A 70,777-nucleotide genomic window follows, 5' to 3' on the forward strand; every position below is an offset into this window, starting at 1 on the left:
CTTCATCTGCTCTTGCCTATATTTATACCTATATGGTCCTCCTACCTTATGTTGTGAAGGTTATTAAATTATTTTCTTATAACTATTGTTGTGAAGGTTATAAAATCGAATAACATTTAATTCTCTTTCTGGATTACTTTTTGCAATTATATGACAACTAAACTTCTAGGTTCAGAAGTCACAATGATTTAGGTTTATTTCGCAATCATTCCGACAACTCAACAAAAATGCATTGTAACACTATTTAAGCACTCAAGTATTGACTCCTTTATTATTATAATAATAATAATAAATACTAAAAAGGAACAAGTCAAAGGAGTTGGTTTATGTTGGACAAAAAAATGAAAAATAAAAAGGTTTGGTTGAATTCCTTTCCAATGTCCGAGTTAAATATATTTGATATACAGAACTGTGTAGCCTCCTTTCTTAACTGGTAAGGCTTATCTGGGCCAAAACCACTAGGTTTGAACATTGCATTTGACCATTAACTTTAAAGATATGTGATTTTTTTTTTTAAATTTATCTTGTGAAATAAACAACTTATGTATATCCTTGAAAGAATCTATTTATATATTTAAACATTCTTTCAAGCTTCAGTCATTTTAATTAGTAATGAAGCTAATTTTTAGTTTAGGTCATTTACTTATATTTGGATATGAATTTTACATTTCTTATGTTATTTAAATTGATTGAACTTTAATTTCTTTGTCTCGATAGAATATTTTAATTATTAGTAAATTCAAAATTTATTTTAATATCAAATAATTATTAATAATTTAAAAATGTTAACATTAATAATATTTTAATTCATTTCGATTTACACTAGTTTTCAGTCAAAATTTGTCAATACTTTTTAATTGACAGTTCTCAATTGACATCAATCAACATTGGTGTTCCGATAACAATTCTTTAGATTAATATTGTTAGAAATAGTGTGGTTTGTTTTTTCACACCAAGAGGAGGTTAATTGGTGTTTAATAAAAATGTGTACTTTTAAAATCTTTTTGAAGAATTAGAAAGTTCTTTGAATTTTTCTTGCACGGTATGTAAAGGAAGTATGCAATCAAAATGTAAAGAGATAATGATAGAAAAAGAAATACACTTTTTATACATGTTCGACTTTAATGCCTGCATCCAATCACTCTCCCAATCAACCTTAGATTGGAGAGTAATTCACTATAATGATCAGAGTATTACAGCCAAGGCTTTACAGAGCACACTTTAATGTAAACATCTCCCAAACTCTCAATCAAATATGAAAACAAAATACACCTGCCAACACAACACCTTACGGTCTTGTTGTAGAAACCCTTTGAGAATCCCTTCTCAAAGTCAAGAGCACTTCACTCTTCTTCCTGACGCGCACGTCTAGGGAAACAACAAATCAAAGATTGCAAATCTTCATTTGATAAAAGACAGATGCACCTTCATTCGTGCTAATGTGATCAGCCAATGTAATCCACAAAGAGGCCTATCAAAAATTCCTCAAGATTCTTAAAATTCCTTGCGTTCTTGATTCTTGAAGCATTAAGAGTAATCTATAATCTTTCTAAGATCAAAACTATAAGATAGGAAAATGTTAGACTAATAAAAAAGTTACAGAAATTCAAATAGTGTGTCAAATTATAGTTACTGTCTTATCTTATCATATACAAAGTAATCGATTTTGTTAGTAGTGTAATCGGTTACATAAAACAGATGTAACAACATTACAACTAACTCAACTCTTAATTGAATGTTCAATTAATATAATCGATTAGCATTAAATGTTAGTCAAACATATTTAAAAATATGAGCGCTAAAGCAGTTATGACTAACATAAAACCATTTTTCAAAACAACAACAAACTTAATTGAATACACCAATGGGTAATCGATTAAGCTTAACACTTAAGCAAATATTGAAAACTTTTCTTCTAAAAAACTCATCACAACACATTTGGAAAGATATATGCAAACACATGAGTTTTAATCGATTCAAAAACTAATGTAATTGATTCAAACTAATTGTTTTTCCAGTTCAAAATATAAGTTGTCTGATGACCTTAATTGGTTATCACACTGCAATCGATTAAGTCATGCAGATATACTTTGTGCATCTGGTTTTCTTTTCATAGAAACATACAGTGAGCATATAAAGATATAATCTCATCATAATTACAGAAGAATGCTTCAATCAACAATATGTTCAACATATGCATTTAATACAATATGTGCATATAACACAGTAAGCATTTACACATTCCACATATGTATAACATAACACTGTAACACTTTTCTGTTGTGACATGATTACATTCATGTGTTGTTGCTTTTAATGTGTTGTCATCATCAAAAACAACATAACAAGGATTGAGTTTAGCTATCACATTGCTCCCCCTAGATGCTTCATTATGGCCTAAAATGTGGAACAGACTAACCTTGTGTGTATGGTAGGGTGAAACCCATTGACAATGACTTTGCAAAGCAGTAGATGCCATCACAAGTGCATGACCCATCATAACTCAACATTCATACTATATCTAGATGGTCAGGTTTAGGTTCACAATATGCTTAGGATGTTTGTTTAACTTGGTATGAAATATGATAAATGATGAATCTTAATAGTATGTGTTTTTTCTTTTTACATTAACTTACCTTTTTGTGTGTTTCTTTTTTTAGTTGTTTATGCATGTTTGATTCTTAGAGAGTAATACAACATATGTATAGTTTCTTTTAGAATAAATCTCTTGTATAGTTATCTTTTTAGAAACCTTATATAGTCCATTTTTGTTTTGGAATTGTAAATATAAAATATATGTATAGTTATGTTGGATGACTTTATGATTTTTTATATTTAAATAAAATGTTAGATTAATAAGATTAAAAAATAAAAAAAATTATGAATTAATACATGATAAAGTATTAATAGAAATAACTTAATCAAATCAATTTTTCAAAATTTGTGACGTAATTAAAATAAAAAAAAATTATTGCCAAATTTTCAAACAAAATAAAATCGAAAGAAGTAATTATTAAATCTAAATTAAAACATAATCTAAATCACTTAAAAAATAAAGAAATCAATATTAACTTAAATCATAGCACTAATATTAACATTTATTCAAAAGGAGAGGAAATAACTTTCAAGAATCCGTAAGTCCCTTTCAAGAATATGTTATATTAAAGTATTAATATATGAAAGATTCATCAAAACATTTACAAGATCCACTTTTGCTACTATAAGTCTTTGTTATTCTTTGTAAAAAAAAAAAAAAAGTTATTAAAAACCAAAGATGAAGTTACAACTGAGATATTAATCTTAATCACCCTAACAACTTTCATAAAAAAAAAAAAATTAAAGAATAATACTTTTTGAAAAAGTGAAGTTTTAAGAAATTATTTTTGTGATACAAAGAAAAACTATTGGAAAAACAGGAACCAACAAGAGGTAAAGAAATTTGAAGACATGATTATAACTTTAACGAGCGCAGACAGAAGGACACAAATACGATGTGCCTATACGAACCAGATATGACCTGGTTTCAAGGGGCTGCTAGAACTTTTCTATCTGCATATTGTTTTTCTTATTTTAATAAAAAATATTTGAAAAACATACTAACTATAAATTTTTATTGATTAAATACATAAACTATTTATATTATTATTGTATCACACTTACAATTATATGCAAATGTCGTCTTATTTAATAAATATAAATATATAATAATGAAATATAATTAAATTATTTAACTATATATATATATATATATATATATATATATATATATATATATATATATATATATCTTGTACAATTTTTTATCTTAAATTCAAAATTCAAAAAAAATATGATGTATTTTTAAATTAAATTATAACTATAATCTTGATGAATCTCTAAGCTTTTACATCAATATTCTTTTATTATTATTGAGTTAAATTTTGAGTTCATTATTTAAACAAAAAATTTGACTGTCTAAATGTAACATTCCATTTTTAATAATAAAATTCTACTAAAATAAATATTATATATATGATAAATTAATTATTATAAGAAACAAACCTAAGAAAGACGATATCTACACCTGTAAATTCATTCGACTTCTCTATTGAATCTCTTTGGTCACTTATCGCGGAAGTAATTGAAACAAATGTCTCCCTAAGCTCACACCAATCAGGTGATCATTACAAAAGAGAAAACATACAAGGGCAGACAACAGAAAAACAAGGGTAAGTTAGGTAAACAAAAATTGTTCTTATGACACAATTAGATTACATTATAAACAACACAATGTACACAAATTTCTCATGCATCAGATACTCACAAGACTCATCCGGATTTTGTATAAATGTCGAACTATTGGTAGTCTTTGCACTTGTATAGTTCAACTGACACTCCTCAACACTATACAAGGTTAGTTCTTATACCAATCTATGGCTAAACTCTAAGCCTATAGACAAGAACCTCCCGCTACTCTTACCACATGCATCATCCTTCTCTATTTGAGCATGAATGATCCTTAGAGTGCCAGAATAAACTTACCATTTCAAAACTCCATACATTTATACAACACAACTACCTCATCACCCTCAAACACACTAGTGGAAAAATCACTTTTTATGATAGGTAAAAAGGACCTATTATGATAGGTAAGCTGACATCATAGTTCTGACCATCATAATAGGTCTTCAAATTTTATGATAATAGAAAAGTCCATCATAATAGGTCTAGTATATTATGACATACTTTTTGTCACCTATCATAAAAGGTCCAGTGTATTATGACATGCAGCTGAATTTACCTATCATAATATGTAGCGTTTTATGATGTACATTTTTTCACCTATCATCATATGTAGAATATATTATGACAAGTAATTCTTTACCTATCATAATATATACTTTTCAGAAATAAGCTTTTATTACATGCATTCTTCACCTATCATAAAAACTTGTTTTGTAAAAAAAAATCATTATTACATTTGACATATTCATTAAATTTACAATTAATTTCCTGTATTATAATCTCATCAATCAATTTATAATCAATATAACATGAAATGAACATATTCAATTAAACTAACATAATGAAATTCATTTCAAACATTAAATTGTGTAATAATATTCAAAACATAATGTGTACATCAAACCATATATTAAATCCAAATATAACACATTAACCTACACTACATTGTAGTCAAGTTTCTACAATTTACTAACACTTAAAATAAAAGAAGCCCACTTAGTTCTAATATCTTCAATGTCTGGAGCTTCCATTGGAGATGAATCATTAAAGATCTACAAATAAAATAATTAAGTTAGAACATTTTGTAATGAACAGTTAGATAAGTATTTAGTTAGTTTTTTAATACCTTATTCCATGAATGAGTAATGTTTGTACAAATAATGGTGTGCATGTATTTCATTACGTAATACCCACACTCATAGCTGCCCAATTTACGTCGACACTGCAAATTAAATACAAATAATCAAAACTCATTCAAACTAAGGACAAATAAGATCATATTATACTCTAGTTATAGCCTTTTTACCATGTAGCTTTGATCAATTTTGGTAAACCAACAAGTCAATTCCTCATAAAAATAGCAAAATCATAAAATACAAAACAAAGGTCAACTTGTCTTACATTAGGTGTCACTATTTGCATCTTCTTCCTAGATACAGATGGAATACCCCGCAACCTTGAATGAGCTTCCAAAGACCTACAAAAGATAGACATTCATTATATCATTATAATCATATAGGAAGGAAACAAAATACAAAGGAAAACTTATGCCTCTAAAATGTTTTTGATGGACAATGTGTTAGCTTTCTTATGCAAGGAACATAAGAGAACTACAAGAGAACGATCTAGAACAATTACTAGCAATTGTCAATGACCCCTACAAGTGACAATAATGTTAATTAAAAATAACTTTTAAATTAGTTACCAATAATTCAAAATTTGTGTACTTACTTATGTCAGTGAGATGCTAAATAGACCTCTTTACTAACGTTTCCAAATATCTCTCTTAAGTATTTTTGCACCTCCTTTGATTTATTTCCTACACTTTGAATGATAACAGGGTTAAGAAATCCATAGATAATAGCATTCTTTCTCTCGATGCAAAGGTGATGCAAATACCTTCAATATGAACAAATAATGTTAGAATCAATATATGAATGCAATATGAGAGTATTTTCATGGTTTGCCAAGGTTGAACTTACAAATTCCAAACTTGTAGAACAGTTATGTACACTTCCAAGATTCTTACCCTGAGTCATGGAATTCAGTTCATTAATCATACTTTCACTTTAAAACTTAACTCAAGACATAAACAACTATATACCATAATACATGATCATACAATATCATAGATAATTCTACACCATCCTAATAATCAAAACATAGCTCAAGGTTATCATAGAACAGGGATAAAAGGAATAAAAACAGGTTTTGGACAAGTCGCTCAGCGCACCAAACTCGTCATGCAAATAACAGAAAAAGTGGGTTTTACTCACTCACATTTTCTCAGCGCATCAAGTTTGTGCACTCAGCTAAAGCCCATTAGCTCAGCGCACCAAGTCCGTGTGCTCAGCTAAAATGAAAATTCTGCTACACATTATCAGACCCTAAACCCCGCATGACACCCTAAATCGCTATGCGAGAGCCCCAAAGAGTGGCTTGAACTCCCCAAACACTTGCAAAGCATCCCCATTCGCTACTCGAATTAATTTAGCATTTTCCCAGACCTGCACTAGTCGCAAAGCGACTCAGACTCGCTATGCAGATCATCAAACAGGGAGCAACACTATCCAGTCACTCGCACAACACACCAATTCGCTGTGCGAATGACCAAACAGAGAGCACCCCTCTGTGAGGACTCATTGTGCGAAAACTTTCGCTCAACGAGTCTGCATAATCTGCAGAACGCAAATTCTACATACCCTTTACCATTTCTAAACCTTTTCTCCAACGCTTCTATGTACTTGATATATTGTTATATTTGATAAACACGTGTTTCATCCAATATTGTCCTTTAGTACATGTCATTATTAAACATTATAGTGGTGAGAATACTTAGTTGTAATCTTCTGAAGATTATAGTGGAACCCTCTACGGAGGACTTAAGGACTCAAATTCAATTATACCACTTTGTACTTGTTTTTTACTAGTTTGATAACTCTAACAAGTCACAATAAACCTACCTAGACTACCCTAACAACCCAATTGCACTTAAGACCTCAAACGCTCAAAATCATTACCTCACTTCCTCTATATTGCCCTAAATCGCTATAATTTCACTTAACCCCCTACCTAATGACCATTATAACATATTTTACATCTTCAACAACTCAATCACAGTAGTACATCTCATTCAATCAATTCACAAACACCAATTCACAGTTTCACAGTTACTCATTCAAATACCTAAAATACAGTTCCACTAAAAAATCCAACTTGTTCATCAAACAACAAAATAATACATATTTCAGCACATACACAGGTCATACAATTAATTTAAAACATTATCTAGCTTCCCTTACCTTGTAACTTCACAACTCAGCTCAAAGAACGACTCAACAGTGCTTGACCCAGCAAGAACTTAAAGAAACCCTACAATCCACCAAAATGGTGGTAGAAATAGCTCTTACAACTATATTTGAGACAGAAAGTGAAGAAAGGAAATTATTAATCACATGCAAAGCAGAATCTTTGCATGATCAAAACCCTAAGGGGAAAAAAACAGCTTACCAGCTGAAGAACAAGAAACTAATCGGTTAGTTGCAAAGTTCCCTACACCGTGGTCACTTAGACACCACCTAATCAGAAATGCAATGGCTCAATGTGGAGGAGTGGTAGAAAAGAGATAGAGGAAATGAAGAACAAGTGGTGTAGAGAGAGAGAAGAGCTAAACTAATGAACCTAGCTACTGAAAAAATTTGTATTTAAGGTTAGTGTGTTTTAAAAGTCTAGTTTCATTAATCCAGAGCACCTATCAGCTCTTGACACCTATTTACACGTCCTCACACCTAATTATAGGGCAAACCACTAATAAAATAATATCATAATTTTTATTTATTTATTGGTTAAATATGTTTTTCGTCCCTCAACTATTGGTCGTTTTTGTATTTAGTCCCTCTTTCAAAGTATAGTACAATTTAGTCCTTCAACTTTAGAAAACAATGGTTTTAGTTTTTTTTACCAAATTTTTTAAACTTTATTTGCTGTTTCAAGCACGTTACATTATAGCATTTGGATTGTTTACACATTTGAACACATTTTTGCTTCAATGTTAACTGAGAAACGCGTTTGAAACAGCAAATAAAGTTAAAAAAATTTGGTAAAAAGGACTAATACCAGAGTTTTCTAAAGTTAAAGAACTAAATTGTACTATACTTTGAAAGAGGGACTAAACACAAAAACAGTCAATAATTGGGGGACGAAAAACATATTTAACCCTTTATTTATTCCTGAAAATCCTTATAATTAAACGTTTTTTTACACATTAGATGTTATATTAAATATATTATTTATTGAAAAAATTTATGTAAAATAAATCAACTTTCTCAGTAAATAAATATCTTTCTATTAATTCAAATGATGATTTAATATATTGCAAGTAAAGTTATAGGCAAAATAATTAACAATTATTCTAAATATTATACTGTTTTCATTTACCAGTAAAACACATATTTTGTCTAAGGTATAAATTTTTTTAACTATTTAATTCAGTAACGATATTTTTAAACTATGTCGCACCATTATTACCTGTAATCTTTGTTTTATAAGAAGAACATTTTAAAAAACAATATTAAGTGAAGTTTAATATCAATTTGCTGTGAGGTTTTTGTGCACATTAATATTTCTACTCATAATGGATGCAATATTTATTAAAAAAATGAAAACTATTTAATAAGTTGTATATTTATTATTTTTCTTAAAGAGTGTGTAAAGCATATTAAATAACATTTATTAAAGTGTGAAAGCATGTTTAATTCCATTTTTTGTCGTTGTCTTTCGCTGGCACCTAACACGCGCTTTTCTTTATGTATGAAGAATCTATTTATAAACACATCATCTCCCAATTTTCTCGCAATCACGCATTCTCTCTTTCTTGCTGAAAAACAAAATCAAGATCAACTTCATCTAAGTTCAAACCATGAGTAACCAACAACAAACTCCTGGTAAGTGTTTCATATTTTTTTGTTTTCGTTAACTTTAATATTGTTTCTCTTATGTTTGTTTTGGTCAAAAATTATCAATTGATTATGGATGGGTTGATCATCATATTTGTGTGTGTCTGATTAAAAATCCATGTTTTATATCAAATTAAAAATCATTTATTTATACATAAAAGATCTGTTTTTTTTTCTTAAATTTTCTTCAATGGTATCAGTGACTGCATACCCTGTGGATCAGAGCAACCTAGCAGCTCCACCACCACCGGTGGGTTATCCTACCAAAGATGATGATTCTGCTCAACAAACTGTTCCAGTCAGAACCACTACCAGAGGTGATGGTTTCTGGAAAGGATGGTGAGTTAATAATTTATACCTAAAATTCTACTTTATCTAATTTATCAGGGTATTCTTTATGATAGGAATCTACGTCGAATAAAAATAAGGTCAATTTATAATATATAAATGGGATACAAACTTTATTTTACAAACTGGTTTTGTGTGATTGAGTTAGGTTTAAAAGTCACTTTTATCAGTTCATAGTAAGTATATTAAGAATATAATAAAGGAAAACTTTTATAAATTAAAAGTTTGTGTTAATTGAGCTTATTATATATTAGAAATTTTGTACTTAAAAAAATGTTATCCATGCATAACTTATAGTTGATTTCAGTAATTTAATTGTTGAGTCTTTGATAAGCAACTGTATTAAATTATAATGGTTTGTTATGATGGTTATAAAAAATTAAAAAAAAAAAAACTAGTTAGAAAAGATCATAATTTCTTGACTAATATATGAGAGCACATTTTATGTGAATGTGTTTTTGATTTTTCAAAGTATGTGCTTTCTTTTTCTTGCAGTTGTGCTGGATTGTGCTGTTGCTGTGCTTTGGATTGTTGCCTCTGATTGAATGTCACTTCTCTTCATGGATTTAAGATTGTGCTCTCTTTGTCTTTTGTTATTTTCTTTAGAAATTAATTATATATTTTTGTGTAATAAGGATATTTGTGTTATGGGTTAACATAATTTTATTTAAGTGAAGGTAATTTGTATGTTGATATTGTTGTTATACTTTGGAAAGTAAGTTAATCAATAAGATGAATGACGAATCTCATTGGAAGGTTGTTGTACTTACCAAATTGCAAATTCAATGATGATAAATTATTAATGGTTGAACCTAGTTAATTCATAAAAAATTATAAGAGGAAATATACTTCCATCTTTATCCATAGACAAATTAACTTCACATATTTTGTTAACATATTTTAATATTAATATTAAAATTAAAATACTCTTTTATAAGATAAGAATATATTCATGGTTTGAATGTCAAAATTTAGTTGTAAGATATTAATATAAAAGATTGTTTTTTTTTTCTATAAATGAGATAATATGGATTGGGTAAGTACTTGTTGACCTTTTAGCATGTTTTGGATAATACCGCAAACATGACAAAGGTGGCAGTGGACCCATTCAAAATTTATTTACTTCCACTTTGACTTTTTTTATTTTATTTATGATATTGCATTTCAAGTTATTTATAAAGATATCCAAAAAATAACAGTGATTTAAAAATAATAAGATTTAATAACTATTTAGAAAATAATATTTTAAAAGTAAAAATAATTTAAAAATAATAAAATTTAATTATTTTAATATTAAAAAATTGTAATGTAATTTTGTTTTTGTTATGCATAAATTTTATTATTTTAAAATATATTATTAATTATTTTTCTAGAATTTGTTGATTTTTTTTAAGAATTTTTTTCTTTACTTGTGACGATATCATAAGATTAATTATTAATTTTTTATTATTTTAAAATACATTATTAATTATTATTGAAGAACTGATATCATAAGATTGATTCTTGTGACGAGTTTTTAAATTTGGATTTATTAGTTTTTCTATTATATGTTGTGTGTGAGTCATTTTTCACTTCCATGTGTTTTTGAGTCATCTATTTAAATCTTTATTAATAACAATATGTTATAATCATCCTTGTGACGTTTCTATGTATAGATAGAACATCCTGCAAATTGAGAGTGAGTTAAAAACATTTAATTTTATATTTTTTTATTATTTTAACACAAAATAATAAAAGTGTTGTATGAAATGATTATCATAAAAAAGTGAGTTAAAAAAATATTATAGTATTGTTATATCTAGAAAGAGAATATTCAAACAAATTTGAAGGATATATTCTTTTTTTTACAATAAATAAAATAAAAGTAGTTCTAAATTATATTTTTTCATAAGAGTTCAAAATTATATTTTTCTAACTACACTAAACAATATAAAAAAAATCATATTTACAATATACTAATTATTTTTTGTTTTAGATGTGAGGACAAGGGCAATTGTCTGAGTTTTGTTGTGTTATTCGAAGTTCAATTGTTGTTCAGTGAGTTATCTTTCGCGTGTCCAAACAGGACAAATAGTACTTATAGAAGGTACTTTAATGTCAAGATCAGTTTAATGTTGGATAAATAGCAATTAATGTCGTAATTGATGTATGTAACCTACCTTCTTAGCATAAACCTTTATTTATAGGTTTCGTGGTGGACTTTTGATTAACGTTGGTCAAACTACGACCCAATTGTTAGTAATTACACCTTAATGTTAAGTTGATCGATTTTAAGGTTAATCTACCATGTAATCACTAATTCCAATTGGTCTAATTCAAGGTTAGGCGATTTGTTTGATGATCATCCATGCTTAGTGTCCTGCTCTTCGAGCTGATGCTTGGTTATATGAGCTAGTGCATGGTTGTCCATCCTGTTTGGTATCGGTTGGGCTCTCACTCAACGATTTTTTATCCTTTGTGCAACGCTTCTGAATAAATCTTTAGTATTGATATTACCTATACAAATAACAAGAACAAAGCATGCAAGTAGAGAGACATTTTTTCGTACAACATTAAATGTTTTAAACGTTGATGATTGTTAAGCACGTTGCATGTTTAAAACATTTTGTCACATGTTATCACATTTTGATAAATGCATTATTTGAAGGCAAAGCGTTTTTTATGTTATGATATAATCTTTTAAGTCTTTTGTTTCATATCGACATCTAGGCTCAAGTATATCATTTAGCAATGCTTAACACAACCTGATGTTTAGATGCCTTATCATTTTGTTTAAACGGTATAGTGATTAGACACTCTGTTAGGAGTTCTATGCCATTTGACGCTCTTTATGTCTTTTGCCTTGGACATGTTTGATATATCAGATAATTGTGTATCTCTTGATGGCATTGAGCGCGTTATTTTGATATCCTAGATAACAAGTTTTGTCATACGCTTGGTGGCTTTCCATATTTCTACATTGAACTTTTAAGCATCAATGTTTACATAGATTGTGTTTCTATTGTATTAGACGGTGTTATGTACTTGATATACTGTTATATTTGATAAACACATGTTTCATCCAATATTATCCTTTAGTACATGTCATTATTAAACATTATAGTAGTGAGAATACTTAGTTGTAATCTTATGAAGATTATAGTGGAACCCTCTACGGAGGAGACTAGACGTAGTTTAGTTGGAGTGAACCAGTATAAAAATAACTGTGCAATTATCTCTTCTCTTACCTAAACGTTTTTCTTATAAAAACCTGCAACTATGCTTTTATTTTCAAATATAAGAACTTTTCAAACTAAACCATTACTCTTCAACTAAAAAGGTTCTTATAAAACTCTACAATGTACATTCTAAATAGCACGTTAGAAACCACAATCATCTACTAACATTTATTAGGTCGATCGTCTAAGCATTCAAAAGAAAATCTCAAAGCTCCATAACGTGCTATATTAGAAGGGTTGCGAAAAGAATTTTTTCATTAACACTATTCACCCCCCTTCTAGTGTTTTTCAGGTATTTCAACATATAGTCAACTTACTTATATCATATGTAGTAATAAGTGTGACAACTTGTTGCTGATAATCATATGAATCATTTGGTTGTTATGGATAGTAATCATAATTCATTTGAAAATCACATTGTTGATTATTTTCATATGAAAAATTATTTTGCATTTTTGAAAGAGGTTTTATGAAAAAGAAATAAATTAAAAGCTTTTTAAGTAGACTTCCAAGAAAGAGAGGTGTATCTCAATGGACAAATTATGTAACTTATCTTTCCTAAGCCAAAGTGTTCCCCAATTAGTTTCACAAATTTCCCAACAAAATTCCTCAAACAAAAATTATGATAAAAAAAAACCAAAAGACAAATTTACTAAATTAAAATAACTAAAGAAAATAAATTAAAAATAAAATTGATAAAATTCTTACCGTGTTCCCTATTAATGGCGCCAAATTTAATAACACTATCGTTGACCAATCAAATTATTACTACTAAACTTTACCAACTTTAGTATTGCTAAGATAGCAGTAAACAAAATAGAATGGATAAATTTAACCATAAGTGATCTCTCAATAAATACAGAATTGATTCTAAAAAAATCAGTTCTTATAAAAACTATACAAAATATGTTAGTCAAATAAAATAATAAAAGTATAAAAGAAGATTAAGATAAAAAAATTAAATAAAAGATTAGATAATAAAATAAAAAAAGTTAGAAAAAATAAATTTATAAAAAGATTTAAAAAGATAAAAACAATGATAAAGAAAATTGGTTGATTTCACTACTTTTTCAAAATAAGATTCATCATTGCTTATCTAAAGATTATTGTTCAATTAATTATTGTCTAAGATTTTCAAGTTAATCAATGCAAATTCTCAATTAATTTGTTGATATTCTCACTTTAACCAGCATACACTCTCAGTTAAAAACAAGAACTTTATAAATTAATCATAGTAAATTTAACCAAAATATGTTCTTAATTAAATATTACTATGCCTAATCATGTTTATTATTTTAGCTCTTATATGAAGTATAAAACTAATTAACCAAAGTACATTCTTGATTAATTCTGGTTAAATTTTTCACCTTTAATCAAATTACATTCTCAATTTTTGACAAAAACCCATTCAATCACATGAAAGTTTTTAACTTTAACCAAAGTAAATTCTCAATTAAAATAATAAAAAAAAAACCCTTGGATTCATATGATTGATATGTTATGTAGATTTAATACCATGTTAACTTGCTATAATGTAAAAATCATTACTTTTACATTATTAAGAAGCAAAAGACATAGATAAAAATAAATCATAAGAAGAATAAAAAGAATAAACAAATTTATTTATCTAACCTCAGAATCCAGTTAAGAAATTACAGGAGAATCAACCCCAAAGACTTACCACTCCATGGAATGTGGACATTGTAAGACTTGGAAAAAATGAAGTAATTAGGGTATAATGTGGTTTTGAGATTTAAGTATTATTGTTTATTAATTGGTGTTTAATGTTTAGTTGTTTCTTAGAATTATAATTTCTATATTAATTATTTAGTGCTATTATTAATAAAGTGCAACACATGATTGGTATGTTATTAATTTTGTGATTTGTGTGTGTATGTGACATTACCAATGTTATGTGTTGGTTTGTTGGTATAGATGTTGTTTAGAATTGAATGGATGAGGGTTCAATTCCTATGGAGAAGAGTTTAGGAGAAACTTAGATTTTTAATCGTATTTTTGACTTAAGGGTAAAAGGGCCTTTTACCTATATTAAATGGTACACAAATTAAGTTAAGGGGGTGTAGAAAGTAAAAGGATGCAAATAATGAAAAATATGAAATGTGAATGAGAGATTTCGTAAATCTTAGGAGGATTTAGTACTTGTTGATATTTTACAAAGTAGTTGAGATAAAATAGGAGAGGAAATCTTTGTGAGATTAAGTGAGAGATTTTATTAAAACTAGAAGATAGAGATAAAGTGAAAGAAGATAAAAAGGAGAAGAGGAAACAAAGGTCTGCACATTATTACTCTAAATCTATAAATGAAAAAGAGAGAGATAAGGGAAATAAGAGACGCTTTCTAGGAGAAAAGAGAAAGAGTTTCACAAAGCCTTAGTGCAAGGGAAGATTTGTGGTGTTTTTTTTAGTGTAGATAAAGCCTTAGTATTGGCCAAGGTATGTGGAAGCTTACCTTTGTTTGTTTGTTTGTTGTATGTTATATGTTCTTAATTATCTTGATTAATAAACCTTGTCTTGATGCATGTGTACATGATTATGATTATGATCATTTGTGGTTATGGTTAGGTAAGGGTTTGTGTATGCATAGGGATAGGGTTTAGGTAATATCTATGATGGGTTTTTCCTATGAATGTATGTATGTTTTGTTGGGTTATCCCATAATAGAGTCTGATGCTAAGAAGGATAAAGTTATGATAATTTAGGGTTTTATCATACAAATATATGTTATAAAGATGGTATGATAATCATTAGTAGAATATTTGGTTTGTTTGGGATATTATCTACATGATGATGGGTTTTTGATGATTGAAGTGACGTAATGTATGCAGTAGTGTCTGTTCATAAGGGTATATGAGGTTGGAATACATGTATGATGTATTGGGTATGTTTTGTTGTGATCTAGGGTTGATGTATGTGTGTTTTGAACACTTGAACTTTGTCCATAATGTGTTTCGGTTTGAAAATAATTGATTATCACTAGCTATAATCAATTATTTGTGCATTGTATTGAGTTTTGTTTCGGGAATAATCGATTATCTAGGATGATAATCGATTACCTTTCATATGTGATAAATATAGAAATTTGTTGTGTTAGAACTATGGTAATAATAATTGATTATCATAAGTAATAATCGATTATCACAATGTATTTTTGAATAAATGTGAACTTCTTGGGAATATTCGATTATCGATGATAATCGATTATCCAGTGTAATCCATCATAAAAGTACATTTTCATGAAGAACGAACGTGGATCAAGCTGGAGGTGCAATAGAACGTGATGATAATCAAATAATGAGATTTGTGGTTATGTTTAGGGTCAAGTCTACTTATTGTACCTAGTAAATCCTGTGTTTATATATGGATAGTTCTTCCTTTTACCTTGTGTGCTAAGGAAGGGTTGTTCAGGTATTGAACCTTCCTTGTGTTAGAGCGATAGTGTTTTCGTTGTCTTTGGTGGCATGATTACATGTCCCTTAGTTGGATTATGGGACTACTCGAGCAAATCTATTGGGAAGGCTATAGATTGGTCTATATGAGTGGCTACAAGCGGGTGGGGTAGGGTACATGAGTGACACTAACTCTTTCCACTATGGTGTTCATGGTTTGGTGATTGCTCATGGTGTTGTTCGTGACTGAGAAAGTCATGATGGTGGTATGTCTATGATGATGGTCATGGTATTGGAGATGCTCCAGGTGATGTTATGTTGATAGTGGTGTTACTATAAAGGTTATAGTAAGTAGTTAGCATAGGTGTTACGACTGGATAGACCAAGGATCTAGGTGTGAGATGTTAGGGATGATATCAAGGGTAAAAAAATCAAGGATCTAAGATCGAGGATCGAGGATCCAAAATGAAGTAATTCCTTGTGATTGAATTGTTATGTTAGAGGATTAAGAATTCTATTGTTCTTACTATCGGGTATGGGGTGGTTGTTTATAGTTGATATGCTTAGTGTGTTTATATCTTATTATTATGATTGTTTTAGTGGTAGCTTACCCCATACATGTTTGTGTTTATGTGTTGGGAATGAAATTATCGCAATGATCTTATAATGTGTTATACAGGAGCAGATGATGTTGTAGATGTTGATGAAGCATGATAGATTCAAGAGATGATGGAGGACAAACTTGAGATTTTTATTTAAAGTTATATAGTTTGGACTTTAAGACAATGTAATTAAAGTTATTTTATTATTTTTGTTATTTCCATTATTTATTTTAATATGTAATTGGATAAGACTTTTGGAACTATCATGTTTTGAACATTATCCACGCTTAAATGTTATGGTTTTTGAAAATACGTTTCCGCATTATGATAAAGTTTTGAAATTTATCAGTTTTTGTAATAACCCGTGACACTCTGAAATTTGAGGCATTACAGACATAATGTAAAAATAGAAGAAAAGAGGGTGAAGAACATGATAAAAGAGAGAGGATGAAATTAGAACACCCTGAAGGGTTCTTAAGCTCCATTAATGTGTTTCATTGAGTCTCTTTTATATAGAAATTCGACATGACTTTATTTCAGGCTTTTCTGTTGGTGTAATATTCTTTATGATAACGTAATCTCCTTCAATTATCTTCTAAATAATTCAATATCTTCAAGATATATTTGATTGTTGTAAAGATCTAAAATTATTTGAGAAAATCTTTGCGAGATTAAAAAAGATTTGACAAATATTATCTTTTGATATTTATTGATATAGTTAAATAAGGTAATTATTTAAAAATATCAAATAAAATATCTTAAGATATAATTTTCTCAAATTATCTTTTTTGATAAACATTTATTAATTATCAAAGCTCTGTTTGAAGAAAAAATAGAGAAAACCGCAAGATCCAAATTTTTTTTTGCCAATTTCCTCTTTCGGGTTTAACTATTTTTTTCACTTTTTCCTTCTTTTATTGTCTTCTTCATGCAATGCTTAGCTTGAGTTTTTGTGGTTTTGATTATTTGTTATTTTCCATTTATCTTTAACGTATCATAAAACTTTGACCAATTTATTTCTACATTTTCATGAACTCAACTTAGCCGCAGCTGCACTAACGCACCTCATTTTTGCAACTAAAAAACTATTATTATCATGTTTTGTATCTCATGCTCAATAAAGCCAATTATAAAATATCCTAATTAAAATATTCTTTTAAAGTACAAAAACCAATCCAAGATTAAACACTAAATGAGGGCACAAATGTGCACTCATAACCCACTCAGATCAAGTCTTATATTTTGTCATTGATGGTTGTGCTTTCCTCTGTTGTGTGATCCAATTCAAGGCTCGATGATCTGTTTGGTGGTCATCCAGACTCGATGGCCTACTCTTCGAGCTAGTGCTTGGTTATCCGAGTTGGTGCATGAGCAGCCGACCTGTTTGGTGACCGGTTGGGTTTGTTAGTTTGTCCCACATCGATTAGAGATAAGGCCAATTTATAATATATAAGTGAGGTGCAAACCTCACCTTACAAGTCGATTTTGTGGGATTGAATTAGGCTTAAAACTCACTTTCTAATATGGTATCAGAGCCATGGTTAAAGCCTATCCTAACGATAGTTTCTTGGGCATTTATATTCCACCCATTGTCGAGTCGTTATCGGATCACCCAATTTCTACTACCACGTACGAGATGTCTATACCTTAGCGTGAAAAGGGTGTGGGGTGCAAACCTCACCTTACAAGTTGGTTTTGTGGGGTTGAGTTAGGCTTAAAACCCACTTTCTAATATATCGGCCAATTTGTTTGGTGACTTATCAGATGGGCAAACAGCCTATTTAGTGAACACAACTAGGTTCACTAGTTTGCTCCTCAAGTTGGTGCTTGACACAACTAGGTTCACTAGTTTGCTCCTCAAGTTGGTGCTTGACCATTCAAGCTGGTGCATAGTTGACTAGTCTCTCTGGTGATGAATGAGCTTGATGGATTGATTGACTATCTAAAATATGATTTACTATTTAGGTTATGATTGACTAGATGGTCATATGGTTCACATTCTATGTAAAAAATACAAGAGAAAAATATAATTTAATTTTTCAAAAATAAAATTATTTTTAACATAAATTAAAATTAAGAATTTTTTAAGGTATTTATATTTTTTACAAATTAGATTCATTTTAGTTTGTATAAAGTTTTTTTTTCTTTTAAAAATATTTAAATAAGAGAAACGGAACAGATTGAAATGTTTGTTTAAAAGTAATATAATAATAATAATAATAAAATGAACGAAATTACAATAATATCGCGACAGCCATGCTCGTTTCATTTCCCTATCTTTTTGTTTCCTAAATATCTATTTTCGCCGGGACAAATGCTACCATCATCCACTGTCCTGTCTCTCGCCGGTGCCGGCATCGTGCTGACGGTGAACTTTTCCGGCGAACTGGTTCATCTCGAAGCCAAGTGTTCTCCCAGACCCAGAATGGTTTTCAGTCGTTGGTGCATAAAGGAGCTTTCTTTACAGCAACACACCATCAATGGTTTCAAGTCCAAGAAGCGAAACTCACTGTCGAGCTGCGCATTCGGTAGAAAAGCCGAAGACAGCTTTTTCTCGGTAAAATATAATCTTGTTCCTTGCAATTTTCGGTTTTTTTTTTTTTAAAAAAAAAAATTGTTGGTTAATTTAATTTAATATAGCTGCATAATATCATGCTTAAAGTCCAGCTACAGTTTGGATAACATTGTAGCACTTTATAAATCTTCTGGGTTGAGTTTGAATTTTGGGTTCCAAGAGAGTAAAAGACTTAGATACAAGTATCCTTCTGTTGTTTGAATTGGAGTTTTACGTTATTAACATATATTGATTACCAACCTTTATTATGATAATTATTGATGTGAAATTCCAATTTTGGTTGGAAAACATTATAAGTACTTAAGGAACAACAAAGTTTTGTCTTCCGGAAGGTGAGGTATTGAAAATTTGAAAGCTTACTTTTATAAAATGTTGACTTAGGCATGTAATTACTTGCTTTAAAATTTTCAATTACAAATTTAATTCCCCTATTTCACCCTGATTTTTGTGAAAAAGACTGTTTATTGAGGAAGAAAGAGAATATTAATTTTCATGTCCTTTATCTTTGCGACAACAAGTGAACCTTGTCATCTTCACCACATTTCTTTTTCCAATCCCCTCGTTATTCATCGCAATATATTCTAGTCTTGAAAACAGTGTACCTTATGAACTCACTTGGATGTTAACTGCTAAAATGAGAATATAGGTCAATTGTCTTTTATAGGACTCTTTTCACATTTTATTTGTTTGTGTGCTGCATGGATTTATAACATCAAATTTCAACTGACATCCTTGCTAATGAAATTTAAATACTTCTGTAAACTTTGTCATGTTAAATTGCGGTTGATGATCAGCATTAAGGGGACGTAAGTAACAAAAGTTGTGTACTTTGCAGGATGTAAATGAAGACACAGATGACATGTATGAAGATTTAATAAATAAGTATGGAAAAGTTGTATTTAGCAGAAAAGACCAAAAGCCTGCTAGCGCAGAGATTGATGATGATGCTGAAAGCCTGTCATGTAAGCTGGAAGGAAGTTTTGTCAGAATTTTTTTCCACCTTGTTTACATTTATGTACAATCTGTCTTTCAACCTTTTGGATTATATCAGGTTTCTTTAAGAAGATTCGTCTGTCAGATTATCTGAATAAATTACATAGTAAGCTTGTAAAGCAAATTAGGAATAAGAATATCAAAAAAAGGCGAGTTCATTTCTATAATTTTTAGGTAGGTATATTACTTAGAGATTTAAAATTATATTTACAATTTTTAGAGTGATAGGAACTTTGGTGGAGTATTTCAGTGCTTTGTTCTTCCCCACTTGATGGCTAGCTTTTGAGGTTGAATTTCCAAGTGTTTGAGTACTTATGAATTGGTATCAAAGTCAGTTGTTGGTGCGTCATAAAGGACTACACACGGTGGTTTCTGAACAACACGGAATTAAATGAAGTGCCCTAGAATGAAAGCCGTGAGACATCAGCTCTTATGGGTGGTGATCCTATGATAGGAACTTGGGTATTGTGGATGTTCGATGATGTATTGAAGTGCATTATTCTTTCTCCTTAATAGCCTAGACTTTTAGGGTGTGTTCCCCATGTACATGGATACACAGGCAGGTATAAAACATAAATTCTGAGAGAATAAAGTTGAAATAAATTAATGCAGAAGAAAATAAGGAATATTCTTGCTGCCGTGGGGCTGTAAAGGGAAGTGGATACCCATAAATGCCCTGATCTTCCTTCACCTTTGTTGGGTGATTGGAGCCTCATTTAAATAAATTACATAAGCTCCAATATTTTTACTGGACTCAGCCTGTTTGATATTTTAAATTTGTTTAGCTTATCTATTTGTTGGTGAAAGATTTTTATCGATATGGTTGTTTAACTGATAAATGTAATTGTTTTTGTGTGTGCTTGTGAACAAAATCACGCTACTTAACGTGCCTCCATGGCCACTCTCCACCATATACCTGTTGTGCTTGGATTTGGCCAGGCTTTCAGTTCTGTGTCATTCTTATTTAATCGATGAGTAAGTAGATTCTGTTTGTAAGAATATTACTACATATGTGTGAACACAGTTAATCTCCATGTTTATTGTTATAACATTAAACATATACAAAGAAATTTTAGCGAGACAATTATAATTTTATTAAGTACATGAGTGAATCTTCTTTGTGAGTTTCGAAGCAGAAAATCCTCTCTGCTAACATCTAATTTGTAAATATGTCTTCTCAGTTGAGTGCATTGGTTTTTACTTTTCTGTTTAATTGTTCTGTACCATGGAATCTTTCTGTAAGATCATGTTATTTTCCCCTGAATACAAGTGTGTTCAACTGTTTGAAAAACTAGTTCAGTTACTTTCTGCTTATACAAAACTATTTAAGAGAGGGAGAAATATACCGAGCCTCAAATACTGTCTAATTGCTAAGTGTCATATTTGTAGTTGCTGTGGAATTGGCTTCGGTTGCAAGTGATGTTAAGGCAGCAGATATAAAGGTCTTGTTTGTGAAGCCACTTGTTTACTGGACCCGATTTTTTATCATAGCTACAGCATTTTCTCGTCCCCAGATTGATGCTATCGGGTAAGGGCTCTGTCACTGATATCTTTATATTGAGAAGGCAATGTTTGAGGATTTCATTTTTGTTGATATTGCATTTTAGGTCCAGGATGAGAGATCGAGCTGAGAAGAAATATGGAAAAATTCCAACAGGAGATACAAAGCCCAACTCATGGACCCTGTTGGACTTCGGTAAGTGATTTTAATTTATAATAGCATAACCTGCTAATACAAATCTTGTTATCACTTAAGAACAAAGCTTTACATGCCATTGCCATCGTACTCCAACCTCCCTTCTAACAGGTACCATGTAGTGCTGCCACTCAAATTGATGCCATCTTACTACAAAACATGTTTCTTAAGTTGTATATCTTAAATTTCTACCCAGTTTCTTTTATGATGAAAAGAAGAAAACTTTTAGAAAGGGAGGAACTGCATTTTCTTGAAGGATAAAATATCCATCTGAAAATTAACAAAGAACAGAGTCTGCTGCAGAGAGCAGGAGTACATCAATTCAGTAAAGCCCTTTAATTGTCTTCATTTACCCAAAGAAATCCCTTGAAGTTGGCCATTGCACTCCAACAAGATGTGTAAAACATACACCTGCAAAGACAAAACTTGTTAAATACATTGTACTCCGACATGATGCAACACCATACCTTAGAGCAGATTCTACCCTCTTTGATCCCACCAGAGCCGTTTTAGCCAATCAACAAAAAATTGTGTCATCCAAAAAGCCTATATAATTGCACAGATCAAGAGTGCACTTGGTCTATGCTTGTAGTTAATTAATGGAAACGGTTGCTTCACTGGTTCTGGATTAGGCTTGGTTTTGTAATCTTGTTAAGTACTGTGTGATCCTTATGGCTCTAGTGATTGTTTATTGGTTACAGGTGATGTTGTTGTTCACATCTTCCTTCCCTCACAGAGAACTTTCTACAATTTGGAAGAGTTTTATGGTAATGCAACACCAGTAGAGCTTCCTTTTGAAAATCAACCACCATTTCTTAGTTGACAGCACCTTTTGTTTGCGGGTAATTGAAAAAACTCAAGATGATCAAGACATTTATAATGACCAGCTTTCAGAAGTCTATTAATCACTGCCAGCTTTGGTTTGTTTACGTGAGTATGATGTAGGCCTTCCAATGTGCTTATCAGCAGGAGAATTTGAGCTTTCCTTTAGCTGGGATGGGAGTGGAGAATCACTCAATGGGGAAGCGAAAAGGCACAATTTCATTGCATTCAGAAGTCTCTTTTTCTGAATTTTTACATTAGAGTGGTAATTCCTCTTAAAAATCTTTAGCAAATGGGTATAGAGACATTGTTGAAGTCCGTCTTGAAATTTGATTTCCGTTAGTTTGAATTAGGTGGGTTTTGTGAAACCATGTATTCTTTTTCTTCCATATTTAAAACCAGAGAAAGAGGACAAGAAAATGATGATTCAAAGGAACCTTTTGCTCTCTTCTTTTCCTATTTACTTTGGACTTAAAAGGTAAAAGGCTAAGAATTTTTCCGGATATTTTATAATGATCCTGATGTATATGGTCATTTTTGTGTGAAGGTTGGTAATATGGTTAAAATTTTATTGTCTTTGCAAAATAATTAAGAGAACAAGTTTTGTTACTCTCTTTCTCTATTTCCACTCTACACTATATTCACCATTCACAAGGATTTTAACAAACTAACTTCAGCTTAAGCTTTATGTAAAGTCTATCTTGGAAATTAATTAAAAATGAATTGATGAACTCAATTCCAACACTTGGTGCACGGCAAATATAAATATAGCTATTTTCAAATAACAATTATAATATTAAATACTATATTTTATATTTTTAAGTTATTTTTAAGTTAACTAAATGACGTTGTAAATATTATACGAAACTATAGATATTAAGTGTTATAGTTTTAATAATAAAGACATTTAATATTGCATTTGTTATAAATTGATATAATATATGATTATATGTATAATATCATTTGAATAAAAGTTATTCAAAGTGGAAATTGAAATACTAAGAAAAGATTGTCTAAACTATATGTGTTAAGATAAGATTATCTAAAAATTGTGTTAATATAGGATCGCTTAAGTAAATTTAATTTTGAAGTTTAACAAAACGTTTAAACGAAATAGTATTGAACGACATAAACCGTCTAGGTTATTAAACATAAAGAGCTAAATGTTATATATTAAAAATATCTTAAACGTTATAAGTTACTTAAATAAATAAATGCAGTAATTCGCGAGAATCAAAAAGTATCTTATATTTATAGTAATTTAATTAATAGTCTATACACTGAAGCAATTGTTTCTTAATCGTAAAATAGTTGCACAAATTGCTATATTAAAAGAGAATTGTCTTTTTATGATTGCCGATAATATCCTAAAAACTTAAAACCCCTTATTTACNAAGGTATAGACTAGAAATTTGTTAAATGATAGTACACATCTAATGTCTAGTTTTGGGTATAATAATATTTGATTTGATTTGATAGAGATAAAATAGGAATGAGTAGTTATGATTTTCTATTTACCTAGGTAGAATATTATTTTATGATAGAATAAGTAGATTTTATTTTTAAGTGAGTTGATATTTTATTGTCATTTTTTATTATTTGTACTTGGTCCAAGGCCCGATTTGCACCTATTTAAAGGTTGTCAAGGTTTAATAAAATTTTACATCAATGAGACACAACAGAGCTTCTAAACTAGTTAAAAAGGCTACATTCCTACGTGAAAGTTAAAAGCTTTGAGTAACAAATCTTTTTCATAGAAACATATATAAAGAGGATTGCATGAAGAGAAGAATCAAGAGTCAAGAATTATCTATGCATTTTTTCTCGTTGCTATTTTCTAAAGCTTACATTGTCTAATGCTTGTTCTTTGAAAAAGAAAAAGCTCTTTACGAGTTTTCAGAATATCTTTGTATTGATTTCAAATCCTCTTTACAAGAGCTACATATTTTGTTCTTACAATCTGTAAAACACGTTGTTTTCTTTCCGAAGTGAAAATATTTCTGAGTTTAACTCAGTGGAGTTAAACCATTTAGTTAGCTAGACTAGTTCATACTAGGAGTGATTATACTCATCCTAACTAGTTGAATTAGTTGTATACCAAGAGTGGTTAAACTCATTTATAATCCTTTGTGATTAGTGGAACCCCTTAAGAGTGCTTAAGGAAGAACTGGATGTAGCTCAAATTGAATCAAAACAATATAAAAATAAGCATGTCTTATTGCTTTTGGTTTTTTCCCTAAACGTTATTTTAAATACTCATGTGTTTAATAACTATTGCAGGCATTTTAATCCCTACAAAAGAGATTAAACACTGTTTTGCAAAAATATTTAAAACTCTATTCAAATCTCCCTTTCTAGAGTTTTTCTGTGTTACAATACCCATATGTGTCGCAAAAGAAATCACAACAGAACAATGAACCAAAAAGAAATGAGTTTTAAAAGAGGTTTATGAGTCACTACAATAGTTTATTATAGAAAACTATAAAATAAGACAGTCCACGAAAACCAAATTTTTAGAACTAGGAGTCAGTTATAGGTAATGAAGTATTAATACCTACAGAGTCTGCCTGAAAGCGGCTCCTTTAATTAAATTTTAGAGGTTGAGTTGGTTTAAATTTTTCAAAAATTAGTAAGAAAAAATTAAAAATTTGGTCCGATAGAGATTAATCCTCGTTCCTACATATTCTTATTCGTAATGAGAAATCAATGTTATGAAACTATTTGAAAATGATTTGATTATTTGGAAATGAACCAAATAAGAAATGACCTTGCTCTTACATATTAATAGAGAATCATGATCACATAGTTTTTAAGAGACTTTTTTAGTAATGTAGTATTTTTATATTTTGAAATTTTGTATTTTTTGGTATGTTTGAGAAAGAAAAGATACCAAGTACTAGGACGATAATGAATGCATATTTTTGTCCATATTTAAGCTTTAATTTTAATTTTTTATTCAATTTTTGTGCTTAAAAGATGTGTGACAATTGGACTTATCGAGTTAGTGAAATAAAAATGTCTTAAAAAGCAATTTTTAGTTGCATAAATTATTTTTGGGATATTCCAATGTTTATTGATACAGTTGAAGTTAAATTTGATTCATTGAAAATGTGAAAAAAAATTATTTCAAGCTTCATAATAAGGTCAAAATCAGCAAATTTCAGAAAAGAAAAAATTGCCCTACACCTTCAATTTTTACTTATACACTTTTTTTTTTTCAAATGGACTACACACAAAAATTTTCTATACCCTATGATTTTTATATTTTCACCCCTTTACCATGTCAGAGTGGTGTAGTAGAATGTTTAACATGAACAATAAACCAAGAGGGGTGATTTGGTTTCTTATCGCAAATATGTGTCTTTAATATATTACAATCACCAGAATGAAAAGTATAAGGGTTTAGAAAACACATCTCTTGTTACCATAAGATATGAGACTCACTTCCCTGAAGGCCATAAGGGATGAACACCTCCTCCGAATACTTCATGAAGGATGCTCCTGATACTGTATAGAGCGACAAGAGGACGGGAAGAACTCAAGGATTTTATTTATTTTTACTTTTGAATAAAATTTATAGACAATGTGATTTAACTTGTATATTTTATTTGAATATTATTTGTTATATTGTTCGTCTACACGATAGAACAATAAAATTTTAATTCTTTCTTTACTAGGATGGTACAAGAGAGTTAGTTTTAAACATTTTAATCACTTTACACTTTTTCGTGACTTCTTAAATGGGATGTTACATTATCTCTTTTAAACTCTAGCTTTTTTTTTTCTTTTTCTTCTTTTGTAAGAGTGAGAGAAGGGTACATTTACTAATAATGAAGGAGGTAAGTTTTTAATCGTTAGGTTATATGTAGAAGACCTTGTTTTTACTGGAAATTATGGAAAAATGATGGTTCATTTTAAGGAGTCAATAAAGAATGAATTTTTTGATATGAGTGATCTAGGCAAGTTGAGATACTTTCTGAGGGTAGAAGTCTTGCAATGTAGTAAGGGCATCTATATTTCCCAAAGGAATTTTGCTAGAGAAATGCTTGAAAGGTTTGGAATGAGGAGCTGTAATTTCGTAAGAAATCCAATTGTTCCAAGAGAAAGGTCTATATTGGGTTCTTTGTTTTAAGTTTACTATGGGCATCCCCACATTTTGTTAACCCACGTTCGTTATATGCTTGTTGTTTTTTTTTTTCTTTTATTATGTTTGTTATACCTTAGTATTCACTACACACATTTTAGTAATTGCTCACGGTACTAATTGTTTTACTATTATGTACCTTATTAGCTTTGTTTTTTGTTTGGGTTATTTTAAATCTGGGATTTTTATTTTATTTCATTTTTAAACACTTATCTTAAACTTTATGTGTCCTTCACTATCTCACATACTCACATTTTTTAATAATATAAAAATAATAAAAATAAAATTAAAAACAAATGATTTTTCTATGTTTTTAAATGAGTACTTGTGTAATCGTGTGCATTGTCTTAGTACTTTAATATCTTTATTTTTCTAAATAATTAAATAATGTTTTGAAGGTATAAATACTTGTGTGAGATTGTCCACGTTGTTCTAGTATTTAATATCATTCTTTATAACAGTATGAGTATTTGTATGATTGTTCATGTCGTCTTAATATTTAATAGTTCAACCATGCCAAAATTACCAAAAGAATACAAAATCTTAAAAAAAACTAAAAGCATCAACGTTTTCAACGAACAATCTTTTCGTTGAGAACTAGGTGATCTCTGATTTTGCATCATGAATTGAGATACGTAGGAGTAAGGTTAATCCTTTTTCGGTTCAATTAGAAACAATAAAATCATTTTGAAAAATCATTTTCAAATAGTTTTATAAAGAATTGCATAACCATGATTTCTCATTTTTAATGAAAATACATAAAAGCAATGTCAATCTCTGTCGAAAAACTTAAAAAATATTTTGTTTTCTTTATAGTGTTCTTTTCAGGGAATGACTCAATATTTTGACATCATTTCTTCATTAATCTCAAAGTGCAAATACAACGATGGAGACACCTCTATTTATAGGCTAAGGCTGTATCTAAAATGTAGAAGCAAAGCCCTAAACACACTACCTTAACCTAACTAGGAGACAAAGGCAAAAATTTTCCCTAAACACACTACTTATGGAGAATCCTTCCCATTCCTAGAGTGACATGTGGTCACTAACAATAGGAAATCATCTCTAATGTGAGCATGACACATGACCACTCTCATATGGGAGGACCCACATACCCTTGTCCAACAAGCTAGGTTAAAATTTTGACCACATGGTCAACCTAAGCTCATGGACATCCACTTTTGGTCAACATTGAGCCTTGACCTTTGTTGACCCAAAATACAAGCCTCAAATTAAATCATAGACTACTTAGTCCATAATACAAAGTCCAAATAAATCCTAGACTACTTGGCCCAAAATACAAGACCCAAATTATTCCTACTGATGAGTCGATATTTTATTGATTTCACTTAGTTTATTGTGTTAGGATTAATCAGGGAATTGTGTTTAATTGTCTGATATTTTCCCGTTTTTCCTAAAGGTGCTTAATTTAACCGGAAATTCTAATTTTAATTAATTTGAATATTCTGAGCTAATTATTTGCATTATTATTTTCAGGGAAAATTTTGGAGATACAATTTGGAGCATTGGGAAGGAGACAAAATAAATTCAAGACTCTAAGATTAGACATTTTAAATTTTAGTTATCTTGTAATTTAATTGTTTAAACTTTTTGGATAACTTTTGCACATTGGGCCATTAAAAATATGAGGGGCCCATAGATTTAGGACACTTGGCCTAACCCTAGGGTTTTTGGGTGGACCCCACCCTTATTTGGAGTGACACACGGCCCTTGCAAAAGCTACCAGCCGTCATTTTTATGCTGTTTTTGAATTCTCTCGGGAAGAAAAAGTTTTCTCTGGCTGCAACGTTATTTTTGCTTTTGGAATATTTTTCTCTTTGCTGAAACCATGTTGAAGGTTTTAGATTTTGGGTGAATGTGAATGAAGAGCACCGTCTTAATTCTTTTATTATTCATTTCAACTTTCTTTTATAATAGTGGATGCATTGATTGAAGAGGAGATAGTTGCGCTGTTGCAGCTGCCAAATCATTCTCGGCCTGGAACACTTATTTTATTTCCATTTGAAAAGCGCAATTGAATTGCTTGGCAGGGGCACGGTCTGGATGGATTATTTCAGAGGAGCTGACGTGTTGGAAGGAAGCTGATTTAATCTTTTCATTGGGAGGCACACGGACATTGAGAGATGGAGGGCTACAGCCATGCTAATCTGACTTTATTGCTGATTTACTATTTGCCTTTTTAATTTGGTTTATGCACCTTTTGATTAAATTTTGATTTCAGAGGTTTCATTAAAATCATCTTGCTTGCTTTTAGAAAATATGATGAACTGACTTGAAGTTTAGAAGAGTACTTTTTCATTTAATGTTTTTATTCCAGCAAGTTGCATTTTCAATTTTATTTCAACTTTCCCCTTAGGATAGTAGTTAGATAAATTTGTCTTTTTATTTTCTTGTGCTTTAATTTAATTTCACATAGTTGTTGAGTTGGATTTCATGTTTTTAATTTAGTTTTGCATTTAATTTAATTTAACTGTGTTTAGATATTTGTTTAGTCTAGTATTTGGTTTAGTATTTTCACTCTCTGGACTCGATTTTAAAAAAATAACTGCAACCAGACCAGAGCTCCAATTGCTATGTTTTATATATCAAATGAAAGATAATTGAGTCTACTTTCCAGGAAAAAAAACCTCATCTCATTTAGAGCTCTGTAGAAAAAGTTATGGGTAAAACATTGGGCAAAGGTCAGAGCTGTCCAGTTCCAGCGTGAATTTTCATATTTACTGTAGCAGTTTCGTTTTTACTGTTTTAATTTCATTTTAATTTTTCCGCATCCACAAACAACATTTCAACCCCCCCCCCCCACTATGTTAGACCTGATTCTGAACCGCAGTTTGGTTCTTGAGAGACGACCTAAGGTCATTCCCTAGCTATACTGCATTTCTTATTATGTAGTCAAATTTGATTGGGCGGCGACACCCACCACCTACCCTAGAAGCTCCATAATGACCCAAGATTGCCCAAGAGAAAGAGTCTAAACACAGGTGATTTCAATCATTCTTAAAAGTGTTTGCCCATGGCTAGGGGGTATGCCATCAGATTTTGAGATCAAACTACTACTTGATCAACAAATATGGTCAAACTTTAATGAAGTTCAGGGTGGAGATCCACAAGACTCACTAAATATGTACTAAAATGTTAAATTATATTCCTAAAATGTTCCTTCAATCAAAATATTACATAAAAAGTCCTAATAAAATGAATAAATAATAGAAGATAATGTTATCCAGATGAAAATGATTGTCTGCCACGTACATTCCGACAACCTCTACTACTCGATGAATGTTCTTCAACTGACACATGAGCTATTTGTAGGGCCTAGGACGTACAATCCCATGCTATAATCCCCTCGCTCACATCATGACAAGAAATCATCGTCTGTAAAATTCTAGTAATGTGCCTCAAAGAACCTTGCATTAATGGTGACAAAAATTTATAAATATTCATAAATAAACTTTATAACATAAAGAATGTAGGATAACATACCAACAAACCAGAATCTATGGGTGATATCCGACCAGCGAGCACCGTCATCTAGATTATGTCGTCATAGTCGAGGAGCATGACTAGGTCGATCCTGGTCGGCAACAAGAATAAATTATGAATGGGATACCCTTCTGAACCATTGTAGGTACCTCTTAACAAAACCAGACAGAGATGAGGTCAGTAATTACATGTCTTATAACGTGTCTACACAATGCAACCAAGCACCATTAGTGGTGAGTATGTCCACCTCTACAACAACGTCTAACAGTTGTAGGATGATTTGCTGAAACCCAAACTGTCTCAAGACACATTAAGGCAAATGTCGGTGAAGCATCTCACCGATCCTAATCCACCTAATATATCTCCAAAAATGGGGGAGTGGTCCAATGTGACTCATACAGGTACCAGATCACCTCATCTATGTGAGTCCATCCAAATGTGACCTAGCCTCTACTAGGCTACAAACCTGTCTCCCTGTCACCCAGTAGGCGGCATAAGATTTGTCCTTATCGTAAGTAAGCAACACACGCCTCATTCTCATCCTAGAGAGGTGCTCATAAATCCAATTTTGAAAGAAAATTAATTAACCCTTTGTCAATAACAACAACAACAACAACAAATATCAAAGTACAAAATATATGTATACTTGTAAAAGAGTCAAATATCCATCCATTTGTTTTGTTGCAGCAAAGTTAGCATCTCTAAGTTGCTCGTACATGTGGACTAATGCAACAACATCCCAAACATATCCGCCACATGTACACAAGTCTCTTAACAAAACCAAGTACGACACACGAATCGATGTGGCACTTTTATTTACGAAAATAGTGCATCAAACTAGATGCAACAAATATGCTTGTGCAACACACTCGTAGTAATGCTACTCACAACAATCATCATACTCTCAACCAGCTCAGCCTAACTTTTGATCACATGTTTCTTTCATCTGAGCATTAGCCCTCTCACTGTCCATGCCCAAAAGCTCCAAAATAATCGATCGAGCTTCTTCAAATTTCAACTCCTCGATATTACAAAATTGTCATATTATCAAGAAGTGCAACATGGACGATACATCATTCTATGTCACGAACATCTCATCCACCGGGAGATGAAAAGTGTTTGTTTCAAAATATCATCTCTCAGTAAACACCAATAACAAACCTTTGTCGGAGTAGTCACACGAAATATTAGAGAAACATTATACAAGAATTCAACACAAATTTTTAAATTCTTTCTTGACATGATCTAAATTTATTTAATTTTTTACTATGGAAAATCAACTTGATCTCCCATCCATTCTACACAACAAGAATTAATATAAAATTTATTAAAATTAAAGAATTGCCATTAAAATTCAAATTTTGAACTTCCGTGACCCTACCAGAAGACATGTGCAACATACTCCACATAGTGATTCAATAGTAAAATATCATGTGAACTTCTTAAAAATCCACCAACTTTTTGTTCTACTTCAGTAACATCCTCATGCTTCTACTCCTCAACATTAACATCAATGGTTCACAAAGTCCTCGAAACTGGTTTGGCTAGACATCTCACTTTAAACATAAAACAATGCAACAAACAATCTCAAATTTCAAAGATATTTAAAGAATCGCATGAAAAATGAACCTGTGATGTGCTGTGTTGTAATGGAGGAAGAAACGGAAGTGCTCAGAGGAAAGGAAAACAAAGGGATGAAGTCCACGAACAAAAGGATCTATGCAGAGGGATAGGGATCTATGCAGAAAGGGATGAAGAACAACAAAAGCAGAGGAGAATGAACGAAATAAGATGAAGAGATATAAGATGAAGAGGAAAGGCAAGAAGATGGAAGAAGACGAAAGGGGTGCAGGCAGCTAGGATTTGTGGAGAGGCTACTGCTATGCGTTTATTAACATGGTCAATAGTCAATCAAATGATAATAAAACATTTACCTTTCAATTAAAAAATTTTCACCAAAAGTCACTTCTGCCGTTTTCTGAAAAATTGGAGGTGCAGGGATAAGCTCTCCAAAACAAATATGTTGGTGATATTTTGCCATGTAGGACTTTTTTTTTCCTTTTATGCATCATGTCAAAGATATTATGCACTTTTGAGGATTTGATAACTATTTAATCTTAACAAATTATTTACTTTTTGTATTTTCTAAATCAAATTATTTTAATATAATAGAAATACATACACTTCATGAGAGATAATGCCTCTTGATATGCACAGCCTCTAATTTCACAATTATAATTGTGCAAAATAAGTAACCAGGTCAAGCCATAGCTGAACATATAGCACCATGACAAAATACAGCTCCACAACGAAAAGAAAAGGCCACAGTGCTATCTCACCACATAACGCTATCCTATTTGCACTTCCTGGTAGCTTGACATAACCCAAGGATAGAAAGTTACGCCTTAACTTGTTGCGATTTGATAGCCATTGCACTCCTCCAGGTTAAAATAGTTCTATTGACCTGTAAACTGTATTTTTCATTTTATATATGGTTGATTGATGGTGGCCAGCAACACCTCCATCCGCTTTAGAACTGAGTCTACCCTTCATTTTGATTGGATTGGCGTCTAATAATCCAAAGAGCTAAGAAATGTACAACAAACATCTATGAAATTCAAAACAGCACGTTCCTTTCATTCAACTGTTTCAAAAGTTGCATATATAGACAGCAGGCATAAAACTCTAAAACCTAGCTACGAATAGGTTCAGAGCCCTCTTGAGAACTATATAGGCCTATCTTCACAACCTGGTCATATGTTGCCCATATGTTGGAAATCAGGGGGACTGATTCCTGCAGACACCAAAATATGAACATATTAAACTTAATTTGTTAAATTAATCATAAATTAACATAGAGAGTGAACTCCGTAGATGCAAGAGGACCTATTACCTAAAACAAATGAATCAGAATATACTACTCTACAAAATCGTTGAATCAAGGCAATGCATATCATTATATCTAAGTTACCCAACCACAACATTTTTCTGGCTCTTCTCTCAACCACTGATATAACTAGATTTCAAGTGTCCATCATCAAGCTTCAGCTTCAGGTTTTTTTTTTTTAATTTTTTTTTTTTTTACATTACATAGCCTACGTATTTTATGTCTTAAACATTGCTATGTAACATATGGTAATTTGGTTCACTCCAAGTCTAGTAACTAAGTACATACAAAAGGATGTTTAGTATAAAGGACCACAGGCTCACAGTCTTTCAACAAAAGGATCAGCAATCTCCATGGTTTTTTCAATATGTAATTTAAAGAGCTTAACATGCTTCATGTTGCTAATCATAGCATTGAACACGTTGATAGGGTAACGAGAAGACTTTGGCTATAAACTAAAATTATGTAAATTAATCATTTATGTTCAACTTTCCTTAACCATTTCATCACCATGAAAAAATTACCATATTTTCGGCTTTAGATACACTACAACTATTTTACCAGACAATTTTAGATGAAATGAAGAATATGAATAGTCATATGGACATGAAACTTGCAAAAGGAGTTACAGTTAAAGTTAGCCGAGTGTTGACTAGCCTGTCTGAGTTTAAATGGGCTTCTGTCCAACCAGGTTCATATGCTTCAAGAAAACCCAGCTTAGCCTTGTTAGGTAAATCATGGGGATGAACAAAAGGAACACCAAGAGGCCACCCTATCTCCATTCGTATATTTGCACATGGGCTGTCTACGCTGTGAATGTGACTTTCACACTCCTTGAGATTACAGAACCGAAGCTTGATGCCTTTCTTATCTGCAATATCCTGGACCCTTTCTTTCAAAACTCTCTGCGCCTCAAGCCTTAATCTCTTGGAAGGTGGCAAAGGCTTGCTTTTGGGAGTTTGCTTCCTTCTCCTCATCAAAGTCTTCATAGATCCTGTACCAGCATTTCATCGACCCAAGGACCTGCTGTTAAAAACTTTCCACTAAGGACTACTCTCAAAGTAGATTTAAACTATAACTCAATCTCAATACAGTCATACTCGTGAAACAAAAAATTCTCAAGAAAAACTAAATAAGGAAACAAAAGTTTAAACCTCAAACCATCAGGAAGCGGAAAAGGTACAGTTCTGCCAGAAAAATAATCTAAGTGCAAACTGTATGAATTCTTGACCTTTTCCTTACTAATAAGCAAATAAGCATTTTCTCAAAAGCTCAAAGTAGAATTGACACTGATTCAATCACAACAATACAGTCATACTCATGAAACAGAAAAATTCCCATGAAAAAGAAAAATTCTCATGAAACACCAAATACTGAAATTTCTGTTTATGCTTCAAAGAATCAGGACGCCAAAAAGGTACACTTCTGCCAGATAAATAATCTAAGTGCAAACTTAATGAATTATGGACTTTTTCCTTATTCTTAAGCAAATAAGCATTATCCCAAAAGCAAATGAACATGTTACCAGCTTGTCACCTAACTTGTGCCGGGGGCTGATACACAACAAAAAATAGTAATGTCATATTTGAGAGGCTTGGTCATACTATATGATATAAAGAAAATGAAGTTGTACCTTGTTAGTTTCATTTTCCTATTTTCTCTCAAAGAGTAATATTCCTAAGAATCAGGTAATATTGGGATTTTCAATTAAAGGAAAATTAAGGAAACCAACATGCACTCGCGTGGTGTGTAAAATACCTACATTCTTCACATAAGAGGATAAATGTTCTGCACATTCTTCTAGCAGACAAATAATTTGCTGTGACATTCATTCCACCCCCCAGGGAAAAAGAAAGCTTTAAAATTCATTCTAGTTCCTTGAATGATTAGGAGAGAACAGAATATAATGTGTTTCCTCACAATCTCAGTTGATAATAGAAAAAGGAATGGTAACTTTTCTCCAAATTATTACCAGAACTCTACAGATATCACTAATTAACACAGGAATTATCCAAAATTAAGCATGTTCCTAAATGAAGTTTTGAAAAGTACATGACATACCATCATGAGTTGGTTGGAAATTGAAGCACTGGAAACTAGGCCGGTTAAAGAGATGATCTATTGGATGAGATCTTTGCATAAAATCATCCACTGGGACAGGAAGCTGGAACTGAGCTTCAATTCCAAAACCTGCCGCTCGCATTTCAGAACAGTCCAAGCTGGTCATTGATTTAGGCAAAAGCTTGAAGGCTAAAGAACATCGTCCATACATATTAGCCTCCATATTAATCTCGGTTTTGTGCAATGCAGGGTTTACATATCCTGCAGTTGCTTGATAAAGAGCAAGCCCTGGATAAACAACAGCTTCTTGAGGTCCCAGATCTCCATCCACAAGAATCCACCGGCCTTGAAAGTCTCTTACATGTAGACCTGCCCTGTCAGACTTGACAAGTGATAGCAAGCTTTTATCAACCTGGTGATCATGGTCAGGATACATAATCAATTGGCCATCCTCTTGAGTAGTTATATTATGATGCTGTGGCCCCTGGAATGATGGCCTTGCATGACAGCAAACAGACAAGACTGAAGATGAAATTTCCCTATTTCTCAGGGGAACATTATCTAGTATTTCTACAAATGGAGAGCTGCGCAAATTCAAATGGTAGCTAATTGCATCCAGGATATCCCTTGCTGCTTTTCCAAATAAGGCAAATATGTCTGCCAAACCTGCCGGGGGTAACTCAATGGAATTATTAGGTTCTGAAGGAGTCAATCCGGGTCTATAGTCATACGTTTCTTGCCACAAATGAGAATCTGCGTAATAACCAGATGTTTTGCACCACTCACGAGATTCACTATTATGGATTATATCTTCAGGTGGGTATGTTTCCCTTTGATGAAAATAAAGGCGAGCAGATTCTAAACCAGATCTCAGAAGGGCACCTTCACTTGCCGGAAACTGGATGATAACTGCAGAAAACTGAGCCAGAGATTGTGACAAAATTGAAACGGATATTTTATAAGAATCAGACGGTAAACCGTCAGAAGGGACTAAATCAGTAAGCTTCACACGACCCAAAGATTGCAGGCCACTGCCTGCCATGAAATGCCTTACTCTGCCTGCTACCTTAATCTAGACAGGAAGAACCAAGCAAACTGTCAGCATGAAAAAAAAAAAAAAAGAAAAAAAACAACAAATTTGACAAATTCATGTGCAATGCTTCATCTGGAAATTTAATCTTGTGAGTAAAACAACAGCACAAAAAATTTTATGATAAAGGGAAATTCAGGACAAACTGGGAGCCAAACCATCATATGAGTCTTCAAATTCTGGCACGACAATGCAAACAGAAAACAGTAAATTCCGTTCACATAAAGGCAAATAACAATAGCAGGATCAAAGCCCTAGCTGGGACCCGAATTACCAACTCTTCTACTACACTAATAATATAAGAGACACTAATACGATCATACCCACACTGCATAAGCATAGGAACTTGACTATATCAATAATAGCCCAATGAATATTTGAAATTGAATCAATTTCAGTAAAATTGGAGATTAATGAGGCTCTAAGACATTGACCAAAAACAAAATTAACGCTTCAAGATATTGAATAAAATAATGTCAGAAGAAAGTAAGAGCTTTATTGTATAATTATGTGATGACCCAAATGTTACCTCGCTGTGTCTTCCTTCTTTACCATTCTGCAAATATTCAACTTGTTCAGTTTCGGAAGCAGTGATCGCAGAGAAAGGCCAATTTGGGAATGAATGTTCTTCGAACGAAGCTTCAAAATGGAAAACCTAAACAGAAATTGCAGGAAAAACTGAAACATAGAGAGAGAGAAAGGGACACGGTGGCACTGCCGGATGAGGAAATGGATTGGGCCAAAATATTGTTCCAAGTCCAGATTTATGTATTGGGCTATTCCTATTTGGATCTGAGGGCTCTTCTTCAGCATTTCCAAGGATTCTATCTGCACCTCCAAAATGTTTAAAGTACCCTTTTAAGAAGGGTAAAAAAAATTCTCTTCTATAATTACTCTCATTCATCTACCACCGATTCTTTTTTTAACCAAATGCACCTCTCATCGTTTAACCGTATCTTAAAATTCAATTAATAAACTTAACAAATTTTAAAATTCAATTAAAAAACTATAAATTCAATGAATTCTGAAACTAACTAAATTTTAAAATTGACTAAAAAAATTCAATAGATCTCAAAATCTTAAGTAAAAAACTATATAGATTTCAAAATCTAATTAAAAAACTCTAACAGATTTTAAAAGTTGATTAAAGAATGTCACATATTTCAAAATTTGTTAACACTTCTAACAGATTGTCAAATCCATTTAATATATTCTTATTGTTTTAATTTTTTATTTTTTTTTACATTTTTTGTTTTTAATATATTTAAATGTCTTTTAATTGTTTTAATTTAATGAAATATATTTTAAAATATTAAAATATTAACTTATATTAAATTATATGATAATATTAATTAAAATAAATATTTATTAAATTTTAAATTAAAATGAAAAATTTTAAAAAATAAGTTAAACGGATTTAGAAATCCGTTAACATATATTAATTTCATATTTATTTTTTAATTTAAAATTTAATAAATATTTAGTTTAATTTAATATTTTAATATAAATTAATATATGTTAATATTTTAATATATATTTTATTAAACTAAAAATTAAAAGACATTTAAAAAATTAAAAACAAAAAATTTAAAATTTAAAAATAAAAAGGTTAATATAGTAAAATATGTTAATCAGATTTGGAAATTTGAGAGATCTATTGAAACTCTCGACGGATTTTGAAATTTGTTTTAGATTTTGCTGGTGAAGATCTTCTTTTAACATATTTTGAAATTTAATTAAGGGTTAAACAGATTTCGAAATTTATGTAATTTTTAAAGAGATTTTGAAAATTCGTCAAACCAAAATGGATTTCAAAATCCTTTTAAGAGTTCAACTGTGACATTCGGGCACTGACGAGGACAGAGAGTGATCGCGTGCGAGAGGCACAGAGTGCAGCTTCTAGCAAGCTTCTAATGGAAGAGACACATGAACGAATCGAAATACACCGGAATAAGAGGAAACTAGAGACTGTATAGGTATGGGACTATACAGTTGAAAGATAGCTTAAACGAATTGATTTGGCTACTCATATCAACAAAATGCATTTGCTTTTCGGTAGCCTAACTCATAAGAACTCCATGGTTAAGCGTGCTTAGCCTGGAGTAATTTAGGGATGGGTGACCTTCTGGAAAGTTTTCCCAAAGTGTGCGAGTGAGGACAAAGCACATTGGAAAGCCTCGTACTGTTGTGTGGGGCAGTCAACATTCCATGTAAGTTGCCGGGATGTTACCAGCATTGTGCAGCCTTCATCCTTTCAACCTTCATCTATGGAATGGAGTAAAAAATGCATAGAAAGAAGTATGTGTCATGGTGGGTAGGTGTGTGAGTTTATTAGGTTAGAGAAAAAGTTAAACTTTTTTACCTAAATTAAAAACATTTTTAACCAAGGTTAATTTTGATATTTTATTGAAAAGTTGAAGATGCAAGAAGAATCTTTAAAGTTGCAAGGAGAATCTTTGGAGATGCAAAGAGAAATATTTTGGATCTAAAATATACTAATTTTTCTAATCTAGATTATGAAAAAAAAAAGTTTTTTACAATAGTTACTTGTGTGTTTTATTTAGATGATAAAAGAAAACTTATATTTTTTATAGAATTTAAAATATTTGTTTTAGAGTACATTGTTTAGGTTATGAATACAAAAATAAATTGAAATCTAAAAAAATTGTAAAAGTATTTTGATTATTAAAATTTCTATCTAGGCACGTTCTTCCATATCATGTGGTATCCAGAGTCTTAGGTTTGATCAATATAGGAATGCATGTTAGATAGAAAAAGCAAATTTCATTGTTCCGTCAGCGCTTAGTGCCCCTCTCCAGCACCTAGCACGATCGTCAATTTTTCAGCCACACTGTTTTGCTTCTATTGTACGTTTTAGAACTCCCTTTTGAGTGAATATTTTTTATAGTTTCGGTTTACATGTTAGGAACAATATTGAGTCCTTATTTCACTTTAGAGTTGTCATAGGTTGCAATAATCGATTATCACTTTTCTGGGCTTCTATTTTTGAAACAATAATTATTTCGAGTAATAATCAATTATTAGGCGAACATGACCATTAAAGCTCAATTTTTAGTCGTTGTAACAGTTATAAACGACTCTTTTTTGTTGTTTTGATGCATTTTTCGTCCAAGCTATATATAGGGGTCCATAATCGATTGTTTTCACATCATTTAAGTGTTTTATGCATTTGTGAAGCTTTTTGTGCAATCTTGATAATTTCTTGTGTATTTTAAGTTCCAACCCCTTAGATCTTCCTTACTTCAATCCTCTACATGGCTGACCAGAGGAAACTTCCAACTAGAAGAAGATCTCATCCATCTACCTCTACAAATCCAAGGCCTCGAGCAAATAACCTTTGTGATTGGATTTCGGATGAGGAAAAGCACCATGAGTTTACAGCTTTTTGGAAGGAAAGGAAGCTTATTTGAACAAAGTATGTTGATCTTAACCGATTTCATGTCTATGGATTCTAGTTCATATCTCTCCTCTTCCATTAGGGTATTCAGTCTCTACAGGAAATGCAAGGTAAATTCTATCCTAATATGGTTAGAGTGTTTTATTTTAATTTGAAAGCAAGAGATTGGGTCTACTCTATAAGAGTCAAAGGAGTAGACATTATTTTAGAAGATGATATTTGGACCACTATGGCTCAACTTCAACTTCACAAAGATGCGGTGATGCTAATCCAAGGGTTAGAAGGCTTTAATAAGATCTTGGCCTTCCATTCGTTCCTGAAGAACCCTGAGGTATAGGTGAACAGGAAGCAATTGCTAGTGGGTGGCCTTAAGAGTAATGAAAGGTTTATCCACTATTTGATTGTGTGGTTGTTGTGTCCCCGTGCTTCCGATCATGCCCAGTGCTCCGAAGCCGACCCCATGATCATTTATGGGATAGTCAATGAGATTAAGATTCATTGGCCAAGCCTCACCTGCGACACTATGATGAAGGCTAAGAGGTATATGCATTATCCTCTATCCTATGCTTTCTTGGTTTTCAAAATTTGTGAGCATAAGGGAGTAGATGTCTCAACTCAGGCATTCTAGAGCACTCATCCCAGAAACAAGATAGGCAGTTTTGCTCTTCGTCAGATGAGATTCATCTTGCAAGGCAATAGCTACGTCCATCATGATGATGTGGGGGAACCTAGAAAATGAAGATGACGACCGAGAGATGGATGACATTCAGGATGAAGCGGGACCATCTGCACCAGCATCGTCAGTCACTCGTATTCCTTAGAGATTTTATCTAGGCAGTTGTATGATATGTATCTTCTTCAAGCCTCTAGGCATGAGGAAGTTTTCTCTCTTCTTAGGGGATTAGATGATAGGGTCCATGCTCTAGAGGTTTAGTTCAACCTCTAGATGCAGATGATATTGATGAATCTTAGTCATCCCTCATACATTTCATTTGCATTTTGTATCTCTCTTATGTTATGTTTATTTTATTTAATAAAATAAATTTGCCTTATTGCTTATTTTGTCTTATTTTTATTTATGACTAATGCAAAGGGGGAGTTCTCTATTTTAGGGGGAGAATTTTCTTTATATACATAATTATTTTTAATAATGATCAAAAGGGGGAGAAATATGTTTGAAGGCTTAATTATATTTATCTTTTGTCTACTAATACATCTTCTTTAAGTTATGTAAGAGTTACAAATTATTACAGCTTACAAAAAGCTTTAAATAAAAAAAAAATGATCATCATAAAAAAGGGGACATTCTTAACATAAAGCTGAAGAGCAGAAGTTTTAATGATGTCTTCAAGTCAAGTCTCAAGTGCTTTTGTTACAGGAAAACCTTTATGAAGACTTGTTTTTATATTAAAGCTTTTGTAATTTAGTAGATTGTTGTATAGAGAGTGTGATTTATATTCGATTCTTTGTATTGTTTGTCTTAGGTTGTGTTTAAATGCGTCTTGAATCAGAAAACTTCATTTTACACTCAAGATAATTGATTACCAACTTATGATAATCGATTATGACTTGCCATAATCGATTGTCATGAGCAATTATGAGATTTCTCAAGCATGTTTTTTACCGTTGTGCATTCATTGATGCATAATCAATTACCATAACTAGATAATTGATTATTACATGCTAAATAACTGACAACGGATTTTTTGGAGGTATCCTTGAGTGAGAACTCTATAAATTAGATTGGGACTCTCATTCTAATATACAACATACGAAATAAGTGTATTTCGAAATTCTTATCTGCTTGTGCGGTAATAAATGTTCTAAGGTTTGTGTAACCCTCGTGTTGTGACTTTGAAAACTTGGCGTGTTGGCATAGAGTGGAAACTTTCACTGGGAGTGTGATTAAATGTTGTTGTTGTTGATAAGTTGAAAGTTTGTCATCCTTTGTGAAGATTCAAAGAAGTTGTTCATCCTTTGTGAAGATTCAAAGGAGGTGGTCATCCTTTGTGAAACATTTGGAGAGGTGTTCATTCCTTGTGAGTTTTAGAGGAAGTGATTTTCATCTCTTAAGGTAATAAGAGAGGTGTTCTAACCTTTAACTTGTTTATTTTCTTCGTGATTGTAATAGTTTGTTTGTGTTAATGGAGCATTAATTTGGTTGAGATTAAAAACTGAACATAAGATTATGCTATTCGAATCAATATAAAAATTAACAATGCAAATTTTCTCTATTCCTCACTCTTTAAATTTGTTTAAATTGTTTTAAGGAATTTATATTTACTTGAAAAATTTATTAAAAGAACAATTTGTAATAAAAAAATCAATTCACCATTTTCTTGAGTTGTTGAATTTATGCACCGCTATGACATAATCAAATATTCTCCCATTACTTCTTCACCAAATTTCTTCCTTTTGCCACCTTTAAAGCCATGTGTTCTAAACTGAAAATGATGAAGAAATCTTTATTTCCTGCACAAGCATTGTTTTTACCTTCTCTAGTATTTCTATCTTCAGTCGTAAGCCCTTTTAGGGCTGACTTATCTCGTCTTATTATGGTTTCTACTTCAGTTTCTAGTTGTTAGAGCTTTGCTTTCCATAATAAAATTCAGTGGTCTTATCTGGTTCTATCTTTTTGTTTCTCTCTATCCTTCCTCCTTCTTTTGTTTCTTGCTATGGAGAAAGACTTCCCCAAAAAGGAAGTTATTTATTGTACGCATATCAAATATCGTTGTATTATTTAGCTGCGAAAATTGAAGGTAAGATAAGTATTATCAAGTATTATCTTCTAACCAATATATGGTAAATTGCACTCCCTCTCTTCTCTCTTTCTTGTCTCTTCCTTCTCTCTTTCTTTCGTCTCTTCCTTCTCTCTTATCTCTTTCTCTTTTTTTCGTCTCTTCCTTCTCCCTTTCTCTCTTTTGTCTCTTCCTTCTCTTTTATCACTTTTCAATATTAATCCAATTATACTGACATTACTCAACACAATCGGCGACTTACGTACTAATTACAAAATTTAACACCAGGTTTCCTTCAAAAAGTATAAATATTACCAATCTTAAATTTTCTTTTCCAACCTTGAAATTACACTACACATCTGTTAGCATTATCACTTGTTTTCTCAAAATTCACCTTCACACATACATCGCTGTCGGAACTGACGTTAAATCGTATATTTTGTATTAAGATAAATCAAGCTTGCCCCATATTTGCATTTCGTGCTAATGCTAGGAAACTAGATCACATTGAACATTTAATACTTTATTCGCATACTCAAATTTCTAAAGTAACTCAATTACACGGAATTCCAGAAAATTTCTAGAGATCCCAACAGATTAGAGCAGAGAGAACTATTATCTCCAGAGTTATGCAATATTTTAGCAACGAAACAAACCAAACGAAAATGAGCAGAACGATTAGTTTCCAAAACAATTGGGTCCTAATAACAAAAATTGTGTTAATAAACAACAAAAGTAAACATATCCCCAATCACATCAAACTAGAACTCGGCTGGTACTACAGAATCTCGATAAATACACATCAACAGGAAGAGACAACAGATGTACATGAAATATCTATGGTTTGCGAGCTGGTGGTGGTGAGCTGCTGCTGCTACTATTGCTACTGCCTCTTCCTCTCAAAGGCCTATCCATTAGTAAACATTTTTACATTAGCAAGTGGCCGAAATGAACTACCAAGATACAATTCAATACAACAACCAAAAAATTATAGAAAACATTACTATTCCAAATTATACTTTAAAGCCAACATTGCTTATCGATATCATTAAATGAAAATCTACAAATACCAAACTATTTTCACAATCCACAGTTTGCTATTAAGACATGTGCACTTGAATTAATTATCAGACCAAGGAAGATATATCTTATTGCTGAATAAATATATCAGAACGAGGAAGAGAAAATGAAAAAAATTTCCGTAAATGATTAGTGTCAATCCTATTTACACGAAGCATATCTCAGTGTTCGCTTAAGATAGCATCCATATGCCATTGGGGAAGAAGCATTGATGACAAGCAAGGTGGTAGATCAAGGCCTAAATACGGAGAAAACAATAGGCTGACAGAAATCCAAACCATATCAGTTAATCTGCTTCCATATTACCTTACATAATAACTTTTGGCCTTTCAATGGAGTAGGTGATGTTTAATTTATATGATATTTCAATGCGTCTTTTTTGAAAAACAAATCGTTAGCTACACAATTTTAAGAGGGTCACTAGCGAAAAGCATTCAATTATTTTAATCTTGCTTCCAATAGTGCATGTTACTGACAGAGACGAGGAATCAAGATATTTAACATACAACATTATATCAAATAATATAATTACCTTCTTGGGCTGCGACTCTTTGATCTCCTGGAAACCTGCCAAAGTTATGAAGGACTAAGCCAGAGACTATTCCAAGTAAAAAATAACACCATATAAACGAGAAAAGAAACATACCTTGCGTGGACTTGGTGAATCTGAGTACGATGATGACCTCCCACGCCTTATAGGTGGCCTACCTCTATCAAGGAAATAAAGTTCATGAAGTGCTCAAATATTTTCAAATTGCATTAAAAAACGCAATAAAAAAGTAACAAGAAACTTAGAAAACTTCTCGTGTATTATTTTGCAAGCAGATGTTAGTTGTAAGAATATGAAGAACATTGACAATAGTCTGTGAAATAACATTTTTCAACAAATGCAAGTCTAAGGGCCAAGTTAATTTTCATCAAAAGCATGTATGATCTATTGAAAAGATCTTCATAACAAAATACCAAGTCCAAGCATTATATTTTCCATTATCGTTAAGAATCTCATGATTTTTTACTTCAATATAAATATCCAATTACTAAAAAAGCAAACAAACTGCAAAATTTAAGGCATGATACAGGGAACAGAAAAGAATACAGTAGCTCATTTTAACAACCTGACAACTGAAACATAAAAGCATGAATGAAAAATACCTGCGAGGTGAGAAAGACCTTGACCGTGAACGTGCTGACCTACGTATTGGAGAACGAGAGCGTCTACGACCAATTGGAGACCTTCTAGGAGGACTGCGAGCACGTCTAGGTGGTGGTGATCTAGAGAAAAAACAAAATCATTTTTTAAAGGGAAAATATGTGCAGTCTACCAAAAAATGCAAAGTGATAATTGAGAGAAATAATCTACCGGCGTCGAGGAGGAGGAGGAGGTGAACGTCTCCGCCCTGGGCTTCCACGCATCCTTCTAGGTGAGACCCTACAGAAGTTATATATGAATGAGTAGACTTATAGAAACAGTTACCCAAAGTATGTGTGCAACTTTGAAAGCCAACCTTGCAGGGGACCTAATGCGTCTTGGTGGAGATGGAGAACGACCTCTTCCAGGAGACACAGGCCGCCTCCTAGGAGGGGTATCTCCTCCACGACGATAAGGAGAGTCTAATCGGCGACGAACAGGAGAATCTGCACGGCGGCGAGGAGAATCTGGTCGTCTTGGAGATCCAGCTCTTCGAGGTACAGGAGATCTCCTCCGTGGCGAGGGAGGCTTTCTTCGAGGAGCTGGAATTGACAAACTGAAGTTCAGTATTTATAAAATATGACCAATATTATAATTAGAAACCAAAAAAATGTCCAACACATCACACATATATACATTCTCTCTGACGCTTTGGCCCATCCTTGTCAACATCTGCACTAGCATTATCAGTCCTGGGGGTGTCTCTCTTTGGAGCAGCAACAGAAGCCTTTGGGGGTGGTGAAACTTTCTGCCTAGGAGGTAAAGTAAATCTTGCCTTGATGACATTGCCATCTATTTGGGCCTGCATTAAAAAATGAAGGCTTCAATTTACAAAAGTAGCAGCCAGTAGTAATCTTGATTACAGAAATCATTCCACACCAGTCACAGAAACCTACACCATCCATGAAAAATAATGCTTTTTCGGCATCCTCTCTACTCTTGAACTGCACATATCCATACCCCTTTGGAAGATTGACCTAGAAATGAGATGAAAGGAATGAAAATTCCATAACACACTAAATTGTCATAACTATATGCTGCTAAAGTAAACAAAACTTACAGTTCGATCCATTGCCAACTCCACACTTACAACCTCACCAAAGTTACCTGAAAAATAATGCACAGGGCTGGATCACTAAAAGGTCAACAAAAGTGGATATGACCACTTTAAGTTATAAAGATTACTTAAAGATTTCTTTGAATTACTAATAAGGTCACTAAAATATTTCTTATGCAATAAGAGATAAAGCCAATTTTCCTTAAAAGTTTATAATATTAATATTACAAATATTGAAGTCTCGATGATTGAAAGTAAGGTTTAATGAAGGAACATGAATAAAAATGAAACAAAAAGAGAGGTTGCACTGGGCTTAATTCATAGATGCTATTCCCATTAGACAATTGCTTACAGTCGTTGGATCTAACCAATTAGCCAAATGTGCATTACCAAATAATAGATATTCCCAAGTGTTTGGAAAACATAAGTAGACTATGTCATATTGCATTCACAATGTAAAAACACCATGAAACTAAAAGGTAGAGATAAGTAAACATGAATTGCCAATTAATAAATCTTTTCCCATGTATTCTATTATCGCAAATAGTATAGTGTACTCACAATGTAAATTTAAGATAAAACTAGAAAGTAGAAATAAGTAAATATGCATTGTCAACTAATAACTCTCTTCCCAAGTATTTGGCAACCATAAGTACCGAATAACATATTGCATTTAAAATGTAAATGTAGGATAAAAGTAGAGGGTAGAATAAATTAAACATACTGAAAATTTCCTTCAAATGACCCTCATTGACATTTCTGCTGAGCTTTTCCACATGAAGAACAAGTGATTCCCGTACAGGAGAAGGTTTCCTGAGTCCAGACACAGAAGATAAGTCCATACGCAAGAAGTTCAATTAACAAAACTGAATAAAGATGTGAACAGATTAACATTAGAAGAATCACATTAGAGAACCCAATAGAATTTAACATTATGAAGTGAAACACCAAAGTTTAAATATATTATCATTTCCATGATTTGAAGTATATGGACAAAAGGAACACTAGAGTGTTAAGGCCAGAGACAACATAAAAGTCGTCGACTTCGTTTTCCGAATACTAATTTGCACCTTGACGACTCGCTATACCGTGTTAACTTTAACGAGGAACACATCCTGACTTCATCAATATTCACAATGGCACTAGCCTTCAAATTATACGTTGAAATGATAACTGGCAATACATCCAATAACTATAACAAGTAAGATAAAAATACCTTGGGGGAGGTGAAGCTCTCTTTGATTGAGGTGGAGGAGACCGACCACGCCTAGCTGCTGCTGCTGCTGCTGCTTCAGCAGGACTGTAGGACAAAAAAAATTAAAACAGCAACACTATATCACAGCGCACAACTCATAAAACAAACAGAAAAAAAAAAAAAAAAAAAACTAAGAGACCCTTAACAAAAGGTCCACAACCCCGCAAAACAAAGAATTATACACACACACACATCGACCATAATTTAAAACATTGATCATTAATCCTCTTCCAAAAAAGTAAGACAGAATGAACAATAAACATTACCGCAAAACTCCATTAAACTCAATTTTCACATATCTTTCAATCACACAGCAAACAAATTCAACAGAGCAGGTGAATAAAAGATAACAATTAAGATCTAATAAGCAGCTAAGAGAACAGCGAATGCGTCAGACACAAATTAAAGAAAATTGAGTTCTTTCGCCGCTCGTCCGAAGGAAGAAATCAACCGTACCTTCTGCGCCTCTGCGGCGGAGGGCTGCGGCTGCGGGAGCTGCGGGAGGGAGAGGAGGAGGAGGATGAGAAAGATCTGGAGCGCGAGGGAGAGCGGGAGCGGGAGCGAGTGTGCGAGCCAGAGGAGCGAGAAGAGGAGGGGGATGAGGAGCGAGAGGAAGAGGCGGAGACTGAACCGGAGGGAGAGCGACGACCTCGCCCAGGTTTCGCCATTGTTACAGAGAGGAAGGAGGAAACCCTCTACTAAACCCTAGCTCCTCCAAACCAAGCTAAGGTGTGGATGAAATATAAAATGGGAACGAGTAAGATAGTGAACAATGAGTGTTTTACAACATGACTGTATGCCTTGGACGATGGATTTTCTAGAGTATATTATTCCAATTACGGATTTATTTTTTTATGCAAAACCTTTTTATTTCTCGAAACAACTAGTTTAATGCAGATAAAAAAACAATTAAATAACTTAAAATAAATAAAATGCTACATAAAATTATAAATAAGTAATTAGATTAACATAACTAATAATATCTTTTATAATAAAATTATATAAATTATGGAAATTACAAAAGACAATTATATATAATTTTAAAAATATAATGTTGTATTAAATTCTAAAATTATACAAAATAATTAATATATAAAATTATATTAATTGTATAGATTTATATTACGTTAAAAATTATAGAATTCAAATAATTAAATTATAGTATTATATTACGTGAGGAAATTGTATTTAATATTATATATTTTTTATAAAATTATATTAAATTATATAAAAGATTGTAGGATTGTAAAATAGTGTAAAATTATAAATTTCTATGGTTTAAGAAATAAAATTATTTAAAATATGTTATTTATATAATTCAAACTGTGAAAATATTTAAAGTATATTATTTAATAAGTTAATTTATCATTTACTGATATTAAATTTTATTTTACTTTATTTGTTTTTCTTACATAACATAATTTTAGTTAAATAATTTTACTAAATTTTATTTCTTTATTTTTTATTTATATTTTAATATAATTACAGCATTTTCCAGAATAATAAAATGTTTTTCGTATTTTTTAATAATTATAATTTTAAAATAAATATATTTTCATAAGGCTGAGATTTTAAATTATATATATATATATATATATATAAGTTTTATCGTAAATATTATTATTTTTAATATAAGTTACTATATTGGCTTAATATTAATCTTGGTTTTTAGTTTTTATTAGTTGGGTTTAAAGTGGTATTTCTATTTTTGAGTTGTTCATACTGGTTTTATGTTTTTAAAAATGGTTCAAGTTAGCTCTTTTTGTTAATAGTGTTAAAATGCTAATTATATAATGTTCATCTTAACTAATAGTGGAGGAACACAAGTTGCTACATAACCACAAGTTAGAAGATTAATACATGTAAAAGATATGAATGAGGGATTGGATTTTTTTTTTTGCAATCTAGAAGAAAAATCATCATCATATATAGTCAAGAAAAGATTATCTTCCTTCACTAATAAAAAAAATCTATGATGACTTATAATAATAGGTGAAATCTATTAGTTATAATAAATTGATCAGTAACAGTTTCATAATAAAAGTAAGACTATTTTAAGAGAACTCTCATAATAGGTTCTTGCAGTGACAAAATTGAAATTATGTTCAAAACGTGTTATGTTAAGTATAAAAAGACTTGTCATAGTAGGCCTTTATTACAATGGTTAATTCATTACTTATCATAATAAATTAGACGCGGTTCATAATAAAATTCAAAATATATTATGACCTATAGTAAACCACCTGTCATAAAAGCACCGTAATTTTAAGTTCTTCTAGATCATTTTTCATGTTTTGTTTCACGCATCTTCTTTTCACAAATTCTCTCTTTCTTAGTTCATCTCCGTTCCTCACGTTTATGATAATATCATCTGTTCTTTTCTTCACTTGTTGGTCTCCCCACATTACATCGGCGTCGTGGTCTTCCGTCGTCGTCTCCATGTATTCGTTTTCAAGATGTCTTCTTTGACTTGCATACAATCATGTATTTTCTTTTTCCTCCACTTAGGTCACAAATTTCAACCTGCTTGTTGCCATTTAATATTTGCTTCAATGTATTTGTTATTTTTACCCATTTCCCTCTTTGTATACTAATTAGATGCTTTTGGAAAAAGGGTGCTTTAGGCAAAGGGTGCTTTAGGCAGAAGTGCTACAACTGTTCCAAGTGTGGCAGAAGGGGCACGACCGTGAATACAACAACCTAGAGGAGAAGGGAAAAAGGTTCCACATTTTCCAAAGGAATAAAAGATATATCAATGAGATGAATGCAAAGAGAAAGTCAGACACACAACATCGTTTGGGTCTGAACAAGTTTGTTGATATGAGTCTTGAGGAGTTTGCGGAAACCTGCTTGAAAGAAATAGGGATGCCTCTAACATGGAGAATAGGAAGATTCAGGATTATGACGATTGTGAAAACCTTCCTGATTTTGTATATTGGAGGGAGAAGGGTGTTGTAGCCCAAGTTAGAGATCAATGAGAATGCCATAAGACTTCACCTATATTAACATAACATCGTTCAAAAATTGTTTCTACATATTACTACCATCTCCTTTCTTCAGTTTCTTCATTTCGTATACATAGTTTGTAGTTTTGAAGTAAGAATAAATGTAGCTATTGTATTTTCATAGACTTTTATCTCTTCTTCAATGTTTTCATTTTGCAACATACTGATTTATCATGTTACCACTAGTGGAAAAACGCTGATTAACGTCGATTATTTTAGGCTTTTAACGTCTATTAATCAACCGACGTCTAAACCGGTGACGTCAATAGAACGTCATAAATCCTAAACACAGACGTCTATAATGACGTCAGTTAGTGCCCATGACCGACGTCAATAAACGTCGGCACTGGTTTAAGTGGACGTCTAAAGACACTAATTAGACGTCGGACAAAACAATAACCGACGTCTAAGAGCACATAAAGACTTCGAACATGATACTGACCGACGTCTAAGAGCACATATAGACGTCGGTTTTTGCATTAACCGACGTCNAATACAGTGGTTGTGTTTTAGTGCAGTTTTGTTCCCGTCTTTGGATAGCCTAGTAGCACAATCTCCTTTTGCTAGTTTCCCCCCAAAAAAAGCTTGTGACTTTTGATTTTCTTATGGATCTTTTCAACCCAAAACCGAACTTGGGTTGTTGCTTAGTTCCATTTTCATCCTCAAGAGGAAAAAATCATGGTGAAACGATAACTAGGCAACGACGTTTTTGGGTTGAAATGATCAAAAGAAATCCACTAGACGCCGCTTTTTCCGGGAGGCAGCTAGCAAATGGAGAATGTGTTACTATGTTACCCCAAGAAAGGAACAAAACTGCACTAAAACACAACACAAAGAAAACAAATTTAATCAGTTGAACCAGAAGATATGATCGATGAAAGACTGACAAAGATTAAATGGTAACAATAAAAACCACACACCTAAGATGCAATGCCGCAAGAGAGAAAAAGGAGAGGAGGAAAACAATGACGTTATCAGAAAACAACAATGCAATGCCGCAAGAGATAAAAAGAAGAGGTGCCGCAAGCGAGAAAAAGAAGAGGTGAAGCAAGAGAAAAAGGAGAAGAGGAAGACGCGATATCAGAAACTGAATGCTGCGAAGAGTCTGCGGTTTATTTAAAATGAAATGGGGCGTCGGTTGCTACGACAACCGACGTCTATAGTCACATAGACGTCGGGTATCTAACTAATATGACGTTCAAGTTAACATTAATACTGACTTTTTGAATACCCATTAGACATCGGGTTTCAGGGGATCCGACGTCTATTCGACGTCTAGAAGCTGAACTGATTGACGTTTGATTTCCTGTCAGGGAAGTTCACGTCGGTGCCTTTCTTAGCCGACGTCTAAGTCCCTCGAGTTTTGTGAACATAATCAATTACAGGCACATAGACGTCGCTTGCCATCATCACTGACATCTACCTTGAAGAATTTTTTTTCTTCCCGCCTTCCAGACAGGCCTTAGATGTTGCCGTTTGACTAAGTGACGTCTAAGCGCCTGAAAATTAGGTGATCAGCATTAATTGCAGCCCAGTAAACGTCGGACCCCGTGAACACCGACGTCCATTCTACTTAAATTAAGGTTTTTGTTTTTTCTTATAGCGGTAAATGCGAACAAGGTTCGCATTGATAACCTTCTAGTTGTGGATGGGACAGAAAAGGTCTCTTGTATCGTGTTAGTAAGCAGCCTGTTAGTGTGAGCATAGATGCAACCAGGCTTCAATTTTACAAGTTGTAAGAATATATATATATATATATATATATATATATATATATATATATATATATATATATATTATGTAGAAAGATTATGCGAATTTGAAAATTTTGTTGTAGTAGTTAAGTTGTGAATTATTGTAACAATGAGTGTATGGTGGTCATAATTGCTCGAAGAATTTAAGGTCCGCAACTCTTGTGTGTTTAAGCACAAAACCTGTGCACATGAACATATTACTACTTAAGTATTTGTCCTTTCTCCCAAAATAATAAGGTTTATGAACTGCAATTGTGTGCTAATTTGGGTTAAGGTGCTTTAATAAAACAATGAATGGTAGTTCAACTAAGTGCCTTTGGTTTTTATTTCTTTTCTTTCTTATTTATTTTCTTTTGGATATAAGTAAAAAATTCGTTAATAAAAATATTAAGGTGTGTTTGACTGACAGCGTCAATAAAATTTGTGACACACTAAGAAAATTGAAAGAAGTCTGTAACATGTCAAGAAAATATGACGGAATTGGTAGTCAAAAACGGATTGTTGTATATAGCCAACCTAGCACACATCGTATTCAAGTTAAGCTCAATAAAAAGTTTTTAAATCTTTTAGACAATATTTGTATTGTATATGTAGGTTTAGTATAATGTAATGTTTTAAATATTATTGAATAATTTAATGTATGAATGATTTGCATGGATTATTATTTTGCTGAATTTGTTGAGATTTTCACATAAATTGAATGAATAGATAATAAAACAAGAAAAGTCTTAAAAAAAAAAAAAAACTCGTAGTTCACATTATTTGTCATAGTAGGTTGAATGTAAACAATGCCTATTATGACAAGTGATCAAAAGTTTGTCATAAACGTTGTATATATTATGATAGGTGAAAAAAAAAAGTATGTCAAAAGTAAGCAACTAAATTTCTAAAATAACTCATACCGTGTTTAAAACTAAAATTATTAAAAATAATATGTAAGTTTTCATAACAAATCACAAAAACACACCACACCAACGCCTAGCCTTGTAGAGCTACCTTGATGGGATAAACTCCTTCAAGCTATATGACTTAAGCTAAGAAGAGACTCCCAAATGAATGGTGGTTTGTAAAAGTTTGATGGTGGTAGAAATATGGTGCACATATGATGTTTTTAATGTGATGAGTTGATAGCTCCTGTAATGCTCGATCTGGGACGTCACGATTCATTCGTAAAACATTCATTTATTTTTATGAAAATAAAAATTCCAATACCATCGGAGAAATTAAATTTTTGAAACGTCGCAAGTGTTGATAGATAATTAGAATTAAATATCTTAAATAACATTGTTTAAGGAAAATACAATTCTTTAAGAAAATCCCTAAAGATAATTCTACAAGCACTCTTCTCCATTTTATGCATGTCCAGCTTCATCTGTAACAATGTCTGCCGTCGCATAACAACATGAGTTATACGATCGTCGCACAAACACAAACAAGCAAGGGTGAACTAACAAAATAAAACACAATATGAACATAACGTAATTGCACTCACCCATAAGATGAGCATCATCAAACTATAACACCATAGTAGAAAGAGTTAGTCCACTTCTCTACTCTACCTCAATCGCCTGTAGTCGCTCCTATAGACCAATCTGTACCTTCTCCATACAAATTCGTTCGAGTAGTCCTAGAATCCAGCTTAAAAACATGTAATCCTACCACACAAGGACAAGGAAAACACTATCACCCCCACACAAGGAAGGTTCAATACCCGAACGATCCTTCCTATGCACACAAGGCAAAAGGAAGCACCTATTCATAAATAAAACCAAGATTTACTGGGTAAAACAAGTAGACTTATCCTTCATTCTCATGCTCATCAATCACATACTCAAGTACACCTTAATACTCACTCATGCTACAAAACTCAACCACAAGTCAAACCTGACCTTAAACATAATCACTAATCTCATTCTTTGATTATCATCACTGTCTACAGCTCTTCCAGCTTGGTCCACGTCCATTCTTCATAAAAACGCACTTTTCCAACAAAAATACACTAGGATAATCAATTATTATAAGTGATAATCGATCATTCCCGAGAAGGTTCACATTTACACTATGATAATCGATTATCACTTAAGATAATCGATTATCTCAGTGGAAATTCAGATTCGTCACACAAGAAAGGATAATTGATTATTCTCGAAACAAAACTCAACACCATTACGCAAATAATCAATTATAGCCAATGATAATCGATTATTGTTGAATCAAAACACATCCTGGACAAAATTAAGTATTCAAAACACATATACATTAACCCTAGATCACGAGAAAACATACCCAAACGTCATGCATGTATTCATATCTCATATACCCTTACGAACACAGCCTAATACATACATTATATTACTTGAATCATCTAAAACCCATAATGAGAAAACACATCTTGGACAAAATTAAGTATTCAAAACACATATACATTAACCCTAGATCACGAGAAAACATACCCAAACATCATGCATGTATTCAAATCTCATATACCCTTACGAATAGACCTTAATACATACATTTATTACTTGAATCATCTAATACTCATCATTATGCAGATTATAACCCAAACAAACCCCATATTCTATATATGATTATCATAACATCTTTACAAGATATATTTGCATAGTAAAACCTTTAATTATCATAACTTTGTTCCCTATTAGCATCATACTTATCATGGAATTACCCAACAAAGACATACATAATACATTCATAGGAAAAACCCATCACAAATATTACAAAAACCCTATCTCCATACATACACAAACCCTTACCCAACCATTACCACACATTATCATAATCATGTACACATGCATCAAAACATCATCAAGATAATGAAGAACATATAACATACAATAAACAAATAAACAACGGTAAGCTTCCCCATACCTTAGCCAATCTTAGGGCTTTGTCTACACTCCAAAACACCACAAATCACTAAGGTTTTCTGTAGCTCTTCCTCTACTCTCACAAAAATGTCTTTTCTCTCCCTTATCTCTCTTTTTTGTTTTTTCGAATTAGGGTAACAATGTGCAGACCCTATTCATCACTCTTTTTCTTTTTATCTATTTTCCTTTTATCTCTATCTTTTTGGTTTTTAATAAAATCTATCACTTAATTTATAAAACCACAAAGATTTCTTCTCTTATTTTATCTTATCTATTATTTAAAATATCACAAACCACCAAATCTTTCAAAGATTCACCTAACCCTTTCTTTACATTCTAGATTTTATTTTTATTCTCTTTCTTTCTACACCCCCTAACTTAATATCTATACCACTTAATAAAGGTAAGAAAGCCCTTTTACCCTTAGGCCCAAAAATACAAATAAAACAAAAGTTTCCCTTAACTTTCTTTCTTTCTAGAATTGAACACACACCCATTCAATTCTAAACCACCATTCTATCAACAAGCCAACACATCACATTGGTATATCACACATACATAAATCATCAAAATAACAACATAGCAATCATGTTTTCCACTTAAGAAACAATAACATTAAATAATTAACATAACAATTATAATTCTAAAAAGAAACACCTAAACATTAAACATCAATCACCAACCAATAATACTAAAGTCTCAAAACCACTTTATTCCCTAACTAATACATTTTCTCGGGTCTTACATAATGATTGTGTGAACAATTAGAATCTAGCTTAACTTCTCTAGTTTAACTCATTAAATCTATTGATATGTTTGGGTACAAAAATATAGAATTTATAACGTAGTCAATGATTATGTAGTGTAAATAAACTTGATTGACTTACATCGAAATAAACGGTGTTATGTGTTATGCTCTAAATACATTTGTCATGCTTTAAAGTGCCATATGATTTTCGTGATGTATGATGTTATTGTTAGGAAATTATGGTATGTTAGGAGCATACTTACGTAGCCTCCTTATAATCACATTGATTGTGTCACTTGAAGGGATTAACTATGAAGAGTTGCGTCTCCAAAATCTGGTTATGATAATCTTGCCTCAGTTTCGCCCAAGACCGTCCTAGTAATGACCTTCTCTAGCCTAGCCCATCCTAGTCTTGCCACATCCACAACAATAACTACACGATGAAGAAGAAGAAAATGATTTGGGTGACTATGTTGATTATTTGGACTTTATTAGTTTATAAACATTTACTTTAAAACATTTATACTTGTATTAATGATACCATAAACATCGTAATAATGTTATGGATTTGATTTTCAATGAATTGTCTGCTTCGTTTTATGCCTACTTAGTTTTATGTTTAGGTTTAATTGTGATTGGATAGAAAATATTATCCATTATACTTGATCTGTTATCGTATTTATCAGCAAATTGTACTAATCTATCGATAATACATCATATTAATCGTCGATATTTACTGACAAATCTTGACAGTCAGTAATTACTAATGGTTAATATCCATAAATAATTACCAATAATTTAGATCTGTCAATAAATGTTTTTGACAATGTTTTTATTAAAGAATTTTTATCTGTTACTAATCTATAAAAAAAACATTAATTACTTAACGAATTTTTGTTTACCATATATACTAATTGTATATAATTCCATTTTTTAGCATAATAAGAATTATAAATCATTGACTAAATTGGTCATTAACTACGTTACGAATAAAAATATTCACCTAAAATACAAATTATAATTTATTATTAGACAAATTTCATCATATATTTATTATAGTGAATGATTAAAATTCTGATATCCTATGGTAAATTCTGTTATAAGTTCAAGTTTACCAACAAATTATTTATTTCCATGGTAAGAAATTAAAAAAAATTCTTATAATGTAAAATATTTTTAACGTTATCTTTATCATTTTTTTCAAGAAAGAATTCATCTTTTAAAAAAATAACAACACATTTTAGGTAAGATTTATTAAAAACTACAGTTTTTATTCGATATCATGTCATATATAATAAACTTTACTTTTGATTTTCTGAATTTTAATAATTTTCAATATTATATACATTTCACCATTGCAATTTACTAAATCCATAAATTAGTATTCGTATAAAAACTTTTACACTAACAGTATGTTTTTGTGAATAACAAAAGCAAACCAGCAAAATAAATTGAAAGAAATATAAAAGAGAACTATTAGTTTTCTTTATAAATATAAGTTTTTCTCTCCACTCTCTTTTCATTGTCTTCAATAAAACAAACCTTTGTTATATGTTTCCCCTTTTGCATCCAGTCAAACATATATACCATAAAATAATTATAAGAAAATTTAAAAAAGAAGTTGCGTTACCCATAAATATTGAGTTGCTTTAAAAAAAGGAACGTACCAATGACGACGCAGTCAAGAATGACCCATACGCGTGGAAGTTGATAATTTGGAACAACATAGAATGGAAAAAGACTTGTCGTAATTCGTGGCAACCCGAAAAGAAGCCATCTGCCACAGAAGCTTCATATCCAAACACCGACCTCGTTCTGTTGTCTGTAATGATAATAACATGAACGCGTTTGTATGTTTCCCACACGTAATTTCGTTTTCCATTGCATTAAGCAACCATAGCCCCAGATAAATCTATATATACTACAACTACACATGCATATTTCCAACTTCAAAACCTCTTAAACCCTTTGGTACGTACAGTAACTTCATCATGAATCACTTCAATCAGCAAGAGGCCCCTGGTAAGTTTTCATTGTATCATTCAGCATAATGTTGTTTTTCCTTTAAGTTTTTGCATAAAGCTTAAGTTGAAGATCATTCTTAATGAAATGAATGTTATTATGATGGTGCAGTATCATATCCAGCACAGGTTCAGGCCTATTCTTCAGCTCCATATGTTAGTGCCCCACCACCTATGGGATATCCTTCCAAGGATGAACCTGCAGCTGTGGGATACCCTCAGAGGGTTCCAGAGGAAACCACCAGCAGAGGAGATGGATTTTGGAAAGGATGGTAAGTTCATAGCTAAAATTATTTAAAATTCCGCATCGACTAAAGATAAACATCAATTTATGATAGAGAATGATATTTTAAACTCTTTTCTAACAACATTTTGATAATATAACATGTGTCATCATTTTATTGGTCTTTTTGAATTTATTCTAAAAAATATTTGAAACGGACCAATCACAAACTGTCATGAATACGTTGTCAAAAAAGTTATAAAAAAGAGTTCTTAAATTTTTTTTTTATTTATAATATATAAATGGATGCAAACTTTATCTTATATACCAGTTTTGTGAATTAAATTAGACTTAAAATCTAAATTTTAAGTCATGAAAATCCATTTTTTAAGTCATGAAACCTATCTTAACATTAGGGTTAAAATCCACTTTCTAATAAAAAAATTTCAACTACTTCTGTCTTCTCATGAAATCAAATATTTCTTTTAACCTCTTTTCCTTCTTTACTTGCAGTTGTGCTGCTTTATGTTGCTGCTGGATCCTGGATTGTTGCTTCTGATTCAATCATGGCACCAAATTCTTTGTCATTGCTAGTTTCCTGTATTGTATTCTTTGTAGTGTAAGAATAAGGATTTTTGTCCTCTACAGGACAAAATGTATTTCTAATCCATTTGGCGTTCTTTTATGTTGTACACTGAATTCTTTTTTTAGTTACTTTTAAAAGATTTTTTGTCAATAAGATAAAATTATTGTAAATTATTGAGTTTGAGAACGTTAAAAGGTTTTGCGTAGGGTTTCCATTACTTGGTGTTTCAATTTCAAACGCCTTTGCTGAGTAGATGGATAAGATAATAAAGAAAGAACAATTAACCGTTTAACTATTTTTGGTCAACTATGCGAATTAGAATTTTAGTATCCAACTCCTTCTATAAACATTAGTTATATATATGATTTTGATATACAAGTTTTATTTTAAATTATTTAAAATGAAAATATCGTCTTAATATAGATTTATCAAATACCTTTAATTTTACAACAACGTGGTATTGTTGATGAGAGGTCATCTTCCTAAAATTATGATACAACCTTAAAATCATGTTAGGAGATAAGGGAAAATTCTCCATGCACCCACTATAATTTGGAAATTTCAAATTGACGAAGGTGCAGGATGAAATATATGGGAATGCAGAATCATGAGAAAGTGATTGAAGACGAACGAAAAACTTGCTCTATAAATATCATTTTAGAGAAACTACACTAAAGAATAAACTGAATTTTGATTATCAAATCTCACATTATAATAAAACTATAATTGCATTTGTAAAGACCACTTTAGAAATACCTCACAACCATACAAGAATAATAGTTGTAAAAATTAACTTATTTCTACTTACATTTTTTGTAACATTCCACTTCAGGACATTCTGAATGACAAATAAAAGTAAATTAAACAACTCGTAAACAATACTTCAAATCTTATAGATATTCTTAAAGAATGACAAGATGAAGAATGGGTTGAAGATGCAAGAGTTATTGGGGTAATGGAGGAAGAAGTTGAAGAGGAGATGTCTCTGCAGGTTGAATGTAGTGTTGGAAAAGTTTGAAAATGGGAGTAGATATGAAGGTGACCATGAGGAGAGGGAGACATGAAGGAGATGAATGATGGTGATTCATTACCATGTTTTTTTTCTTGTGTTGGAAGGTGCATGAATATGGGCATTATATCTTGAAGAATGAAGATTGTGTTGTGTTTTGAGTGTGGTGGAGAAAATAGGTATGGAAGATGAAGAAATTTGTAAAAATGGTGGCTCTGAGGGGTCCAAATGAGGTGATGGTGCTGGTTATGAGATCATGAAAATGAAGATTGAAATTGATTGTTTCGATGTATTGAACTTCAATAATAGGTAAATGGGCAAAATAAAACAAGAAGGATGTGAAAAGTAAAATAAAGAACAATGAAAATGTTATCTTCGTCACCTCACACAAATTGTTCCTAACAATTGTCTGTCTTCCCACATATCTAAATTGTTGTAGAGATTTTAAAAGTAGTGCAGTTGTTTGCTGAGGTCTGCGTTCAACTGAGATGGGGGGCAGGAGGGACGTCAAGGGTGATTCCTGCTTGGATTTGGCCCCATCCAATAAGACGCCAATGCTTCTCAACACGTCGACTAAGTGCTATCTTCTCACCCTTGCTAGTGCACACAGGGGATGTAAGTTGCAACTTTGCCAAGTCATTTTTCACAGCAATTACTCTAGCCCCCGTTGACATTGATCCTATGTTCAACATTAGCATCTCTCCCTTCGCCAGCTTCGATACCTTCCCTTGTCTCTCTGACCCTTTTGTTCGCACCCCAAGAAGCCGTCTAAGCAGGAAGAAGTTTACCTGCAACACCAATACAAAATAAGGTTCAGAACAAATATAGGTCTTACCAATATCTCTATCTTAACTCATCTTTTCAATTGCCAAAATCAAACTTTATTCATAATTCATTACTGGCACCAACCACAAATGGTTAATTAAGAATTACTTGCCTCCAATTCAACAAAAACCTCAGGTAGTGATCCAACCTCTCCTAGAACTTGACCTACCAACCTATCAGCACGTGTCAGTGTGGGATCCATTGTTGTCCCAACACCNATTAGGCCTCCAGGTACAGCAAATTGAAGCTCATTTTGTTCAGCATACAANGAAACTATTCTTGAGTATATTGGTGTGCATCGGATATTTCCACTCTCATCTTTAACAACAATCCCAGGTCGAACTTCAATGAATTGATTCACCTTCAAAACACCCTGTAAAGAAAAATTTGTCAGGTGAGTCTGTCCTTAGTCTTTTAAGCCACGTTACATAAATACCAGACAAGGTTTATTTCATTCCTTGATTTCGGAATAAAAATAGCAAGTATCAAACATTATATAAATTATGCATTCCAGACATCATTACTGACTTGATGACTGGAAGTCAATAGCGCAAATCAAGCATGACATATAGGAAATTGACCATAAGACTTACCCTCAGAATGCTTCCACCAGCTACACCTCCTTTTATTTCATCAACCTCAAAACCAGGTTTATTGACATCAAATGACCGGATTACAATCATGTTAGGTGGAGAAACAAAGTTCCTCTCAGGNATTGGNATNTTCTTCACAATATACTCGCACACAACATCAATATTATACTTTAACTGTGCAGAAATGGGTACTACTGGTGCACCATCGGCAACAGTTCCCTGGTAAGTCACAAAACAAAATGGGGAAACTTTCATGTAGGCTATTGAAAAGGAATTCACTTGTGTAAAAGAAATCTATTTAAAGAAAACTCACCTGTATAAACTTTGAAATTGCTTCATGCTGATTGATTGCCACATTTTCTTGAATCAAGTCAACCTTGTTCTGAAGGATTATTATATGCTGTAGACGCATAATTTCCACAGCAGCTAAGTGCTCAGAGGTTTGTGGTTGTGGGCAGCTTTCATTAGCAGCTATGAGTAATAAAGCTCCATCCATGATTGCTGCTCCATTAAGCATAGTAGCCATGAGAATATCATGTCCCTACGGAAATTGGTAAAGTAAAAACAAATATCACATACATGTAAAAACAAACTAAAATATATATTAAATGATTTAGCCATTTGATTGGAGACCTGTCCTTACATTGCTTATAGATAACCAAGAGTAAAAGAAAAAAATATATATGACGAAATCTTAGGTGCTCTTTGCAGCACCTTTAGTTACTAGGTTAGTGAGCTGATTAAGGTGATATGAATAAGAGAATGAAACCTTAATAACCAAGGATATATTTAGATTTGAAAAATAATTCAGAAAGGGAACAAACCAGAAATCTTGAATGCCCCCAATACAACAGTTTTCTATCAACAAATGACAGCACTAGTTTTGTCCCACTACGTAAGATCAGTCACATAGATCGCACTATGTCGTTGGACTCGGTTAGAAACCAAAATTCTCAAGGATACTATTCACCATGAGATCCTTTCATTAATGCCCTTGGTCTCCCCATACCTCTTTCCACATGGCTAAAAAAAAGAATGCAACATGATCTATTCTCATAAACAATACTTCTAATAACAAAAAATTGTCATTTTCCCTTGATGAGTCATACTAATATATCCCCTTCTTGTGGCCACATTCATATTTCTTCGATAAACACAATTTTTCAATATTCTGAGCCAGTACCTATTATGCTCCTTGAGCATCACATTTATCTAACTATGTAAGATTGAATGTGTACTATATCCCTTTTATAGCAGTACTAGAGTAACTACATACAGTAATGACTAACTAAAATGGGCGAATACATCTATTCGAGCAAGAGATCTCTATTGCTCATTAAGAGCACCTAAGAATTAATCATTTTGTGTGTATATTCATACATCATGCACATACACACGATATCTCATATATTCCTTCTATTTAAGGACAGAAAATATGCTAAGGAGAGATGATATATACAAGTAAAATGTCTCAATATTATATCTTACCAAATGTGCAGGTATATCCAATATCGTAGCTAAAATAAAATCTAATGGAAAATAAGCATTATGCAGTCCTAAATAATAATGTAAGTCCAGGACTTTACCGGACAATCCACAAATGAAACATGTCTCAGCAATTTCATCTTGCTGTTTTCAAACCCCGGCACATCACACATAGGACTATCTTCTTTCCCACTTCCATAAGCCCTGTAAAAAACAAATAATCAGCTCACCAAAAGTTAAAATAACCTGATATCATAATGGCTAATGGAAAAATAAGCACCCACTTGTAGCACATAGGCCTTGGACACCGTTCATCTTCACACTTGTATATTTTTGCATTTGCATAGCCAAGCTTGATTGTGATGTTACGCTCCAACTCATTTTTGAAACGCACAGTCTGCACAACATTCATGGAAACAATAGGTCAATAGTTTAAATATCTAAACATAAGCGGTACGTGTTAATAATAAAACATGGCATCTTTACGTGTAATCCTGCTTTTTAAAACAGAAGAACAGAAAAAAAACAAAAGCAAACAATCCCATAATGCTAGCAATTTTGGGTCATATATATATATATATAACAAATCATTAAATGTATTAGAACTATAAACAAATCATTCATATATTAACAACAAGATCAAGGACTATAAATTTTATGATCCCAAACTAAAGATATCTTTGAGACGTGAACAACCATATTCTTTGAGAATATTGAGTTTGGAGGGAAGAATAAGGTTAAAGGAAGAATCGGTGAAAATGAACGGATTCATAAAGTTGCTTATGATGAAGTAAGTTCAGAACTTCTAGCAAGTTCAGAATCTCTATAAGAACAAACTTGTTAGAAAGCTAACTGAAACATTTTATTCATTCATCACACTTACAAGGTTTTGGTATTCTATATATATAGAATACCACGGTGGACATAATACAACCCCAACTCTTAAGTTGGGTACACACACAAAACAATATAAACTTAATACATTCCAACAAAACTCAAGATCCTAAAAAACCTGTGCTTCATGAGGAGTATAAATCTATGCAAGATAGGGAACTTGTCCCATTACCAAAAGGTATGAAATCCATTGGTAGTAAATGAATATTTAAGACCAAAAGGGATTCTAATGGTAATACAGAGAGGTATAAAGTTCGTCTTGTGGCAAAAGGGCTATACTCAAAAGGAAAGAGTTTGTTGTTGATGACATATCTAAAGGATTCAGCATGAAGGATAGTAAATTTGGGGATTCTCCGATTGCTAAGGGAGACAGGTTCAATAATCAATGCCCAAAATGAAATTTAGAAATTCAAGAAATGCAGAAGATTCCCTATGTTTCAGCGGAAGGGAATTTGATGTATGCCTAAGTATGTTCCAATCCAGATATAGCTTACATAGTTGGAGTTTTAGGCAGATATTTAAGCGATTCATGAATGGATCATTGGAAAGCAATCAATAAAGTTATGAAGATTTGTTTTTCAAGAGAATAAAGGTTTATAAGGTCATACCAATTAGAGATCATTAAGTATTCTGACACAATTTTACAAGATGCCAAGATAGTTTAAGATCTACTTCAGGTTACATTTTCATGCTAGTTGCTCTGTGGTTTCTTGGCCCAATACTAAGCAAACCCCTATGGCTTTATCCACTATGATTGTAGAATTTGTAGCATCCTGAGGTATCAAATCAAGGTATATGACTGAATTTTGTTACAGGGCTGCATATTATGAAAGGAATTGAAAGACCACTTAGATCATACTATGACAACAAATCAGTTATTAAAGAAAGGGTACAAAGTAGATGAATTTTCATAGAACACTTAAGGACAAACTCCTTGGTATATCCTCTTAATAAGGCTTTTACGCCCAAGGTCTTTCATGAGTATATTGCTCATATGGGTGTTTCACAATTTGAGGAATCTTTGGTTAAGTGAGATTTAGTGAATTTTGTGTATGTGTTCTATGTTTGATTTTCATGTATACATACATTCTTATGGACATTTCTAGTTTAATAAATATATGGTTTATTATTAAGAAATTACACTTTGTATACTAAGGTTATTGTATTTATCTCATCGAGATAAAGTAAGGACCAATTAAAAATAAACGTGTACACATCACCTTCACATAATTTTCATGTGACATATTTCATGATCAATCCATGTCATTTGATTTTGTCAGCATTAGTGATCATTGTCAGGGTTGATTGTGATTGGTGCAATGAAAACTAATTTTGTTCTACATGCAGATATAATCAAAGAACAAGATCTTTTAAATATGCTCAAAGCATATAATTATAATTTTGAGCTCATAAACTCTAACACATTTGCAAGGCTTTATATGGATATATATATATATATATATATATATATATATATATATATATATATATATAACAAATCACTTAATGTATTAGGGCCATTGTATTTTATCAGCCAATTATAAAGTGATCTAATTAAGTAAACATGACTAAGGACATATATGTCATGGAAGGATTATTGTATAGAAATCATAAGCAATTTTCAATTTGTTGAGGGGTCAAATTGAAATATTGAGACTTAAGAAAAGTAAACAAAAGAGATTACATAAAGGGATCATGATCCTCATTTGTAAGACATTGGTATCATGCTTGTTTCTTTCTCTTCATCCCCATCAGATAAGAAAAAAGGAAACCTAAAGTGTTCTACAAAGAGAAGATCAAAAACTAACTTACGTGGTTCATTAATTTTTCTCAATGTATAATTCTTTAGATACGTTTCCGCTTTTCTATTGTAAAGAGAATTGGGAACTGCTCATGTTAAGGGTTTATTGCTCATTAATTATTAATATGTGATTCATAGTTCTAACACAGCCCCTAGAAAGAGATAACCACTTCCAATCAGGAGAATCCAGTTCAGGCTTTCAAATACAAATAGAATTTATCCATAACAAACTATAGTATACGTACGAAAGAAACCCACTAGCCAGGTTTTACAGGCTGCATGTACCCATGTACTCACGTTGACTAAATAAAAGTCACCAACGATAACCATATAAGATGACGACTACATACTCTTCTTAGACCGCTACTCCACAACAAAAGAAGTGTATTGGGACAAACCTAGGTCTCACATAAAAATACAATAAATAAAAAAAAAAAATATATATATATATATATATATATATATATATATATATATATTTCGTGGGAAGGAGAAAAGGGGACAATTTTCACCTTATAAGACAATTTTGTAAAATTGAATTAGACCTAAACCATCTTGTAAAAGACTAAATATTTCGTGGGAAGGGGGAAAGGGGGCAATTTTCACCTTATAAGACAATTTTGTAAAATTGAATTAGACCTAAACCATCTTGTAAAAGACTAACCTAAATATATTTAAAGGGTCACTCACTATGGCATACACGTACCAAGCCCATCAATACTAGACATGAGAGTGTATCGGGAAAACCTAAAGTCTAAAGATAATGTCCATATAAAATATATAAATGTGGCAATACTCACTTTATAAACCAGTTTTGTGGTGTTCAATTAAACCTAAATCACTTTGTAAGAAAGAGAAACATTCCAAGACAAAGGAATACCTGGACACCTGATATTGCTTTCACAACTGTTGACTTGCCATGTGCCACATGACCAATAGTGCCTGTCAGGANGCAATTCTATACATCAATATCAACAGTCACAGATGGAAAGAGAAGCTTACCACAACTTATCTTGTACAGTTTAATTTTCATGTGGCATCAGCTTAAAGATTTCTACACTGCCAACGAATTAGAAATCACCCCATGTATTACTTTGAATACATTTTTAACAAAAGTGAACAGTTTTAATATATATGGTAATCTATGATTGGATAATATTAACAACTTGCACTCAATCAGTGCATTTTAATTACATTATATGTGCTAAATCACAAAACTGTGCGAAAATATTACCAATATTAATGGTAGCTTGCCGAGATATGACTTCTGGAGAAAGTGGATGCAACTTTGTCACATCCAACTTACTCAGGTCTTGCTCCATCAAACCCTTCCGCGACATTTTGGCAGCTAAACTATCTGCATGTGTATATAACACGGGACAACATAAAACCTGCATCAGAATCTATCATGTTTGTGCATCTTGAAATGTATATGTATACATTCGACAGAATCTAATCATCTACTGTCTTATCCTACCACGGGCAGGGGTAAAATATGTATAGTTCACGCAGATTTATTATTGTCTGATAAATAAAATTAAATATTACACGTGTGTCCAAAATAATATTGTTGTACGCTTTTCGTTTCTAACATATCAAAATGGTGCACAGAATAGATTTGTAGCATTTATGAATATATTGTTCAACCTTCAGTTCAGGCACCAAATCCCAACAAGCACAGTTTTTTTGCACACAAATTCTTTTTTGCAAGAAACTTGAGTAGATTGCGGAATTGGGAATTAGCTTAAAGATGAATTTACTGATAAAAATACTTTAAGTCTTTTCAAACAAGACAAGAATCAACATAATTTTCCTTTTGCATGATTTCAATTTCCAAAAGCAATTAACACATAGGCAACAACATAATGGATCACCATCATGATTATCAAACTTGCGTCCTAACTAGTAAACTCGTTCCAGTTTAGTTTACGTTCCCACACCCATTATCCGAGCTGACTCAAAAGCAAACTCATGGTAGGCTCGCTGTGAACTCGGTGAGCTCGGCGAAACTCCCGAGCTTGCAATCGAGTAGGAGAGTCCATAGGGGTTTTCTTTTTAACCCAAAAGAACGCCATTGATTGTCGTTTCTTGTGCGAAAATATAAAAGCTCACCGCAATTTCGTTCTTCTCCCACAACTCGCTGCTCTGGTCTCTAATCGCCACGTGTCGTTCTCTTCTCCAGTCACCCCAAACTCCTCGTCGTTTCGCTGCGTGGTGGTACGTCGTGCTCTCTTGTTGCGGTTCTCTCAGCTCGCGAATTTTTCTGTTTGCAGTTCTCCGAAAATGGAAGCTCCGACAACACTTGCTTCGTCTTGGAATTTATGATTCGAGCTCGAAAGAGACTGACTAGGTTTTCCTTGGCGCTCAAGGACATGTGATCCTGTTTGTCTTGGGCTTGGAAATGATGGTCGGCTTTTAATATGGGTCATAACTATTTAATGTATAATTAGAAGATATTCTTCTTACACCTCCATAAATGCTAACTGCACGCTCGTAATAACATTCAGAAATTAATTTTTTAGTCATTGGTAATTTGTTTTCTTATTTATATTTATTTTATTTTATTTACATTTATTTTTTTACAAGTATCTTAACAATTCATTTTTTAGTCATTTTCTTTTTTTGTTTCTATTTATTTCATTTTCACATGTGCGTAGAAAGTATTTTTCTCTTTTAGTAATTTTTTATTTTTAAAATCGATTTGTCCTAAAAATGTAAATATATTTTTATAATATTTTTTCATTTCTTAATTTTGTCCTTTTATAACTTTTAATTATTTGGCCATATAATAAATTATTAAAAATAAATTATATTTAAATTATTAATTTTTTATATTAATTTTTATTTTTAATTTTATTTTTTTATGATTTCTAATTATTTTGATCATTTAATAAAATTAAAATTAAAAACATATATTATACTTTTATTTCTTAAAATAATATTATTTAAAAAGACAATACATATTTATTAAAATATTGGTTTTACTTTTAATTTTATCTTTTTATAATTTTTAATTACTTCATCATTTAATAAAATAAAAATTTGGAAAAATGTATTTTATTTCTTTTTTTCAAATAATATTATTTTTAAAATAATATATATTTATTAACCATACAAATTGTTTATATTATTATATAAAAGCATGTTTTCTAGAGTTATTTAGTTAATCAATTTAATCCAAGATAATTTTAAAAATTAATTGATTTATAAAATAAATAAACATTTTCTTCTTTTAATATATGTTGTAAGAGCATAAAAAAAATAATGTTATAAAATTGATTTAAAACAGTGAAACTCAATTATTTTAATAATAAAATTTTAAAGTATAAATAAAATTTTATAAACGAATTTTATTATCCTAAATTGATTAATCTCTTTACAAACACTTTTCTCTTGAGCTCTTTCTTATCTTTAAGTTTTTTCTGATTGGTTTCTCAAATAGATTAATCCTTGAGGCGAGTTCTTCATTTCCATCTGATTGGTTTCTCAAATAAAATAAGTTAATTTTATGTCCCTTTTCATAATTTATGCATTTTTTGTTATGTGAATTGTTCTAGTTTGCATGTGGGTTCTATAGGAATGGAGAGTTTTTCCATAAATAGTGACTATATGTCATCCTCTCGTTTGAAAGGTTTTTTACCATTTGTCTCCCTCCTATTAAAGAGGAATTCTCCTTACTCTACAAGCTAACCAAGTAGCTTTTTTAGGAGTTTATGCCCATTTAGGGACACCCTTAGCTTATAAATAGAAGTATTTTCCTTATTTGTATTCACCTTTGAAATAAAGTATTGTTATGCTGCCAATTTTACGTCATACTATTCTTATTAAGTCATCCTAAGCTAGAACAATCCAAGTGACCTCCTCTAGCCACTTTCCTCCAGGAGTTTCCCCAACCTCTCTTAGAGCATCACAAAAATCACCTCCATCATAAAATTGTGAGCTTAACTCCCTTGTCCATCAAAGCTTCCGCACCATATCATCCTTCACCCACCTTTTCTTCTAATTTTGGCCTATCCTAACTAGGAGATTGTCATCAATTACATAAATAACAAACATCATCCCTATTAACACCTTCAACCATTTTTCCAACATAAAAACAAATTTATCTAAATTCATATTTTTATCCTTTCACCATCCCTTTCTCCCATCTTCAGCATAATTTCATCTCTTTTTTTATTCTTAGACTTTTTTCAATTCCTTGTTCACTATACCATTGGAAATAATTATAATTAACCAATTCTTCACTCCCTCTCTTTTCAACAAGAAAACAAAATCTCACTTCAAACCAACAACACTTTTGGCTTTTATTAAAAAAAACTGTGAATTTTGTTTCCACGGAACTTACTTTAAACTTAAGACAACTACAAAATTATTTTCCCTTATTCTTAGAGGTTCTAGTAATTCCCAAAATTGTATTGTCATCACAGTATCAAATGGGTTTTACACCTAACCTCCTCGTCCCACCATCACGACACATTATCATTTTGCATCCCTTAACCCTTACATATGCAAGATAAACAAGAATGAGATGAGACATATCTCAACTGAGCAATCAAGAACAGGGAAGACAACATCTTCTTTCAAAGTCTGCACCTTTAAATGTATGGGAAAAGAATATGATTCAGGATGTGGAAGATTTGATTGATGAAATGGAGAGGGATTCTGTGGGTGTTGATGAGCATTCACTTCTGGGAATTGTGGAGATGTATGTTTGTGAGGGGGATATTGATAAAGTGTATCATCTGCTGAAGAAGTTTCAGAGAATTTGTTTTATGGAGGAAAGGACTTGACAGTACGTTTCTGAAATCTAATCTCCTTTCTCACTGTTGACAGAAAGAACACGAGATATGTATTGGAAGTTGATAAGTTACTTCATGAGTCACGAGATTGCACAATTATTGCATCTTTTGTTTTCTCACGTGGGTCTATTAGTATTTGAGAAGTTGATAAGTTACTTCATGACTCATTCTGACAGAACTTTGTTAGTGCAAAAATTCGCTCAAGGTATAAATAAATTAGTTTATTAAATTTACTCAAACTTTTTTTTATCAGAATGATTAGAAATTAGTGGAAACATGTGTTTATTTTTATATGATATTAAAACACAGTTAGATTATTATTATTATTATTATTATTATTATTATTATTATTATTATTATTTATTATTATTATTATTATTATTATTATGAGACTCCTGGAAAATAGTGGTGAGTTGTCATAGTATATAAATGAGTATAATTCTCATCTTACAAGACTATTTGTGTGATTGAGATAGTTTTAAAGTCCACTTCTTGACATGGTATTAAAGTCATGTATTAAAACTTATCCTAGGGTATTTGATTATCTAATCATTAGTTAATGTTTAGTCTCATGCTCAAGATGTACATACTACGACACAAGAGGATGTATTAGAGATCCTACATTAATTAGAGATAAGACGAATTTATAATACATAAGTATGGATGCAAACTTCATTTTACAAACTAGTTTGTTAGGATTGAATCGGACTTAAAATTCAATTCTTAATAACTCTTAATGAAGTTTTGAAATTGCAAGATCTTCCAAGAGTTTCTAATAACAACCATGTAAACACTTAGTGTCACTTCATTTAACAAATACTGTGACCCAGTGAGTGAAGTATATGATACAAAAAACATTCAATTACAAAACCAACAAACATGTGAA

General features: G+C 31.8%; 5 protein-coding genes across 9 annotated transcripts; 2 read left to right on the top strand and 3 right to left on the bottom strand.

Annotated features, from left to right (window-relative positions):
• The first annotated feature begins 19,004 nt into the window (after positions 1-19,004).
• On the top strand, positions 19,005-23,303 carry LOC106759942 (protein Iojap, chloroplastic). Of its 3 annotated transcripts, none has more exons than XM_014643338.2 (6): positions 19,005-19,311; positions 20,165-20,291; positions 21,712-21,850; positions 21,930-22,018; positions 22,720-22,860; positions 22,964-23,303. In XM_014643338.2, exons 1-5 carry the CDS (start codon positions 19,069-19,071, stop codon positions 22,839-22,841), a joined length of 720 nt encoding a protein of 239 aa, XP_014498824.1. In that variant the 5' UTR covers positions 19,005-19,068; the 3' UTR covers positions 22,842-22,860; positions 22,964-23,303. The 3 variants fall into 3 exon arrangements, with proteins under 3 accessions (XP_014498824.1, XP_014498825.1, XP_014498823.1); XM_014643339.2 differs by having other exon boundaries at positions 22,985-23,303; XM_014643337.2 differs by having other exon boundaries at positions 22,720-23,303.
• A 9,373-nt stretch (positions 23,304-32,676) lies between these two features.
• On the bottom strand, positions 32,677-37,255 carry LOC106759739. Of its 2 annotated transcripts, none has more exons than XM_014643066.2 (4): positions 37,056-37,255; positions 35,437-36,508; positions 34,005-34,369; positions 32,677-33,282 (listed from the first exon to the last, which is right to left on the bottom strand). In XM_014643066.2, the coding sequence occupies exons 2-4, from the start codon at positions 36,476-36,478 to the stop codon at positions 33,181-33,183; spliced, it is 1,509 nt and encodes a 502-aa protein (XP_014498552.1). In that variant the 5' UTR covers positions 36,479-36,508; positions 37,056-37,255; the 3' UTR covers positions 32,677-33,180. The 2 variants fall into 2 exon arrangements, with proteins under 2 accessions (XP_014498552.1, XP_014498553.1); XM_014643067.2 differs by having other exon boundaries at positions 34,033-34,369; positions 37,056-37,254.
• A 5,934-nt stretch (positions 37,256-43,189) lies between these two features.
• Positions 43,190-48,035, bottom strand: LOC106759686 (serine/arginine-rich splicing factor SR45). Its single transcript, XM_014642982.2, has 12 exons — positions 47,720-48,035; positions 47,225-47,308; positions 46,733-46,821; positions 46,012-46,058; positions 45,848-45,928; positions 45,588-45,753; positions 45,268-45,493; positions 45,123-45,191; positions 44,915-45,034; positions 44,409-44,472; positions 44,295-44,329; positions 43,190-43,589 (listed from the first exon to the last, which is right to left on the bottom strand). Exons 1-12 carry the CDS (start codon positions 47,929-47,931, stop codon positions 43,520-43,522), a joined length of 1,263 nt encoding a protein of 420 aa, XP_014498468.1. The 5' UTR covers positions 47,932-48,035; the 3' UTR covers positions 43,190-43,519.
• A 9,481-nt stretch (positions 48,036-57,516) lies between these two features.
• On the top strand, positions 57,517-58,658 carry LOC106761602 (cysteine-rich and transmembrane domain-containing protein WIH1). The gene is made up of 3 exons (XM_014645170.2): positions 57,517-57,677; positions 57,789-57,948; positions 58,413-58,658. Exons 1-3 carry the CDS (start codon positions 57,647-57,649, stop codon positions 58,456-58,458), a joined length of 237 nt encoding a protein of 78 aa, XP_014500656.1. The 5' UTR covers positions 57,517-57,646; the 3' UTR covers positions 58,459-58,658.
• Positions 58,659-59,833: 1,175 nt separating this feature from the next.
• On the bottom strand, positions 59,834-67,456 carry LOC106762259 (eukaryotic translation initiation factor 2 subunit 3, X-linked-like). Of its 2 annotated transcripts, none has more exons than XM_014646055.2 (9): positions 67,205-67,456; positions 66,327-66,449; positions 65,973-66,034; positions 62,682-62,794; positions 62,499-62,601; positions 61,226-61,453; positions 60,913-61,131; positions 60,432-60,692; positions 59,834-60,282 (listed from the first exon to the last, which is right to left on the bottom strand). In XM_014646055.2, the coding sequence occupies exons 2-9, from the start codon at positions 66,430-66,432 to the stop codon at positions 59,974-59,976; spliced, it is 1,401 nt and encodes a 466-aa protein (XP_014501541.1). In that variant the 5' UTR covers positions 66,433-66,449; positions 67,205-67,456; the 3' UTR covers positions 59,834-59,973. The 2 variants fall into 2 exon arrangements, with proteins under 2 accessions (XP_014501541.1, XP_014501543.1); XM_014646057.2 differs by having other exon boundaries at positions 66,327-66,483; positions 67,205-67,411.
• Positions 67,457-70,777: the final 3,321 nt, after the last annotated feature.

The sequence above is a fragment of the Vigna radiata genome, chromosome 5 (assembly GCF_000741045.1).
Source record: "Vigna radiata var. radiata cultivar VC1973A chromosome 5, Vradiata_ver6, whole genome shotgun sequence".
Classification (NCBI taxonomy): domain Eukaryota; kingdom Viridiplantae; phylum Streptophyta; class Magnoliopsida; order Fabales; family Fabaceae; genus Vigna; species Vigna radiata.

What these genes read in the sequence shown, in the direction of transcription:
- LOC106759739 (XM_014643066.2), bottom strand. Translation starts at nt 36,478, where the DNA reads ATGGCAGGCAGTGGCCTGCAATCTTTGGGTCGTGTGAAGCTTACTGAT. An exon ending in TTTCCAACCAACTCATGATG is followed by an intron (nt 34,370 to 35,436) that starts GTATGTCATGTA and finishes ATGCTGGTACAG; the next exon opens with GATCTATGAAGACTTTGATG. An exon ending in ACACTCGGCTAACTTTAACT is followed by an intron (nt 33,283 to 34,004) that starts GTAACTCCTTTT and finishes TGGTGTCTGCAG; the next exon opens with GAATCAGTCCCCCTGATTTC.
- LOC106761602 (XM_014645170.2), top strand. Translation starts at nt 57,647, where the DNA reads ATGAATCACTTCAATCAGCAAGAGGCCCCTG. An exon ending in CAATCAGCAAGAGGCCCCTG is followed by an intron (nt 57,678 to 57,788) that starts GTAAGTTTTCAT and finishes ATGATGGTGCAG; the next exon opens with TATCATATCCAGCACAGGTT. An exon ending in GATGGATTTTGGAAAGGATG is followed by an intron (nt 57,949 to 58,412) that starts GTAAGTTCATAG and finishes CTTTACTTGCAG; the next exon opens with TTGTGCTGCTTTATGTTGCT.
- LOC106759942 (XM_014643337.2), top strand. Translation starts at nt 19,069, where the DNA reads ATGCTACCATCATCCACTGTCCTGTCTCTCGCCGGTGCCGGCATCGTG. An exon ending in TGATGCTGAAAGCCTGTCAT is followed by an intron (nt 20,292 to 21,711) that starts GTAAGCTGGAAG and finishes TCATATTTGTAG; the next exon opens with TTGCTGTGGAATTGGCTTCG. An exon ending in CCCCAGATTGATGCTATCGG is followed by an intron (nt 21,851 to 21,929) that starts GTAAGGGCTCTG and finishes ATTGCATTTTAG; the next exon opens with GTCCAGGATGAGAGATCGAG.
- LOC106759686 (XM_014642982.2), bottom strand. Translation starts at nt 47,931, where the DNA reads ATGGCGAAACCTGGGCGAGGTCGTCGCTCTCCCTCCGGTTCAGTCTCC. An exon ending in CATTATTTTTCATGGATGGT is followed by an intron (nt 45,754 to 45,847) that starts GTAGGTTTCTGT and finishes TTTTTAATGCAG; the next exon opens with GCCCAAATAGATGGCAATGT. An exon ending in ATTCACCAAGTCCACGCAAG is followed by an intron (nt 44,330 to 44,408) that starts GTATGTTTCTTT and finishes TAACTTTGGCAG; the next exon opens with GTTTCCAGGAGATCAAAGAG.